This window comes from Saccostrea echinata, unplaced genomic scaffold (genome assembly GCF_033153115.1).
Source record: "Saccostrea echinata isolate AGI-Se365-2 ecotype Australia unplaced genomic scaffold, CSIRO_AGI_Sech_v1 ptg000025l, whole genome shotgun sequence".
Lineage (NCBI taxonomy): Eukaryota > Metazoa > Mollusca > Bivalvia > Ostreida > Ostreidae > Saccostrea > Saccostrea echinata.
In genome coordinates, this window is record NW_026889774.1 from 9873716 (window position 1) to 9945804 (window position 72089).

At 33.2% G+C, this 72089-nt stretch overlaps 3 protein-coding genes across 3 annotated transcripts; all 3 read right to left on the bottom strand.

Annotated features, from left to right (window-relative positions):
- Nucleotides 1-24094: 24094 nt before the first annotated feature.
- Nucleotides 24095-30113, bottom strand: LOC133192873 (uncharacterized). Its single transcript, XM_061328878.1, has 7 exons — nt 30069-30113; nt 29647-29754; nt 29486-29498; nt 28932-29042; nt 25695-25924; nt 25436-25552; nt 24095-24247 (listed from the first exon to the last, which is right to left on the bottom strand). Exons 1-7 carry the CDS (start codon nt 30111-30113, stop codon nt 24146-24148), a joined length of 726 nt encoding a protein of 241 aa, XP_061184862.1. The 3' UTR covers nt 24095-24145.
- Nucleotides 30114-35221: 5108 nt separating this feature from the next.
- LOC133192600 (uncharacterized) lies at nt 35222-50023 on the bottom strand. The gene is made up of 8 exons (XM_061328591.1): nt 49942-50023; nt 47741-47842; nt 46378-46470; nt 43536-43628; nt 42426-42521; nt 40110-40327; nt 35582-35704; nt 35222-35326 (listed from the first exon to the last, which is right to left on the bottom strand). The coding sequence occupies exons 1-8, from the start codon at nt 49991-49993 to the stop codon at nt 35225-35227; spliced, it is 879 nt and encodes a 292-aa protein (XP_061184575.1). The 5' UTR covers nt 49994-50023; the 3' UTR covers nt 35222-35224.
- A 1556-nt stretch (nt 50024-51579) lies between these two features.
- On the bottom strand, nt 51580-63690 carry LOC133192874 (uncharacterized). The gene is made up of 6 exons (XM_061328879.1): nt 63684-63690; nt 63460-63549; nt 60600-60692; nt 59310-59527; nt 52375-52497; nt 51580-51865 (listed from the first exon to the last, which is right to left on the bottom strand). The coding sequence occupies exons 1-6, from the start codon at nt 63688-63690 to the stop codon at nt 51764-51766; spliced, it is 633 nt and encodes a 210-aa protein (XP_061184863.1). The 3' UTR covers nt 51580-51763.
- Between the last annotated feature and the right edge of the window lie 8399 nt (nt 63691-72089).

Consider the following 72089-nt stretch of genomic DNA (forward strand, 5'->3'; position numbering starts at 1 on the left):
TACTATAAAAATAAAGTTTTTCAGTTGTAGTTTTTACACAATAAACAGAAGTCATTCTTTTGTCCATCTTTATGTCCTTTCATGTGTAATTATTTCACATTTTAATTCCTTCCCTGGAAATTCTAGGTCAATGTCTCCTTCAAAGTTAGCATAAAACATCTTTGGGTATTCAAAAGAAAATGTGTTATGAAAATTTGTGTCTGTTTCCAGAAAACTAGGTAAAATATTTAATTTTCAAGTAGAGACTGTAGGTTTTAAGCATTCTTAAATGATCAAACCATGTCAACTGATGCAAATTAGGAAGGGTGTTTCACAGCCTCAAAGTAGGTCGTGGTGACTCACACTTGGAAGTTTATATGAAGATAACGAACAGTAATCAAGCTCGAAAGGTTCATTGAAACAATACAAATCGGAAGCAGAGCAAACACGGACCTCTAAAAACATCAGAGATGGGATCAGGTGCCATAGAGGAGTAAGCATCCCCTGTCGACCGGTCACACCCTCTGCTCCTTGTCATGATCGGACAAACGGAAAATCCACAGATAATTCAGTGCGAAAATAAGGCCTAACAATTTGTATGAAAAACGTCAGTTTTAAACATTCGACTAAATGAGAGAATGTATTTCCTGACAGTCATTGTATCAACTATAGAGCACATGAATAAGGGAAGTTGACGATAGAAAATTTGAAATCGTATATCATAAAGATTTGTTGTTAATTTTGCCATAAACGTCTTTTTCTAGTAAAATATCCAAATGTGAAGCAGATGTGTCCGACTCTATGATATCTTTTACTTCGAGTTCAGAGGGATATATCAAATAAACGTAGAAATGAAATTTTATATTGTTAATTGATAAAACGACGTCAACATATGTAAATGTTGAATTGATTGATTGATTGTACATGTATGTTGTTTAACGTCCCATTCAAGAATTTTTCACTCATATAGAGACGTCACCATATACCGGTGAAGGGCTTCAAATTTAGACCTTTACTTGGCACTCAGAGCCATTGAGCAGTGAGAGTTCTTTATCGTGACAACGCCTACCGTGACACGGGGCCTCGGTTTTTAAGGTCTCATCCGAAGGACCCGCAACTTTCACTTCAAAGTGCCGTGCGCTTGGCGAAGGAACAGTTGCTACCTATTTCTTATCGACTTAAGTTAGTCGCGGCCGTGATTCGAACACACGACCTTCCGATCACGGAGTGACCGCTCTACCGACTGAGCTACCGTGACGGTAATGTTGAATGAATTGAAGGCCACAGCAAGAGACTTCTTCTTTTCATGTAGAAGTTTTTGAATAAATTCTGCTTCAAGTGAAAACACTCTTTACATGCATAAAGGGACGCAATAAGTACTCATGGGAATTCCGACAGAGCGTTGAAAGATTTGATCTCCAAAAAATACATACTAGATATTGTCAATCAGAAACTAAACATTGTTTTAATATCAACTTTGGTCGCCCGCGTGGCGCAGTGGTTAGAGCGTTTGCTTTAGAGTCGCGGCGTAAGGAGTTGATCCTTACGTCGCGGGTTTGAATCCACTGCGGGACGTGGGGACCGGTCCTTCGGATGAGACCGTATAAACCGAGGTCCCGTGTCACAGTAGGTACTGGCACGAAAAAGATCCCTCACTGCTGAATGGCACTGAGTGCCGAGTATAGGTCAAAATTTGCAGCCCTCCACCGGCAAGTGGTGGCGTCTCCATATGAGTGAAAAATTCTCTCGAGAGACGTTAAACAACAAACAAACAAAAACAAACTAAAATATCAACTTTGGAGTATTTTTGTGTACATTCAGAATGTTTTTAACAAAATAATTTTGCGAATGACCAATGACAAGGTAAGTAAAATTACGAATAACATTTTTGTGTCGCCTGCAGAGCAGAGCAACACTTAGGGATCATTTACCCGGCATCTGTCTGTCTGTGTGTCCGTCTGTCTAGCTGTCCGTCTGACACACCTTATATCTCGAGAACTGTAAGAGGTATGGATTTGATATTTTGCACATATATTGTTTTGCTCTATGGCTTTTGTAAATTACCATGGTTACCTGACCTTGACCTATGACATACTTTTCAAAACAGTTCATAGTGCCGATAAACAGCATACTTCTGACATTTAAGAGGTAAATCTAAGCTATTTAGCATGTGTACTGTTTGACTTCTTTCCACAAATTACCCCGGGTAGTTTAAATTAACTTTTGACTTTTTAATTTTGAGAGGCAGGGATTTTATAATTAGCATTTATACATGTTCATGATACTTGTACTTTGAAACTATGATATTCAGTTACCACACAAACTTATATTTAAATACTATGATAATAGATCGGTATCGGTATCCCACAATGGGTCGTATAGACTGACAATTGTAGTAAAGACAGACTGAAATCTGTTTTGGAGGGATAAAATAATTATTTCTAATAAATTCATTTGAGGGTTGGGGAATCATATTTTCTTTGATTGTCAGATTCTATCCCTGTCTTATACTATTGGATGCATTTTTTCGTTGCAAGCAAATGCATGAACTATCATTCTAGTAGTAAATTAATAGCATCTATTTGCTTATATACAAAATAGATGCCTTTATTTTACGAGAGAAGTATTTTGTTTGAGTCGGGCTCGGCCCGACTGAAGAAGTATATAAAGGCTCGAGTTTGTCATACACCTTCCTTTCTGCTGAACTTTTCAAAGGTAAAGACGTGTTGAAAGTGTTGTTAAAAAATTTAAGTAATTTTGCGTTGTAAATCTCAAATATCTTATTTTTCTTTATTATTTTTTAATTTCCAACATTCTCTAGGTTTATTTCATAAATACAGCGGATGACACTGGATTGTTAATTTGCATGTGGCAGACGACACGTGCGTTATCTCTTAATCACGTACATAAGCAGTCATTAAAAAATTATTTGGCAATTCAATTTATTTATTGCATCGTCGGCTGTCTCTGTATATAATTTAAAAAGAAATTGGATGGTATTGTTTTTAATTTTTTATGTATTATCAGACGCGCACGTTTCATGTACTCGTGTTAATTGTTCAGCATTAATTTATTCTATATTCGATTTACATGTTTCATAATTCATCAATGAAAAAATGCCACCCAAGAAAAAGAGAGCCAACCAGAAACAAGCCAGTGCTAGTGCAAGCGGTGCACCGAGTCCAGCTGGTGTAGCCCCAATATTGAAAGAGGGCACAAGTGGAGAAAAGCATTTAGAGACTCAAGTTGATATGCACAGACCTTCCAGTACCAAAAGAGAGAGATCAGAAACTGTTGTTTCATCACCAAACCCTGCTGTACCAGGTACATCTGCCCCCTTTGAATTGCCCAATTCGGTTGAATCAGTATATTCACCTCTAGCAAGCATTGTCTCTAGTAACATTAGAACCAAAATAGTCAATTCTATTTATATTGATATTGCAGTGCTTCTAGATAATACTTCACTAAGTGAGACAATGGAAAAGAAAATTTATTTTAACGATAAGGGGGAACTAATCACTTGGGAAAGTTCCCAAACTAAAGTTAAAATAACTTCAATAGATAAATGGACAGATGCATTTATCATTTATGCCAATATTTACTCTGCATCCCTACCAGAGACGGTTCAAGATCTCTTTAAGTATTTGCATGATATTAGGCTCGGGGCTTCACGGGGTGGCAGTTCTATGGGCTGGAAGACATACGATGAGCAATTCAGGCTCCGACGAAGCCTGAACCCTGCTATATCATGGGGCACTATTAATTCCGAACTATGGTTAATGTACATGTCACCTGTAAGTTCACCTTCTGTGGTGGGAGGAACTAATTCTAGACAAACAGGCCATATGAAATGTTACAATTTCAATTTTCAGGGTATTTGTAGTAGGGCTCAGTGCATATATACGGTATGCACTGCTGTTTAAAATGCAGTGGGGCTCACCCACTCTCTACTTGTCCTGTAGGCAATAATTACATGGCTCAAGCTAAACAAGCATATTCGTCAAATGTTCGAAACAGTTTAAGGTTGCCTCAGAGTCCTAACAACTTTTTTCGCTCTCGAACACCCATCAACCCTCAATACAGGCGACCCCTCAGACCACAAACAAATCTGGGAACTAGGAAAAACCCCAATTAAGATAGACAGACTTAAGGAGCATTTGAAAGATTACCCTGATAAAAAGGTTGTAGTATTTTTAGAAGAAGGATTTACAAAAGGTTTTAAGATTTGCTATAAAGGTCCTGGAATCCATGTTTCATGTAAAAATTTGTCATCTGCAAGAGAATACCATGATCAGCTTTTGGAAAAAAATCAACAAAGAAAAAACCTGGGTAGAATTTTGGGTCCTTTCATTGATTTAGCAATAGCAAACCTTCATTTATCTCCAGTCGGTGTTGTCCCTAAATCTGATGGGGGATGGAGGATGATATCTCACCTCTCTTACCCCGAGTTAAGCGGTGTCAACTATTTTATTGATCCTGAACTCTGCTCGGTACAGTATTCTTCATATGATGGAGTTATAGACGTGATTGCTAGGTTGGGAAAGGGGGCTCTATTAGGAAAAGTTGACATCAAAAGTGAATTTAGGTTGATACCTATTTACCCAGGAGATTTTGACTTGCTTGGTTTCTCATTAGATGGATTGTATTACATAGATAAATGTTTACCTATGGGTTGTAGCATAAGCTGTAAAATTTGGGAAACTTTTGCCACGTTTTACATTGGCCGACAGGGTACAAATCTGGGCTTAAAACCTTGGATCATTATCTAGATGATTTTATTTTTGCGGGGAGAAAAGAAACTCAGGAATGTGCTCTGCTCATGACTCAATTTATATCAATAGCTTTCGACATTGGGGTTCCATTAGCTGATGAAAAAACCACAGGGCCTACCACAAGGTTAACATATCTGGGTTTTGTGATTGATACAGTAGAAATGATCATTAAAATACCCCAAGATAAAGTTGATGCTCTACTACAAACTATTAAAGTTTTTCTTGATAGGAAAAAAGTGACTCTTAAGGAATTGCAATCATTAGTGGGAACTCTTAATTTCTTTTGTAAAGCGATTAGATCTAGTAGGGCTTTTATTCGCAGATTTTATGATGCAATGTCTGAGTGTCTTAAGCCATTCCACCACATTAGATTAAATTAAGACATGAAAAGTGACCTTAGAATTTGGGAGATTTTCCTAAAGCACTTTAATGGGGTAGCATATTTCTCACATAGGATTTGGCAGGATTCTAATATTTTAGAGTTTTATACTGATAGTGCTGGTTCTAATGCTTTAGGATGTGGGGCTTATTTTCAGGGTAGTTGGTTTTTTCTTCCTTGGCCAAAACATTGGGAGAATCAGGAAATCATGAAGGATATTACATTTCTTGAGTTAATTCCAGTAGTGATAGCAATTGAAATTTGGGGGAATTTTTTAGTTAAGAAAAAGGTCTTATTTCATATTGACAATATAGCTTTAGTTAGTGTAATCAATAAGCAAACCTCTAAATCCAAGAGAATTATGGAGCTTGTTCGACATTTTGTGCTCAAACTTATGTTAAATAATGTTGTTTTTAAAGCTAAACATATTTCAAGTATTGATAATAACATTGCGGACTCTATTTCTCGGAAACAGTGGCAGAGGTTCAAGGAATTGGCACCATCAGCCAAGCCAAAACCGGAAGTCCCACCAAGGGAGTTAGTGAACATGATATACAATTTGAAATAGACCGGTTACTTCAGGCATCAATTTCTAAGAACACCAAGTTGTCATATCAGACAGGACTAGCATCTTTTCAAAAATTCAAGTCAACTTTTGACTTGGATGACAACTGGCCACCATTAACAAGTCATGTGATCCAATACATTGCTTATTTGTCACGCTTAGGATACTCATTTTCAACAGCAAGGTCTTATGTATCAGCAATAAGCTTTAACTGCAAAATTCAAAATTTTGATGATGTTACTGGGAATTTCATGGTTACAAAACTCTTGGAAGGGATTAGGAGACTAAACAAACCAGCTGATTCTAGACTTCCTATTACCCCCAATTTACTCAATAAAATATTACATATGTTGCATTCAGTGTGTTTCAATAGATGTGAGACTTTGCTTTTGAAGGCAGCTTATTCATTGGCTTTCTTTGCATTTCTTACAGTTGGAGAAATTTGTTTATCTGTAGGCAATGACAGTAACTCAATTTTGCAAGTCTCAGATATCGAATTCGATCAAGATCAAACAAATCTGTTATTAGTCATTAAACAATCTAAAACTGATCAGACAGGCAAGGGTATTACAATATGTATTGAAGAAGTGGGTGGCAGTGTTTGTCCAATCAAATACTTGAGGGAGTTCCTGTCTATAAGGCCCAAAGTTAAGGGAGCATTATTTTGTCATTTTGGAGGTGAACCACTAACTAGATCCCAGTTTTCATCAGTTTTGGGCAAGGTGTTGAAGGTCTGTAAAGTTGGGGGCAATTACAAATCCCATTCCTTTCGCATAGGGGCGGCCACAGCAGGATTTGAATTGGGTTGTTCAGAAGATTCAATAATGGAGGCAGGTCGTTGGAAATCTAAGGTTTACAAATCTTACATTAGGTCTCCATTGGCAGGTTTAAGAAAAAAAATAGAATTGTTTATGATATCTAGCTCTAGGTTTGGGTTGTTCACATGCTAGTACCATAGGTATCATGAAGTAAAAAATAAAAAGATGTTCATAATAAATTGCACTTGCATTAGTTATTATACGATTGTCACTTAAATTGCTTGTTAGAACTTATTAATTGTCAGTCTAGTTCTTTATTTAGACTTTACAAGTTTTTCAGCACCCTTGCAAGTATGGTGTGTTGGTTCCTCCATTATAAAAAGAGCATTCTTGGAAGCCTTTAAAAGTCCCTCGGGGGTCAACTTAGCCTTAGAAAGAGTCGGATTAAATTTATGGTGGCAAGGCTACTCCGGACTTAAATTCATTGAGTTAAAGAAAAAACTTTTGTACTTGAAGAATCTTGAGAATGAGCCTAACTTTATTCTTCTACATTGTGGCGGCAATGACATTGGTACCAAAGCATATTCTTTATTTGCACTTATAAAAAAATTCAAGACAGATTTGGCTGAAATTAAGGGTCACTTTCCCCAGGCCATCCTGATATGGTCTCAAATCCTTCCCCGTATTCAGTGGAGGTATTCCGAAGATTTAGTGGCAATGGAAAACTATAGAAACCGTCTCAATAGGGCAGTAGCCAAATACATATTGGAGCAGGGGGGCTGTTACCTGAAACATCCAGATTTGATGAAAGATATCGCCAAGATTTTGCTACCTGATGGTGTACATTTATCAGAATTAGGAAACTCAATTTTTCTAAATACAGTTCAAGGAGGTCTTGAATACTTTGCCCAAAAAAGGGGTTGCGTGTATCCAGACAAGTCTGTAAGTACCTAGAAAGAGTTGGGGGGGGGGGGGGGCCTTGGGTAGTATTGGACGTGGAACAGTTGACTTGTGGCTTTCCCCATGTGTGGGGTGACTGCAAACTGTGCCAGTATGCAGCCATGTGGCATCTGCGCACACCAAGCCAACTGTTGACAATATTTGTGTGAAACTTGTACTATTATACTCAACTGGACTGTGTTGATGTGTGAACCACAGTTAAGTGTAGTATTATTTGACAGTGATATTAACTGTGAACTAGAAAATTGCATATTTGAGTTTGAGATTTGAAATTTTGAGATATTTGATATTTGAACTACTGTGAGTTTGAAATTTAATGTTTGATATGTGCAGTTTGATATTTGAACTTTGACATTTGAACTTTGAACTTTGTTTGATATGTGCTGACCTTCCGCGGTAAACCCGGGACGGTTAGTGTGTACACATGTTGCTATGATTTGATGGGATTGTCCTATTGAAATGGCATCCCATATTGTTTGTGATTTATTATGCCACGACCAATACTCGCCATAAATTAAATATAAAAATAACATTTGGTGTTGTATTCTTATCTCTGTATAAATAATAGCTGCCCACACTTAGATTTATTTACATCTTTAATGAAACTACAAAGCAGGCGACACATGGTTCCTTGGAACACTCTAGTTATTAAAAAGGCAGCTGTCTAAGATACCAAAAAGGTTTGACTTTAAATTATAATGGGGAATGGTTGCATAAAGTGCTGAAATGTCGTACATTTTGATGTTATTGATTTTGGTAGAATTTTGTGATTTTCAAATTTTCTAAAATTTCCTTGAAGTTTTTAAGTATCCATATCTGATTTCAGCACTTCTCGAATATATTGTTGTCCAGTTCTCCCGAAGTTTCCTCTTATGGCACGCCGATTGCTTCAAAATTATTTTCTGCACTACCTTAAACAAAAATTACACGAGTAAGTAAAAACTTACACAAAGTGAGGAAAATATACACGAAGTTATTAAAATTTACACAAACTATAGAAAAACTGCACAATCAACAAAATATTTACACGATATAGTGAGGAAATTACACAAACGTAAAAACGAAAACTGCACGAGTGAGAATACAACATCGACATAATATGCAAATCATCCTCATTGCGCACATTTCATTAATATTCATTAGAGAACAGCTCAATGTGGCTTGGATGCTTGAAACATATAAATACAAAAGGAGGAGTAACGAGTATTCTTTTTTAAAAAAGATTCTTTTAAAATTCCGCTAGACTCTCAAGAATATGTACAACGAATATTATACAGTCATGTAGATAAACTGACAGGCACGCAATCTTAAACTTGTAGTATATGAACAACCCCGAATAAAAAAAAGATTCTACAAAGAATACATGTATAGATAACGTAAAAAAGGGGGATGCATATTACCAGTTGTGTGTTTAATTGTTGGATTTTTTTAAGTATGTCATTCCTCTATATAGCAATTTCTTTTGAAAGTTTAAAACAATGACATATAGGCCTAAATAAAAATAAATAAAAACAAAATGTGATATAATACAGGAGAGTTAACAAGAAATCACACTATTCTCCTCCACCACCCACTGTGTGTACTTTTGGTAATAATCAAGGATGTGCATGCGTGACCTTTTCATACAGAGATCTCTCCCTCTGCATGGTTCTGGAACGAAAAACACCTGTACGCTAATCGATTTATAGCTCTTTGACACACCAATAATACCTTTTGATAAAGGATTACTAGCAATTCATACAAAGATTTTGAAGCAATGTTGCGATCATCTGGGTTGTGGAATTTGACCGAAATCTTTTTGGAAGTCAACAGTAAAGAAAATCGAGTAAATAATTGTGCAACTTAAATTTTAATATTGAAACGCATATCTCACTATTTGATATATGTATGTAACAAAGTAGTACATGTAGTCTTAACTTTTGAGCAACGTGTGGTGATTTCATAAAACTCCATGAAATGTAGAAAAAAGTCGTTTTACTTATGTGAATTAAAGCTTTATTTATGTTGTTTTTAATGCACCGGCGGTAGTCTATTTTGAATAGTTAAAATGCATATAAAGGAGTTAAGAAAATTTAAAAATTATAAAGTACAGGCACGTAGTATCGGTTTTTGAAGGGAGGGGGGCAGAAATTTTTTTGACAACCTACCTGAAAAAAAAACATTGACAAGCAAAAAAAAAGGTAAAGTGTCCAAACTCGAAAATCCTATTTCGGGGGGGGGGGGGGGGGGGGTTTCCACCTTCCATTTTCTTTTCGAAACACATTATAATACCGAATTACTTTGATTTAAACTATCCTACAACAAAGGTGGGGGGGGGGGGCAACCAGCATTTCAGTGGACATTTACAATAGAAGTGGGTTATGTTTGGAAAAAAGTGGAAGCCTCTCCTGATGCTTCGTGCCTGAAATATTTTTTAAGAATTTAAGGGTACATATAATAGTCTATCGAAATCTGGATTGCAATTCAACTGAACTGTAACGATATTGTAAGACCAAATTCAAGAAGACATATAAGATGAACTTTATTAGCTGGGACTTGGCTACACATGCATATTTATTTTCAATGCAGATTTTGACAATAATAAATTTGCACACGGTAATAAAACAAAGATTTCTTGAGGTTTCTATTCATCATATGTTTTCTTATATTTATTCGTAGTCATGCTCAAAGTAAAACACCTGGTTGATGCCATTGATACACATCTACAATATTGCTATAAAGTCATGTTCTTTTTATAATGACTATAGATTTGGGTAAAAAAGTGTTATTACAAAAAATTAGTGTTCGGAAAATAATTAAAATTTTATGCATACGAATTCGAAATGTAAAGAGAATTTGTTATCTTGGAAAATATTTGTCAAACCTCGAGATCCATAAAGAACATGATTTATTTGCACTTTTCAAGAGTGATAAAACATGTGCTATGTTCTTTCTTTTTATTATAATATCCATTCCCATTTTCTTATTTGTAACATTTTACGTAATTCACTATGTTTTAAAATTTCTGATGTGTCATTATGGTCCAACGATTTGAAACTTTAATAAATACATAGATTCAGATGTTGCGACTCAATCAATCCACGAACCAGATCCGCCACTAATGATATGTTTTACCGGTGCCAGGATTATTTGAGTAGAGCTTTGTTACAGTGCAGGAAACTAATTTTGTTACAGCATTGATGCTGATTTGAATGCTTCCTTTGCTTGCTGATTTGAATGCTTCCTTTGCTTGCTGATTTAATGCTAGTAATCCTTATCCTGATGCTGTTTTATAATTAGGTCAATGCTACCGGAAGTAGCATCATGCTACCGGAAGTAGATAATGAATTTCAGCATTGCCGTTTAAAGCAATAAAAGTGCCTTTTACAATTATTTGATCATAATATCTCACTATGTTTCAATAATGTGAATACTTTAAGCAATATTCTTTCTTTCTTTTTTAATTTTTTACTGAATTAAAACTCATTGATTTTCTGATGCTAGTAGGATAATGCTGATTTTATGTAGGTCAATGCTGGTTTTATCCTTTGCTTGCTGATGCTGATCCTGGTAATGCTGTTTTTTAAATGCTGATGCTGATGCTAGCTCGATCCTGATGCTACTAATGCTTATGCTGATGCTGGTTTATGTAACAAAATTATTTCCCTGCACTGTATTTCATTTGAACAAATTTTAGGTAACAAAACACAAAACCGCATGTACATAAAGCACATAGAGTAATTATATTTTCCCTTTATCTGGTCCTTTTTATTAAAAGTGAAAACATTTATCAAGTAATCGCCATTACGAATGAAGGTAACGCTTACCCTTAGGAATGTCTTGTTTTTTATTGAGTAGTTTATGACTGAAAATATTCGATATCATTTAAGGAATTCATAACAGTGTACGTAGGCTACAGATATCCAACCAAAATTGATATCCTCATATTTTATAAGTAAAGATACATGTATAATTTGAAGTAAAATATTTTTTCATGTTTGACTTTAAAAACATACTGTGTATATCTAAGGTCAGGTAATCCCCACTTTTTAATCTTTTTGAAAATAAAAAATATATCCAGCCAACTGAATAATTTCCTATTCCTAAATGAAAAAAAAAATGCCCAAATGAATTCATAATTAGTACAAATGAGAAGTACCAAAATAAATTCTTCGATTTAATGATTATAATCAGCAATAATTCTGCCATTATTTTCATGAAGTATCCACTTTCTTAATCGTTTTATTACTCATGTGTTAATTTTATTTTATACAAGTATTTAAAGTTGTATCTATAAGTTAGGGAATATTAAAAGGCCATAGAGCGTATTACTTTTAGTTCGGAGTCGAGTGCATCATATGGAATGGTACTTTTTTTCCCCGCATTATAACACAGACATGCGATCCTTTCTAGTCACAATTTATGTCCGACATCATATAATACCTCCATATTTGGCTAGGATCTCGGTCAATATAAGAAAAATATAATATCTCCGAACAACTTTAAAAAATTTTTCACACAGTTCACAAGAAAACATTTCATTCGTTCGATTGGCATTAGCTAGAAATCGGATCGAGTTTTAGTAAAGAAATAAAGAAGCAAACAAACATGCATATCATCGTCAACGCCATTTCTCTCGATTACATCCAGCATTCATGAAGAGATAAAGAGTATAGAAAACCAAGAACACAATGAATATTCTATGTGCATAATAATGATATGCGCAGCTGTATGCGCAGTAAAATTGTTTGTGTAATTTTTAGTTTCCTCTGCTCGTGCAGTTTTTGATTTTACGTTTGTGCATTTTATACCCCTTAATCGTGTAAAAAAATTCGGATTCGTGTATTTTTCGTTATGTTTGTGTAAAAATCTTTCAAACTATGTGCAATTTTTACCGATACGTGCATTTTTATTTTACTCGTGTATATTTTTCCATCAAGCTCGTGTATAAAATCGTGATCGTTGTGCAGAAAATAATTTTGAAGCAATCGGCGTGCCATATCCTCTTCACTGCTGTTAATATTCTTGTGAGGAGTAAAGAAAGGGGCTTGGTAATTTTTGTGAGGAGTAAAGAAAGAGGCTTGGTAGAACATTTACTTGAACCCGCTAAGTATCTTTGTAAGGATTTTTTATGTAGTTTAGGAATCAAATAAAGGCATGGTAATTCAAATTCAATTTGATCGCTGAGAAAATTAAAAATATTTAAAACAACTTACACATGATTTTGAAGTATTTCCTCCTTAGAAATGGAACTATGAGTATAAATTAGATTAACACTTGCAGAATTAAATCCAAGTCCCTTTAAAATAATGATCCTTACAAACAAAGACAATATTAATGTTTGTTACCTACTCTGTCAGCTGGGACCAGTATATATTGACCGTGTAATCTAATAGATGTTATTTACGTACAATAAAAATGTACAGTTGTACATGTACATGTATATCGGTGGATACTGAAGAGCATGTAAGCTGAAAAACTTTTAAGGTTGTGTCGGTAGATGAATTTTCCCTCATAATTATCTTTGATTTAATTTTTAACATTAAAAAATAAAGATAAACAAGATAAACACTTTCAGGAACCTTTTAAATAATAATAATTACTCATGTACATGTAATTTGTAGTATATCTGAAATTTTGTTATGATAATTTCCACTGCTTTATGGTGTAGAAATCCGACATACGGGGAGTAGTTGTCTCGTTTAGTGTGATGATCATAGGGGCATTGCTGCAGGTCTGAGCGGCAATCTACAACAAGTGCATCGGTACAAAGAGAATCGTGAACATAAATGCAAAACGAATACTTAAACACTTTTTTATAGCTACACAATATCAATCAATAAATGTATTTCAAGAATATTCAGAAATATACAATGCTGTGAATAAATTTATTGTTATATGAAATGGGGTTGTAGCTTGAAAAGATATTAAACTACATGTGACATATACTACATGAAATGTAATTAAACCATGTACAGCATTAAAAGTTAAAATATTTTGTAATGGCATTTGAGGGTTTTACATGCATCATCCTTCAAAATGATTATCAGATTTTGGATCACCGAGTATATTTAAGGATTATGTCCCGAGCAATGAACAATGACTTGAAATGGTGTATCTCTTCACCCTCGTGTGTTTATACACAACTTTGATTCAAGGAAAAGTGCAGTTCAGTTGATATTTTGCAAAATTATACATAAAGGATGCTTTTTGGACATACATGTATAATTTTAATAAGAAATTTGAAAAAGTATTCCATGTCAGTGATATATTTTGAGTGACACTAAAGAAAGAGCAAGCTATTTTTTTGTTGCAAAAAGAATATGCATATAATGACATGTTTAAACTGCACTTAGTCCTTAATGAAATTCTTTCTTAATGGTCCTATAATGAATCATTATTGATTAAAAAATTTTATTTGAAAAACCTGTATAAATGAAAAATTCATTTTTCATGTACAGTTTGATGCATTGAAGGATTTCAAAAATGAGATTAAAATGCTATCAGATGATATTCTGTCACAGTGATAGAAAGATATGATACACACAGTTAATACTTGTGATGTTGAAGATTACATAAAAGCTCAAGTTAGTTTATAGATGATTATACATACCTCCAACACATCACGTGAGTCACTGCAACCAATGAAAAAGCCAGCCATGTCGTTGCTGTTTTCAAGGAATGTTGAGATAGGTGTGTATCGTTGTATAGTTTTACACCAAATCTTTAACTGTAAAGATTTCTTTATCATTAACTTCTCAATACATTTTGTTTTATAAATATGGATGGTCCATGTATTCATGTACTGCCATATTGTGCAGTGTAATGAGAAATGGTCTTTGTATATTATGTAGCTTAAGAATAAAAAATTAAGAATAATTGAAGAAAATGAAAAAAGACAACTGTACCAAGACTCGTCCCAATATAAGTTTCGTATGTTCTGTATTTTGTCAAATTACTCTTTAGTGCAAATGGTAGATGGATAAATATACGGGTAAAAATATAACTTTCCCCCAATTTATCACATTCGAAAGGTTAACATAAAAATAAATTACGGATCCTTTGCCAATAATTATAATATTAAATATTAAAATACTTCTTCTTTGTTTTTACGAGGATGAATATTGAAGAAAAAATAATAAATTGCGTTAAAATTTTTTTTTTTCTGCAATGATTCAACCATTTATCCCCTTATAATTATAAGCAAAAAAAGCATTTTATTCTTTATGTTTATATCTGTCTTTGGCGAAAGTATGTAAAATATTGTACTATTCCGTATGTTACATGGCTGGCAGAGCCGTGAAACAGTTGATCTTCGACAAGAGATTCCATTCAAAAATCGGATCTAACTGGCCTAGAAGTATGGTAAATTGTTTTTATTCCTTCAGATAAACAAAATTGATTTTCATTAGAAAAAAGGAGAGAATATTCCTTGGACGTAAATGCATGTATATACCGATAAACCCCGCATCCATGAGGTCTTCTCTGTAGAGTTACATTTGTGGATGACGTAGGCCTCAGACGATTGGTGTTTATTATTACTGGGACACAGTGACGCTCTGCTGTCCTCCACATGAACGTTTTCTGCGATGGATTCGATGACACTGATCTTGTGATCGCTACATTCCAATGGCATTAATGGTAAAGTGGTAGTGGAAAAAGTGGTTTTTGTGGTAGAAGTGGTAGTTGTAGAAGTAATGGTAGAGGCGATAGTTGTGGAACTTTGGGCTGTACACTTAGACAAATACTTTACAAGCTTACAGCTTCTTTCAATTACACAACAATTATGCGTTATCAATGAATTTTTATCACAATAATACCAAAACATATTAAAACAACCCCATCCCGTATGATATCATTGTATAATTATGCGGTCTTATATTTCTTTTGGAACTGAGCACATTAAGAGTACCGGTGTAGCGTAGTATTTCCCCCATAGTCAGTTTCCCCCCGGAATCTGTACAATAGAGTAGGATCCCCCCAGGGGAAATTTCAGAATGGAGCCAAATTTCCCCCTCGTTTTTTCTCGGAGTAGGATCCCCCCCCCCCCCCCCTTGTATCAATGCTTACATCATATCCACAAAATTTTGGCTAATAGTTTTTATGAAAGTCAACTGATTTTTTTTAGTGGCAATGTGAGTGCCAAATGTAGTATTAAATATTAAAATATTTAGTTTAAATTATTAAGTCTCAACCCAAAATTTTAAGTTATAGAAAATTGAACAATTCACTTAAAAAAATCCCAAGACTCAATGTCTCAACACCTCTCTCGACGCGTAGATACATGTACCTGTTTGTTCAGGAATTTTTAAATGTATATCAGGCCATCTTTAGTGGTTTGATAATATGCTGGCCCTCTAAGGCCTAGTATTTTATTGACGGATCGATCCTTTTCACAAAGAGTGTGTGAAAAGATTCTAAAATTTATGTTATTGATAGGTTTCACATACATGTACCATTTCGTGAGTTTTTAAATCAAGTACTTCTTCAAAGGAAAAAAGCCAACACCAAAAAAGTAATCAATTCAAGAAATACTGCTTTTGCAAGCCGAAGCATACGTATATCCCTTGACCTCTGGCGTTTAATATTGAATTTGTAAGCAGAGAACAAATACTCTGTTAAATTTTGCAAAATTTCATTTTATAAAAGAAATAAATGACCAATTTTTAGTTTCATGGCAACGGCAAATACTTTGGATATATTTAAACCCCAGAAACTTGGAGAGACACTCACATAACAATATTATGTACAGTCAATTTTCATAATAATTCATATTTTCAATGTAACTGGGTGCCTTTTTGAAGAAGGGACACTTGTAACAATGCGTAGCTCCCCTCCCCACATGTATAGCCATGGTATTTTAATGGAGAGGGGGATTTGCCTCTGGGGAAAATCGCACTCTATAAAGGTTACACATAGTAGGACCCCCCCCCCCTCCCCAGAAAATTGACTCTGACATAGGATTTCCGTAGGGGAAAAATCCTATTCTAGAGTCGTTTTTCCGTGGGGAAAATCCTGTCTAGAGCCAATTTTCAAGGGGAAAATCCTACTCTAGAGCCAGTTTTCCAGGGGGTGGGGATTTTACGGGGGAAAGCCTACTTTACAAGACCTGTTACCGGTATTCATATTGTTGAATATGGTATCCTCGTCTGTATGGTTATTGTAGCATAAATATTGGTTATAAATGCTTTAAAACATTATTTCCAGTAAAAATACAGAATTTTACGATAGTTCTTATAACTTTGTAAAGTCGAGTACAATTTTTTTAGGTATAAATTTTTCAAAAGTGTAAATAAAAAAAAACAACAACAACGGAATAGCAAAAGTACTTACATAGACATTTGCAGTGGTGATAGTGGAAGAAATTGTCAGCAATACATTTTGGTATCTCGTCTGCTTTGCATGAGCAATGGCTGTCGATGAGACAGACTGCAACAGAGCATCGATATTTATTTATTTATTCAAAAAATGACTATAAAATAGTTTTTCTCACCGAGCAATGAATCTATGTAAAGACGAGTCTATCAATTGATGCAAGCCGAAGTCTTTTTTGTAAAAAACCATGCAGCGCCATTGGAATTCTAGATCATCCATTTCTATGCACAATTTGTACATATTAAGTAAAACCGATCTAATAGTAAAGTCATCTTCTAAAGATTAGATCCATTAACAAAAAATATTTTCATCCACTGATTTTTTCGCCCTTTATTTTTTAAGAAAATCATATTGATGTCAATTTTCAGCACTTAAACTACGGTCATTGGTAATAAGTATTCGTCAATGATGTCAAAATGGCGGCGATTTATTTACATAATCTACTCATCAAAAAAACATCCTCCTGAATTTAATACCGATTGTCATATCTGAATATTTTGTGAGATGGGTCTTCATTCTTATTACTAACTATATTATTTATAATAAGTTGGTGTGACAGGAATTTCAACAACCTCGTTTAAAGTCAGCATTTCGTAAATTCTATGGTCGCAATAACGACCTCGTTGCACAATCATGCAACCTATCGTTGGGTCGTATTTTGACTGATATATTTCATTACAATTGTTAGGCTTTTATTTTTATTCTAAATTTGACTAGTAAAAAGTTCCGTCCACAATCAATACATAGGACTCACGGTGGGAGTGATCGGTCGAAGGCTTTTCCTAGGCACCTGGTCCAACCTCTAGAATTTCTAGGGTTCCGTGTTTTGTGCCCTTGTCACAGATTTGTACTCTTTCTAGTTTTTTTTTTTAAGATCGATCACTGTTATCTTTTTAATTTTTTCCATGAAACAAACAATCCTTATGATAGGAATACATAATAAAACTTCTAAAATTATGGTTCAAGGTAAATCGACAGGGGCGGATCCAGCAATTTTTGAAAGGAGGGGTTCCAGGTTGGTGCCCCAAACATTCATGCATAGAACTATGCCACAGGCACTTCAAGTCCGTAGCAATGGTTTATCAAAGGGCCAACCTCCGAACAGAGTTGACAAGCTCCTTAAAAAAAAAAAAAAAAAAAAAAAAAAAAAAAACAACTGTGCGCCACATTCTTACATCCTATTTCGGGGTAAGGGGGGGGGGGGGAGGAAGGGGTCCTCTTACTTTTCCGCACTTGTTTGGTTTCAAATGCTTGAATTGCGTATTTTGAACTTTCGGCAACAAAATGGGGGAGCATCCAAATCAAAACTTGCATATTAAAACTACAGGAAAAGATTATTCTCAGAAAAAGTGAACCCACTCCCCCCGCACACTACTGGGGCATTTTACACCTTTCTCTTCATAGATTAAAATATCACCGTAATAGTATCTTATGTATGCTCTCTTTCATGACTTTTTATTCATACTTTTTAAAGTTAGTTACTTCAGAAGATGGTCCAAAAATGGCATAGCTGAAGTTCGCTGGAATCTTCCAATGATATCAAAGTGAAATCTTGCATGTTACTTGTGGGTGGTCGGGGCCAAGGTTCTGAAGTTACGTGGAGGATGGAATACGGGACACTTTATCTATCAAGCAGAAAGGGCAAAGATTGAACTACTTAATTTAATCAAAACATTTGACGTTAAATTATCTATATTACACAAATCTCTCTCTCTCTCTTTCTCTCTCTCTCTGCAAAAATAAAGGGGGGGGTCCAACCCCCGGACCCCCCCCCCCTCTGGATCCGCCAATGATCGAGGTATCCTAACATGCCTAAGTCTTGTGAAAAATCAGAGTACAATTTTAATGTACGTAATATAGTAAACTTTCTGAAGTAAAGTGTAGTTAATTTTAGTAAAATCCTGCTAAGCACAACGACCTTGAACGTTCCTATGTAGAGAAATTTAACGCTAGATACCAATCCAAGATTAGACCTTATCATTATATCTATATATGCCTTATCATTATATCACAATATCTATATAAACTGGTGTAACATTATTGCTTATTACAAGTAGAATTCTGCATGGCATCGCCAGATAAAGTATGAAGATAAAGAACAGTAATCAAGCTCAAAGTTCATTGAAACAATACAGATTTGGAGCAGAGCAAACACGGACCTCTAAACATCAGAGGTGGGATCAGGTACCATGGAGGAGTAAACATCCCCTGCCGACCGGTCGCATCCGCCGTGTGCTCCTTGTCATGATCGGGCAAAAGGAAAAATTCGTAGACAATTCAGTGTGAAAATAATGGTCTAACAATTTATATGAAAACACTTTAACTTAAATAAACTTAATACTACCAAAACAATTGTTCTGAAAAAATAGGACATCTTGAGGCTACACTGGTCCATACAAAACAGCTAGATATCTCCTGCATAGTGGTTAGCTAAGTGGATCTGTTCTTGAGTGCCAAAGTTTTGACAACAAGATACAATCCAATTAATACCATATGAATTATTCATTGAATTTATTTGATTAATGAATAAAACATCGATACAAATAATGTTCAGTTACCATGGCATTGACAAAATCCATAGACGCACTTAGGGTGTTGTTCATGGTTACACCAAATGCTGCACTCATTGTCCAACCAACACGCAACTGGAGAAATAAGTACATGTACATGTCATAATTTATAGTTTGATTTTTAAATTAAAAGTTTTTATATTTCATTTAATTGTCAGTAATGATATGTTTGAATCTATGATAATCTTTAATCTTCTGATAAAACAAATCTATAAATAGCATAATATATGACAAAATGTTTGAATCTTTACCAGTTTGCTAAATATTAATTAAGTATGAAGTAAGCGACTGAACACTTCCAAGAAATATTAAAATTTCAGATTACAGTATCATGTTCACTTCTTTAGCAATGAAATCGAATCCCATCTATCCAATAGAAAAAAAGACATGAAACAAAAGCAAAAAGCTAATTCAGGGAACCTGAGTCCCCTGATTAATGTTCTGCTTAAGGCAAACTTTTGTTTGTAGAAGCATTTTTAAGTGTCCAAAATTTGTAAATGTTCCTTATTGTTATGGTCTGTGAGCTTCACCCCAGCAATCCATAGTTATGAAGTCACTGGTGGGTTTAGAGGGGGCCGGGGGGGGGGGCATTTTGTGTCCAAAAATATAAATCAGATTAATAAATCAATGTTTTTGGTGTGGGATATTGCATTTAATATACCTAATATATAGCTAAAATAAGTAAAAAAAAATTGATCCAATAAAAAAAAAAAAAAAAGAAAACAACCCTCAAACCTGAGAGCTCTTCTTAGCTCCCTGGGCCTTCACCCCGACCCCTATCTGGTCGGCCCCCTTTTTTAAGAATCCTGGATTCGCCACTGGAAACTGACAAAAAACTACATGTATTTGACTTAACAGTTTTCCTAAGAAGAAATATTTTTTACACAAATTAGCAAATTAAAGTGCACTTTGCAATAGCAGAATTAAAAAGATATGCACGAGTAATCAGATGCAAAATGACAATCTAATTTTTCACATATGTACATGAAGTGCAAGCTAGCATTCAAACTTCTTATTACAGGCAATACGACAAATATTTTAACATGATATCTATGTAAATGTGTAACACAAACTTTCACTTTCGCTTTCAGTGATATCAAGTCAGATTGTTGTCTATATTATCAAAATAACTACCCGAGTTATAGGGAGTTTGAACGCTAGCTTGCACCTTATAAATGTATATGAAATAAGATGAATATCGTTTAAACTCTGAATACTCGCGGATAAAAGGGCTATATTGAAAAAAATCTGCTTTTGCAAAGAGCAGTGTTATTTGTTATTTTTTACATGGAAAATGTCTTACTTGGAAAACTGTTGAGACAAACAGTTTTTTGACATCTTCATAGTTTGGCTTGCAGAGGTGTGACTCTCAGGCCACAGCAGTTAGGAACATTAATACATTTTGGCCACTGTTGAAACAGTTTTTTAAAACAAAAAAATTCCTTAATTAGTGGAACCATAAGGAAATAAGAAGAGGATGGAAGACCTGCAGATGGAGAAAGAAGAAAGGTCGACGTTGACCTTGCAGATTTTGGCCTTAAAGACAACAGAACTTTTTTTTATCAAGTTTTAAAAAATCCATGGACTTAGCTTCATTGCAAAAGATAACAAAGAACTCAAGGTATCATCCATAAACTATATATATGCTGTATATGAATTTCTTACATTGGTCTTTGACCTTTTAACCTCAAAATCAATAGTTACATTAACTAACATGGTATTAAATTTCGTTTTATAAACTTGATCTTAAAATCAGTAGAGGTCTCCTTTAAGGCATTATGGGCTATAATATAAAATTTCACTGCAAAAGCTAAAAAAATACCCCAAAGTTATCACCGTGAAACCATTATTTAATGTATAAATTTCTGAATTTGACTTTTGACCCATTGACCTCAACGACTTTTTGAGATATCGTCCGGAAACGAAAATGTTCCTTACAAACAGAACGTATGGATTTCTGACCTTGACCTTTGACCTATTACCTTAAAATCAATAGGTGTCTTGTTTAGGTCATGGGAAGTTGCGATATAAAATTTGATTGAAAAGGCATTTTGTGATATCGTCCGGAAACGAAATTGTTACACACAAAGAGAATGACAGACCCAAGATAATATTCCCCACTTTCAGTGAAAGCGGGGGACAAAGCAAAAAATACGTCAATCCAGATTATTTCAAGATTTTTTTTTCATTATAGGGAAACAAAGTCATCTAAAATAGCATTTTTTTCTCCTGCATAATTTCAAAATATCTAATCCTCAAAGATTTTGAATTCCTACAATCAAATTGCAGCACAGTTCGAAACTGTTGGAATGTACATATATTCAGTATCCTCTGACTTAAAAGTATATTGTAAGGGTTAAATTCAAAATTTAAAAGAAGAAGGATTTTTTTTTCTAAAGCTATAGAAAACGTTGAAACGTTACTGCACCTGCTAACATGCTGAAGAGAAGAATATTCAATAAAATAAGTATAACCCTCATCCTAGTATTGCTTCAAACGTTTCTGTCTTTGAATTCCGTAACGCTTACGCGATAACAGGTGCTTAAAGGTTAAGAATTCTTATCGCGCTGTGGTGCCAAGTAAAGAGCATTTCTAGGTAAGATTTATTTATACAAACATTCCGAGAATCATCGACCATCATCCATCGTGCGTTAACATGTGAACAAATTCAGCTTCTTCTCTGGAACGTCTGAACCTTTTTCAACCAATTTTGGTATATAGCATCTATTGGCGAAAAGGTACACAAATTGTGAATTTCATGATGTCTGCTTCCCTGGGGCCTAAGGGGTGGGGCCAAAAACATCAAAATCGATGCATTCTTTAAAAATCTTCTTTACTCCAGGGCATCAAATACTGTGGAAACATTTTAATGGGGGGGGGGGGGGGCAATTTTCGTGAGCAAGCAAAATTTTACTGGTTCGTGGAGACCTAAAGTTTTTGGGTGACACGTTTATACAGAAGATTAAATGAATCGATAGTTTGACAAATAGTTCGGGGGGATGCGAATTCGCTGGTTAGGGTGATCCACGAAATCACAAATATTGGTCCACCACGAACAATGATGATTCCACAGTAGTCAAACTATTGGCATGATTATAAAAAGCATAAGCCCTTTACCAAAGAAGATGGGTGAACAAGGCAAGCGAAATGCCTATTGTACGACAAATAAAAAGGTGAAAAATTAAATCTCAATTATGACAATTTTTTTTTTAATATTCAGTTAAAATTAACTTTTACTGTATGTAAAATCTCCACAAATCGCAACAATTATTCAAATTAATCATCTATGCAATACAACAAAGAGTGCAAAATGATCATTTCTTTATATTAAAACACAACCTTTCCATAATAGTGGGTCTTCGCTCCATTTTTTTGAAAGATTCTAAGGTATGCGTAAAAATATACATTCTTCGGTTAACAAAAACATGGAGCAAAGACCCACTGTACCTTAAAAATACACTTTTATGGCACAACTTTCGAAATATTTGAAGTCCATTTAATCAAAGGTCATATCACAAGCATGATTTAAATGCTGATGTTTGGTATGAGCGGTACAGCGTGGTGGTTAGCGTGTCTCGATGGGAAAATTGACAACCAGGATTTTTATTGCTTGGGTTCGAACCCCAAGAATACCACTTTTTTTAATTTATAGAATGATTTTTGCCGAAAGAAAAGTTTTGTATCATAATTTCATACGTTTCAATGACTCTTCTTTATATATAAAATTCACATCTATATACATTTGAAGCTTTAGGCATTTTGCATGCCTTGTTCCCCCATCTTCTTTGTGAATTCATGGCTCCAGTGTCAGGGGTTCTGGTATTAGGGTGGGGCACTATTTATCATATAGTGGATATGCATAAATTCTTTAAAAGCCTTCTCTCCCCCTGTATACTAAGCAAACAACTAGGTGCATGGTAATGATAAGCGAGGGCGCTTCTTCCAATTTGTGAAATTCATGGTCCTTCGGTCAGGGGTTCTTGCGTTAGGGCAAGGCTCTATTGATTAAATTGTGAAATCCATCAATTCTTTGAAAATCTCCTCTGCTCCCGTGAATTAGCAGACAAATTAAGTGTATGGTTATGATAAGCAAGTATGCCTCTTCCAAAATTGTGAAATTCATAGCCCCTAGATCAGGGTCTCTGGTCTTAGGTGGGGTTCGATAGATTATTTTGTGAAAATGCATTACTGTGAAAATTTTCTTCTCTGCCCCTGGGTATATAGCAAACATACTTTGTGAATGGTTTTAGAGAACAAGGTTGCCTCTTCCAAAATTGTGAATTTCATGGCCCGGGGGTCAAGAGCTCTAGTGTAAGGACAGGCTCGATTGATTTTATAGTGAAAATGCAATAATTCTTAGATAATCTTTTCTGTTCCTGGCTTCTTGGAAGCAAACAGAATACAGTTATAATAACAAGGGTGTTTCCACCAGGTTTGTGAAATTCTGAACCAATAGGTCAATTTTTTGTGCTTGGCAGGTCTTTATTGATCTTGTAGGGAAATTTGTAACTCTACTGAGAGAAATTATTCCCCTTTGCTTTTTACCTATGATAATTAATCATTGTATATAATGTAAATGATAGGTTAATTAAATAAAAGAATAATACAAGAAATTTTAAATGTGTAATACAAAGGACTATGAAAAAAAAATCATGTTTGATAGTCTAGTCGAATGAAAGTATATTTCCCGGTTGCAGAAGCTCATACTCAAATACTCCTCTCTAGTTACTTTCTAAAAACCATATTTTAATGACACATTATCAATATATGTTTAGTTTATTTTGTGTAATCGTACAATTGCAATGATGTTACACGTGTTGAAAAATGGTGAAGAAATCCGACATCCGGGGAGTAGTGGTATCGTTCAATGTGAGGATCATGGGGGCATGAGAGCAAGTCTGAGCTGCAATCTGAAACGAATTTTTTCAACGTAATTATTCGTAAGAAAAGACGAGATGAATAATAATTAAATGATTTCTAGATGGTTTACTTATCAGTAGTAGTGTTTCCAAATCAATAGATTAACATAATACGACTAAGATTTTATTTTTACCTAGAATTGATGTCAGGGCAACAAACAAATTCTTGAAAGAGTGAACTCATCCATCTCTGTCCATATGTTTTAAAAATGCTTATCTTATTAAAAAAAAACAAACAAGGTGCTTGATTGACATATCAAACGGAGTGCAAAAACCATGCCTTGAATGTTTCGTCCAAAGACGTCGTATTTGAGTTACAAATCTTGAGACTATTTCATACTATGAAAATTTCTTCGCGTTATAATTTGAGAGAGAAATAATGCAAACCATTGTTTCTAAGCAACAATTTTTTTAAAAAACCAGTATTTCTCAATATATAAAAGAAATAACAAGATCATGTTGCAATACTCGAAACACTGTAACATTTCTTGATATAGTAACATCAATTTTACTTCGAATAAACTGGTTTCTAGTTTATCAGTCTGTATCTTAGTTATAGTTAATTCTTTAAATGAATTCTAGCAATCGATCCTCTTTGCAAAAAAATGTGGAAATTTGCCTTTAGTTTTCCACTTACAATGTTTTAAAATTCTTCCTTTAAAATCTTCTCAAGAACAGCAGAACAACATATTCAAGTAATCTCATGCAGTGTACATTGAAGTTTGTTCAAATCATGATTCCCCAGTCTAGGGTGGGGCCACGACTGAGAGTCATTTTTTTATGTAGCAATGTATGAGGAAAGTCTTTTTTAAATTCTTAATAGCAACAGAGTACTATAGTACCCTTTTTCATACAAATATATTTTTTTCACCCATTTTTTTCTGGAGACGTTGAAAAATTCGCTTTTCCGACAATGCCCCCCTTATTAAGAAAGTGTTACATGTACGCAAAAATAAATAACAAAGTTAAATGGTATCGGTGTTAAAGGAAACAAGAAATTGGGCACTGTGGTATCATTTTTGTTTAAGATATGATAATATTTCACCAGTGATTGTTATTTAATAAATGAGATAATTTGTTCTAGAACTATTTGTTACACCGTATTGTACCCCAGATTTTGCATGTGTTACAAAATGATATGTACGAGGTTCAAGTCAGTCAATTAAAGACAAAACGTACCTTCAACCCATGGCCAGAGTCAGTGCATTGGACAAAAAAGCCCGCCATATCGTTGTTGTTGCCAGAAAATGTTGAAATAGGCGTGTAAGCAGGTATAGACTTACATCCAGATTTCACCTATGGAGATTTCTCGATAGTAACGTAAATTTCAAAATGGTGATAGTTTCTTCTTTACTTTATAGATATAGATACAGAAAAAAGACTCCAGTTTCTTTGAGCCAATCACATTAGAGATATATTTCATTGGAGCACTACTTACCGACAAACCTCGCGTCCAGGAGCTTCTTTCTGTAGAGTTACATTTGTGGATGACGTAGGCCTCAGACGATTGGTGTTTATTATTACTGGGACAGAGTGATGCTCTGCTGTCCTCCACATGAATATTTTCTGCGATGGATTCGATAACACTGATTTTTATATCTCTACAAGCCAGTGGTACCAATGGTAAAGTAGTAGTGGTAGTTGTAGTGGTAGAAGTGGTACTTGGAGCTGTATATATAAGCAATACTTTACACAAGCGTTTATTATGCTTTTAACAAGATTATAGAATTAAAAGAAGTTCCATAATTTAGTGTATTTAAATTTAGTCTATTCTATATGAAAAAGGTGAAGATAACAAACAGTGCTGGATCTAAAAAAAAATCTATAAACGATCTAAATCTGTGAAGAGGGCATACAACACGGACCCCCGGAAATTCCTGAGGCGGTATCAGGTGCCTAGATCAGGTTATAAAGCATGGTGGCATATGCAAGATAAATTGTGTCAATATGTGAGAAAAGTATGTCAACATAGAAGATAATTATGTCTAAAATAAAGTTACGAATTTTTATAGAGAATTTAATCTTAATAAGGGAAAATTTCCCCACTAATTCTAGCATAAAGGCAGAATGTATCGTACGAGGGTCATTCAAAAAAAAACAATGTCGTTCTTCATCATATGATTTTCACAAAATTAAACATCAACACATTTTCATAAGTAAAAACATTTACTTTTGTCGAAGTGTGATCTTAATTGAACTTAATTTTAGAAGGAACTTGTTTTGTAACGTAACGTCACAAAAGTTACTCAAAAATACTCGTTCTCTACACTTTTTACACGACGCCTAACCTGTTCATTAACTAAAGACCATTGGCCCACAACGCTCACCTGAGTACTTATGGCCCCCTGCTGTTTTCATCATCAGATTTTCCCCCTTTTATTCTCATCTAAAACTTTGATCACATATTGCAATTGTGGCCGAACCTATCATGATTTAAACAAACTTGAATCTACATTGTACACAATTTCAGAATGCTTCCATAAATATGACTAATCATGGCTTTGTTGTTCTTGAGAAGAAGATATTTAAAGATATTTCCTAAGTATTCCTATGTAAAACACTTTGATTGCCCATTGTGTCCCCACCCTATACCTAGGGGTCATGATTTAAACAAAATTTGCTACATTACCTGAGGATATATTGATATAAATGTGGCTAATCGTGGCTAAGCTGTTCTTGAGAAGAAAATTTTTAAAGATTTTCCTATATACTCATATGTTACACTTTGATCGCCCATTGTTGCAACACCCTACCATCTGCGAGACATGATTTGAACAAACTTGAACTTACACTACCTGATGATCCTTCCATGTAAAAATGACTTTATCATGGCTTTGCTGTCCTTGGGAAGAATATTTTTAAAGATTTATTCGTATATATTCCTATGGAAAACTTTGATCACGCAACATAGCCCTACCCCTGAAGGTCATGGTTTTAACAAACTTGAATCTGCACTCTCTTAGGATGTATCCATATCAATATGAATTATCATGGCTTGCTGTTCTTGAGAAGATTTTTAAAGATTTTTTCTATACAAACTATACATGTTTATCTAAAACTTTGATGGCCCATTGTGACCCCACCCTCTCCCGGGAGGTCATGATCTGAACAAAGGTGAATCTACACTATCTGAGAATGTTACCATATAAATATGACTAACCATGGCTTTGCAGTTCTTGAGAAACCCCACAGGTCATGGTTTGAACAAACTTGAATCTACACTTTGAAACGAAACTTTCACATAAATTTAATCTTTTCTGGCCTAGTGGTTCTTTAGAAGTGTTTTGAAAGATGACTTTAAATTTTTACTAATTCTTTATTATCTCCATTTGAAAGAAGATATGGCCCTTCATATGAAGAAACTTGCATCTCCTTCACCAAAGGATACTTTGTGGCAAGTATGGTTGAAACTGGCACAGTGGTTCTGGAGAAGATGAAAAGTTAACAACAGCGACAAAAACAGACAATGGACAAAGCTCATTTGATCATGAGATTTCGGCTCAGGTGAGCTAAAATGTCTCCGTAACACTTGACACTTAGTTTGCTAACAATTATTTGAGTAGTGTAAGTTAGTTTGTCAGTATTTTCAAATTTTTTACCCTTAACTCTGCTATCACAGGCTCTGCAGCAGCCAAAATAAATCGCCATCATTTTCCATGACATCACTTACTTTTGATCAGATTTTTACCCATAGTCTGTTTCCTCGCAGACCGTCCATCATCCAATACAGAGTCTTTACCACTCAAAAACTGTCTTTGCCATTTACATACAAATGCATGACTTACTTTCGATACATTTCTTGGCTCCTCAAGCATTTTCAGAGTTTGATTTAGAGTTTCCCCGAGTTTAATACAAAATTATATGGCTACTCGCTGATCTGTTACCTCATTCAATTTAGGTATGACTATTGACACAATAAAGTGTGCTCTCTTTTTTTATATATTAATTGCATGACAACACAGTGAACTCGTATGTCGACATAAGTGGCACGTCAAAATAAATCAATCGGATATCGACAATTAACCTGCATGATAACATAAATATGTTGTATGAGGACATAAATAAGTCCTATGTCAACATAAATTTGTTGCTTCTTGAATGTACATGTATGATACTAGCGTTAGTAAATTATTCCATATTAAAATCAAAATGATTGGTGACTTGCACTTCAAATAATTATCTTGCATCTAGACATACTTAATTTGCATTTTGATATATTTTTTTGCAAGTTTACATAACTTATTTTGAATATAGGAGCAGAAATATGCAAACATAAAAAAGTTATAATAAATATTTTTTTTTTTTAATTCTATCATCACACATTCAAGAATCAATATTATATGTATCATTTTACAAATCTAAAAAAAAAATTAACTAAAAAATAGTTGATATTTTCAGAATTAAATATAACGATTTTTATAATTTTATACTTTATTTCGGAACATTCAAACAAATGAAATGAGAGGGAGAGAGAATTAAAATTAGCTGCAAACCTAAACCACAGATCTGATTGTTTTCTCTGTTTTTTGAAAGTAGAGGGATGCAAGGTCTTTCCACTAATATGATCAAATGCATCTGTCGTGGAATTTTAAAATCATTTTATTAATAATTTAATTTGACTAAAGTTGAAATACAAATTTTCCTTCTTTCTCTCCCCTCTTTCACACACACCTACCCTGGCATTCGCAGAAATGACTACTGATATGGAAATTGTTAAAGGTGACTTCCTTATGGCATTTTCCCTTCTGACCAGATGGACAGCTGCAATGACTATCATCTGTACAGTCTGTAGCAAAGATAAAATATTTATTTTTTTATTTTAACGAATAAAATACAGACCGTGCAAGTAGTACTAAACTAGTTTATTTTTGAATGTTACATTTCATTTCTAGGTAAAAAAAAAAAGCCTTTGAGAAAAAAAAATACTTGAAAAATAAAACCATGTCTTCCAATGCAGTGTAAAGGCATAAAACACAGACAAAAAATAACACAAAAAGGCGTTATATGTATTCTCTCAAGGGAATGGTGACAAACGCTTTTATCTATGTGTTGTTTGACATCAATGAATAGAAAAAAGGACACTGTAAGCAATTATTAACACTTTCTGCATTAAACAATTCAGAGTACTACGATTGTGTGGAGATGTTCGTCAAGCTACCAAACTATCTCCAAGGAGATTGATAGGATCATTTCATAGTCTAACCTCATGTCATCACAGGATGAACCTACACCATCCAGTCAACTGAATGGTCACTCAAAGGTCTGGAAAGGTCACTGAATGGCAGAGCTCTGCCATTCAGTCACCTTTCAGTTAAATGAATGGCGGGATTTCATCTTGTATTTTCTCCAAATAATAGAGCTCACACTGAGCGGAACCTTATTTACATTACCAACGCATTGGCAACGGGATCCAAAAAAATGTAAGCAGTATGGATGTTTTCCTCCGCTACAGTGGCTTGTACAGTCGTTGTCAGATGAACAGGCAGAATGTGAACCACCTAGAAAAAGATTTAGAATATAAAAAAAGTAAAAGCTGTACAGTAACAAAATAGTTTTCAATACTTTATTTGAACATTTGTGAACTAGTGTTGCAAATTTCATCTTTTGATATTATGTTTATATAAAGTCCTTATTTTTCTAACATTTCATTTCCATTTTCAAATATGAGGGAATGGCAAAAACGCCATATGCCAGTGTGTAATGGAGAAATATCAAATAGAAGCTATATAAGTCCTCCTTAATTATTTCAGAATACTATGAAAGTGTTTGATACAATAAGATATAAGTGAACACTAAATGTGAAATGTTTTACCGTGGCAGTTACTACAGTGGCCATTTGAGCATTCACTTTCGTCATTGTGACACCAACTTACACACTCACTGTCATGGTGGCAAGCAGCTGAACAAAAAGTAAAGTCATGTTATAATAGACAGCTAAACAAAAAGTAAAGTCATGTTAACAGACAGCTGAACGAAAAGTAAAGTCATGTTAACAAGCAGCTGAATAAATAGTAAAGTCATGTTAACAGGCAGCTGAACAAAAAATAAAGTCATGTTAACGTTCAGCTGAACAAAAAGTAAAGCCCTGTTATAATAGACAGCTGAACAAAAAGTAAATCCCTATTATCTGGCAGCTAAACAAAATTCAAAGTCATGTTAATAGGCAGATAGACACAAAAGTGAAATTAAATAATTTTTCAAAGAACAGTTCAGACTTAAGACTGTGAAAATCTTATATTCATCGATTATTGAAACATTGTTCTACTAAAACGATATCATAAATATCTTAATGCATCACTGATATTTCTATCATGTTTAAGTATTGAGTACATGTATCTGACCATCTCAAAGACTAAAATCAAATATTATTTAGTAGATTTTTCTATATTTGTACTCAAATTTATTTTACATCGAATTGGTAAACAATCAAAATTCTCAGACTAGACTTCTGATTAGGAGTTTAAAAAGGATACCTATTCTCAATCAAATCTAAATCAACTTAAATAATGATTTTTTTTTTTTAAATCATATATTAGTTTTATACAGCCTTCTAAACCGATTTTGATCAACTAATGATCAGCTGCGGGGTTCTGTTTTACAATTATAATGGGAAATTTTCCAGATATACACCTAGATACCTATACATTAGATTGGTATACAAATAAATTGTACATCAGACTTGCAAACAAGTAGTTTGGCATTATCATAGGGAAATTTTTAGTTACGGTATGTAACATATGATTGGTATTCAGGATCCCTGTTTATATAATATCATTGCTATACCAGGAAATTGATAGAATAGTCGAATAACATACACATTTTTTATTTGGCAAAATATCTCCGACATTTTTTAAAAAAAAAAATGTATAAATATCGCATATTAAACACCCTATTCCTGATATTCTGTAAACCATCTTTATTCGCGTGCAAGGAATATCTTTGAGTTTTGCGACTTTATTTTACTTGCGAATATTTCTTGATGCGAACGAATTCTATGTATTATTTATTCATCCATAAATATACGTATATATACATGTGCATGCAATATTTCCTCATTCTCGAAAAGCGACAGTCGAAGACGGATTTCAGGCTGACGAATCGCCCAAAAAAGTTACGGAAAATATTGTGATTATTGGTTTATAGTACTTTTGTTTTCAAGACCTCTTAATACCTTCTGTAGACTCTGTTAACTGTTGCTTACCTCCAGTATCTAGATATGACCTTCCAGTCTATATAAGATAATTATTAGCTAGAATGTGTTTCAATATTTTTTTTTAGCTCATTTTGAATTATACTTTATATTAAGTATTCAGAACTGACATTTACAGACTGAGTTATTTTCAAGGTTTTTATTTCTAATGCAAATTCTATGCTTTATAATGGTATGCATTATATCAAATAAAATAGCGTTAAAATGGTTGATGAAAAAAAAATAAAACTTGCCTAAAATAAATTAAAACATTTTAAAATCATACTGAGAAAGCAGACTCCCAAAAGCCTCATTTGCACAAGCACAAAAAATTATGTTACTAACTGTGAAATTTCAAATAGGAAACAAGGAAAATTCTCAGAAAATTTCAGAAGCAAGAAGAAAAAACCTTTTCAGTAGAAAAGCCTTTTCAATTAAAAAAAAAAAAAAAAAAAAAAAAAAAAAAAAAAAGATGATGAAGAATCAACCAGCTCAGGCGTTTTAAAGCATTCAGCAAATCCAGTCCCTATTTTTAAAACAATATTTGCATTTAAATAATAAATATTTTCACTTACCAAACATTTCCAAGGAAATTTATGTTTCTGACGTAAATTCATAAACAAATGTGATTGAATTTCTAAAATCTTTTTGATAATTTTATTTGCAAAACAATATTTATGCTGAAATATGAAATGCTAACAAGGAATTGTTTCTTCAACAATTGTTACTGCAAATTGTCAATCCCTATTCAGCTTCAGGGGGAAAACATGTCAATCAAAGGCAAGAGATATAATTATAATACCACTTCAATGATTCTTATTTGCAGATAAAAATTTGCAGAGATATGAAAGGACATCACGATAAATCCTCTCTGGAGAACTCATAACCAAGTCATTAGGTACGGTGTCTCAAACAGAAATCACATCAAAGTATTATTTACAAAAGTAACCGTTCAAAATCTAAAAGAATATGAACGACTGGAACAAATATAAAAAAGGATTTGTTTATTACAGCCAAATATCCCGAAAGGACTTCCTAATATGTATTTTACTTCAGAGACCTTAGCAATTCTTTTAGCTTTGAGATTTTTAAAGAACGACATGCATGTACACATAATAATTAGATCAGGATCTTGGTTTAAAAGGGTCTTCTTAGATCAAAGATCATATACATGTACTACACTTTGGCAACTCTTTATCAGCAGAATATAAATTAATTGAATGATGTCTCTCCTTTACTTTATATTTTTTTCTTCAAAAAATCCATTCATTCCGGTGATATATAAAAATTATTTGTTGTTTTCATGTAATTCTCTTAAAGAATATTTAAGAGAACAAAACAAAACAAAAGTTACCGTACCTACAAACGTGCTGAAAAGAAGTACGGACAGATGTATAAGTATAATCCTCATCTTGGTATTGCAGTAGAGGTTCCTTTGTCTTGTGTTGTTGTAAATGAGATAACACGACTTGTGTATAAAGAGTTCCTATCACGATACTGTACCAGTATTTTGTAATCGGTATTGTTCTACAAATGACATGTACATGTATCTACTTCTATTAGGTTATTCTGGCCTTAATATTGTTCTACTTACATGTATATTGTAATCAGATAATAGAACTACATTTTCCCCATTTTCTTTGTTAAAAAAATATTGGGTGACTAAGAAATTAATATTGATTCAAATAAAGTACTTTCAGTTTATGAGTCCTGTATAAAATCTCAGTCAGTTCTTTCAGGTCAATGTTACGGCCAAGGTTCAAGTTTGAAAATAGACAGTGGTCTCTATAGTCTCTGATAATTTATTGTTATCGGACCAAAATAAGAGAACCAGTGTTGTATAGTATCTTTAACCCTACCCATCATCCCCTCCCTGGGAAAACGATATATCGATGACGTTTTATTAATTAACAAGTTATTTCCATTATATATATATATATATATATATATATATATATATATATATATATATATATATATATATATATATATATATATATATATATATATATATATATATATATATGCTTTGTATGCTAAAATATTTTCAGTAACATTTTCGAAAAAGCCGGAATGATTACTGTACATATATGTAATCTGCACAACAAATAAATATAATTGTAAGGTTTATTACCTTTCGCGATATACTCGGAACGGCGATATTATGCTTATTAATAGTACATGTATATGCTTTTTATGTTGTATGCTGCTACTTGTTGTAATTTGGGGTTGCCCTTTACGCTCAGCAACCCTCTACTGCTTTTAAATATGCCACCACTACTAGCAATCGCCAATATTAAAATAAACATGTTTAAAATTAGGTTTGTTTTACTTTTCTTATAATGAAACATGGAGATAACAAAGAGCAATCAAGTTAAAAAATCCACTGAAAGAATACATAGCATAGCAAACACGGCCCTTGAGCTCCAAAAGCATCAGAGATGGCATCAGGTGCCATGGATGAGAGGCATCCCCTGTTGACCGGTCACACCCAACGTGTCCTCCTTGTCATGACTGGGCAACTGGAAAAATCCGTAGACAATTCAGTGCGTAAATATTGGCCTAACAATTAGTATGAAAACGCCAGTCGGTATTCGACTTTATGATAGATTGTATTTGTTGACGAGGCCATTTTATCGACCATAGAACTTGCAACATAATGATTTAAAACGGAACTGTTAATATCCTTGTTTCATCAACTTGTTTGTCAATAGCTTACTTCGTTTTAGAAACTGTTCGAACGTAGAGCATGCTCTTGCGTATCGAATCAACTGGGAGACATAAACTCCATATGCAGGTGATAAGGGTATATTTGCTACAAAAATAAGAGAAGTGGACGATAGAAAAGTTAAAGTCATCATATTTATCATAAAGTTTTGTTGTAAGGTTACCATTAATTTCTTTTTTAGTAAAATATCCAAATACAAAACTCTGTGGTATCTTTTATTTTTAGTTCACTGGGATACATGTATGTCGAGTCAACAATTGAATGGAGGGAACTATTATTAATTGATAATATGTCATCGATATATTTAAATGTCGACTCGAAGGCCATAGAACGTGTTGTCTTCTTCTCATGTAGAAGTTTTTGAATAAATTCTACTTCATATGAATATACAAATAGAATCCAGCTGAGTAATACAAAAAGGAACATTCCATGTGATGTGGCGAGACGTATTTGTAGCATTGTGACCGATCTTTCTCTACGCTTGAAAAGACTTTCAAAAATTAAAACAACACCTGAGACGACAAAACTACCCAATGAACCTAAATGAAGACGGAATCAACCGGGCAAAAGACATACCTATAACCCAATTATAAAAAATTCGTCATCCAGAGGAAAACGACGAAGAGAACATCTCATTTGTGATAGGTAATTCATAATCCACGTAACCACAATATTCTTAATTCAGCGAAACGATTTTTTCCAATATTAGAATCATCTGAAAACATGAAAAATCTTCTGGACAATTATTAACAGCAGAAGATGAGCACCAAGCATGAGGAGGATATTAACCAAAGCAAAATTTTCCTCCAGCAACCAGAGAATCGTCAAAAAGTGTGGTGACCCCCGATCTGGAACGTGTGAATTCATTCAGGAAGCGAACAGAGTACACTTAAAAGAGGGGAAGTTTTAAAACCAAATATTAGTATGAATTGTAAATCTTCTAATTTGATTTACTGTGCAACATGCCCAAGCAGGGCGAATATTTATATTGGACAGACAAATCAACTCAACGCACGAGTGAGGGTTCACAAACAACGTAAATTCAATATTGCTACAGATGTTGGTTTATTGTATAGAAATCTGATACACGAGGAGTAGTCGTCTCATCTAATATCAAGATCATTGGAGCATCAGTACACGTCTGGGCCGCAATCTATAATACATAATGGAATCGTCAAGTATTGGTTTGATAAAGCTGGGGATTTTTTTGTAGCAAAAATGTTGACATTTTTATTTTCTAAAATAAAAGAAAAAAAAAATTGAAACTTTGATTTAACGTGGTAAGCTATAAGTTAAAATTGCACTTTGTTAGGATGCAATATATTTTAATTAGATATAATTGTGAATACTTTAGGTTACACGAAGCTCATTCAATCAATCATAATTAAAGATACTACAGTGTATGTACCTTTATTTTGAATTCTGTCCCCGTTTCTGTACAGTCGATGAAAAATCCCGCCATATTTGTGCTTTTGTCAAAGAACGTGGAAATAGGTGTGTATGGTAAAATTGATTTACATGAAGAGTGTACCTGTAAAATTAAATTGCATCATCACTTTTTTTTTTTTCAAATTGTGATATAAATACATGTATGGATAAGTGGGTACTAAAAAGCCTATAAACCTATAAAAGTAATATACATGGGGTTTCATACAGTTTCATGATGACCAAGCACTTTTTAATATACATGTAAGATATTTACATCGTGTAGCCTCCTGTGTTATGCATAACTACGATCAAATAAAAGGACATCTAAGTGAACTATATCCAGATATTACAGAAAGACTAAGAGAATTTTTCTATCAGCAAGTAAACTCTTTTAACAAATACCTTAAAAGCGAGAAATTTACTTTTCCCGAAACAAACATATATATTGGAAATGAACTCAAACTATAATTCCTGAAAGATGTATATCATTTAACATTATTTTTTGTATAGTTTTCAGATACAAGCGTTACATGTAACAACACAGTATAACAATGTGAGTGTTTGCTGTTAATCAAAAGAAAATTAAAAGCATGGGATCTCAAGGACCAATTTATAATAAAGTTACGGTAGAAGCAAACTTTCATGGCTTTATAATACCGTTCTTTTGTGATCTAACATTAATTTTTATGAACTTGATTTCATTAAAAACCACATAAAAATTTGAATTTTGGGATTTAATTTTGTGAATAATTCTTATCATCGAAATAAACGAAATTTGATTGCCAACAAATATTTTTACTTTAATGTACATACATGTACTTAAATAACAAACATTTAAAATTCTTTTTCCGTGTGAATCCCATGCATTTTCAGAATCATTTTGAATACGAGGTCAAAAGAAGCGTAAGATATAGGATGTAAAACACGTTTTAACATTTTTGAGGCAATAAAAAGCTTTCGTTTTGTCCGATCATTTCTGCATTTTCAGAATCATTTTGAATACGAGGTCAAAAGAAGCGTAAGATATAGGATGTAAATCACGTTTTAACATTATTGAGGCAATAAAAAGCCTTCGTTTTGTCCGATAATTTCTGTATTTAACTTTAATTTTTAAGTTTTGTTTTTACAAATAGAAATCTCAGGACAAATAACAGTGCTATGAGAAAATGAATTGTTTTTCACAAAAATCAACTTTGTGTAAAATTCGGTTGGCTTCCCCAACTTTTATATTGCTTGAACTAAAATGAGGAATATTTGCAGCTAAAACAATGAGACGTTTGTCGGTTTAATTTGATATACATGTAGATTAATTATTAGGATGTTGAAACACATTCGCACTTCACTTTACTTAAGTTCATCTTCGATGATTAATGTCATATTTCCCTCCTGTATCGTTGCGAGAATAAACAAGAGGCTGTATATTATCCATAGAAGTATAAAATAAAACAAATATAAATATATAAACTGAAAGATGAAAACATGTCGTCCAAAAGCAAGAGAAATAGAATGATCAGGGATCAACAAATTAATAAGTCTTAGTACTTCGTAGAAAAAAATCTTAAAATAGATATATATTTGTTTGCCTGTATTTGCCCCTATATGTCACTATCACCATGTAATCGAAACTTTGTATCATTTTTATTCACAAATCTCATTCATCCTTAAAATATGAAAGTGCTTTTTATATATTATTTTTAAAAAAATTCTTGTATGAAATATGGAGATAACGCACAGTATTCAAGCTCAAAGTCCATTGAAACAATACAAATCGGGAGCAGAGCAAACACGGACCTCCAAAAATATCAAAGGTGGGATCATATACCATGAAGGAGTGAGTATCCCTGCCGACCGGTCACACCAGCGGTGTGCTCCTTATCATGATCGGGAAAAACGGAGAAAAAATCCGTCGACAATTCAGTGTGTAAATAATGGCCTAACAATTAGTATGAAAAACATCAGTCAGCATATGGCTTAATCATGAATTGTTTTTGCTGACAAGGTCATTGTAATCGACCATAGAACTTACGAAATGATGACGTGAAACGAGACTGTTGATATTCTTGTTTCATTGACTTGTTCGTCAATAACTATCCTCGTTTAAGAAGTTGTTCATACGTAGAGCATGCTTTTGCGTATCGAATCAACTGAGAGATATAAACCCCATTTGCATGATAAGCTTAAGGGTATATTGCTGCATATATAAGTAAGGGAAGTTGACGATTAATCTCTTACTCAATTGACTTTTTTATTACATTTTCTACTTGATTCTACGTGATTAATTTGTCATAGGTGAATAGAAAAAGAAAATAACTTCTCTCAGTAGAAAACAAATTTATAGATTTCTGCCCAGCACCAGAACACTTGACCGAGTGGTCCAGAATTTCAAAATGTGGTTAAATACCCTTTGCATCCTTGATGCCCATGAGCAAAGCAGCAGATTTTCTCAGAAATAAAGCCCCGCCTTAACACCAGAATCCTTGACACAGGGTCACGAAATTCACAGTTTTGGAAGAGTTGCTTATCAGAACTATGTACATGGTTGAACTGCAGAATCCTGAGAGCAGAGAAGAAGATTTTCAAGGAATTGATGCATTTTCACAATATTATCAATATAGACCCGCGCTGACACCAGGACCCCTGACTCTGGGACCAAATCATTTGTGAGAGGCACCCTTGCTTATCATACCCCTCACGCCCCAAGGGTGCAGGGACCATGAAATTCACAGTTTTTGTTCACCTTCACTCGATCATAAATGCTACATGCCAAAATTTGTTGTGATTGGTTTTGCAGTTAAAGAAAAGAAACTGAAAATATTCAAATGATAACGGACGACGCACATCTCATATCGCACGATGACGGACAAAATCAAATAGCAATACCTCACCTGAATGACTTAGGTAACCTTTAAATACAAAGGGTGAAAGGCTTGCCATTTTTATCTAAAAGCTTTAACTCAAGAAAAGTTTTAGGCCTAGGTATATGATTGGATGGATTGAGTTTATTTCGACGGGAAAAATACTTGGCATGGTATTAAAGTACATGAATTCATCATACTAGTTAAAGAATTGTTGATTCTTTTAAAAAATTTAAAATCGTACGGAAAAGTTTTGAAAAGAATATTAAGTCTAATAACAATACAGCTTGGCGAACAAGTCAGCTCTAGGCATATAAGGAAACTAACCAAGTATATGAGAAGTGTAATACAGTAAAACACGTTTATAGCGAAGTGCCAGGGAAAAACAATTTTGATTCGTTATGAATGTAATTCGTTATATCCGTGTACTTTTCAATAGGTTTTAAAACCACGGGGGAAGGAAATCACTTCGCTTTAAGCATGCATTCATTATAACCGTGTTTTACTGTATTAATAAGTTAAACTTGAGTTGTAAGTATTGACACAGACTATACAGAAAAGTCAATAATATTGAAACGAAATTTGAAAAGTTAAAGTAAGAGATAGTTTAACTTGACACACTAATGAACTAATAAACTTTTCTCTGGAAGGAAAAGGTGTAACCGGTGCGAATGAAATTTTTGCACACATAGGAAAAAGCAAAATTTTATCTACCAAGTAACCGTATAACCGATTAAATGGATTAAGAAAAAGCTCCTTTGCACATAATATAGTACGACAATTTTAAACAAAGCTGTCAGCAAAGTAGTCCGTCGAGTTATATGTATGTGCGTGCGTAATGATGCCTTATATGGAATCAACAGTGATTCCCCAAAGCCGATCACAACAAGAATGATGTTACACTGTTTCAGAATCAAAGAAATAAAATAAACACGTTTTTCCCGGCACGCAAATGCGCGGTCGTACATCAAATTTCACTTATTTTCGATATTTAAGTACTTTCAATAATTTGCTAGCAACATGCTTGTGTATTGCAAGCATTTTGACATACGCGTCGATATATGGTAATTTTCTTGAAAAGATAATTAGTCCCCTACCGGTGAAACCGGAGAAGACTATGGGTTTCCTCTGCGTCTGTCCGTCCGTCTGTCTAGCTGTCCCTCTGTCTGTCTGTCAGCCTGTCCCACTTGGTTTTCCGCACTTTTTTCCTAAACGCTTGCAGATATTGAGCTGAGTTTTTGATATGTGAGTGTATCTTGATGAGTTACAGATCAAGTTTGCATTTCGTTCCGCTTCATTGATTTTTGACGGAATTACGACCTCTTCAATTTTTAAGGGTTTTCCGCAATTTTCTTCTAAATGCTTGCAGATATTTAGCTGATTTTTGAAATGTGACATTACCTTGATTAGTTATAGATCAAGTTTTAATTTCGTTCCGCTTCATTGATTTTTGACGGATTTATGACATTTTCAATTTTTAACGGGAGCCAGATTACACTTGCCGGTATGGGACTAGTATTGTTAATACATTACTCTCAGAATGCTTGTTTTCGCCGAACTTGAATCCAGCATTGTCAAAAATACTGTAAACTAATTATCATTATGAAACTCAATAAATAAATGTACCAGATCACTCATCCATGCAATACATACCGACAAACCCCGCATCCAGGAGCTCCTCTCTGTAGAGTTACATTTGTGGATGACGTAGGCCTCAGACGATTGGTGTTTCTTATTAATGGGACACAGCGACGCTCTGCTGTCCTCCACATGAACATTTTCTGCGATGGATTCGATGACACTGATTTTGTGATTGCTACATTTTAATTGCACCAGTGGTTGAGTGGTAATGGTCGTGGTTGAAGTGGTAGCTATAATAATGAAATATGGAGATAACGAAAAGAAATCAAGCTCAAAAGTCCCTGAAACAATACAAAATGTGGGCAGAACAAAAAAAGAACCTGAAAATATTAGAGTCGGGATCAGCTGCTATATACGGAGAAGTGATACTCTTTACAAGTTAAAAACAAAGTTGTGTAAAATTAAAGTTGAGTTTAATTTTATGTTCAATATACCGTTAAATAACCAATAAAAGTATATTTTTAAGTAAAAATGTCATGATTTTCGCAAAAAATCTATTGCTTTGTTGTACAGTTCTGTTCATAGAATAAATTTATGAACAATTTTGAAGATATTCTAGTGTTTCTTACCAAAAACAAAAAATAAAAAGGAAGAAAGAAAGAAAAACAAAAATACATTACATATATATATATATATATATATATATATATATATATATATATATATATATATATATATATATATATATATATATATATATATATATATATATATATATATATATATATATATATATATGACTACTAGTGGGAAAAGACAATAAAGGTGAGTCAACAACAAAATCATGATTAACTTGATGTTTCAATCTGAAAATATAAAGGCATATAATTTTCTGATCCTAGTCTTTAACCTCTTGATTGCATAATCAATAGGTGTCTTTTTTACGTCATATGAACCAACGATGTAAAATGCATCAAAAAACATCTAGGAAAACTAGCTTTATGACCAGGAAATATTTTATACAAGATATTAATTTTTTCTCTTGACCAATTGATCTAAAAACATAACTCCTTTAAGTCACTGGAAGTTCTGATATAAAATTTTATAGAAAACGCTAAGGGAAATCTGAAGTTACATGTTTTTTCCGGAAATCATTTTTTTTACATTGTATGAATTTCTGATCTTGATATTTGACCTAAAAATCAACACAGGCGTGGTAAAAGTAACTAGGAATTATGACTTCACTGGAAAAACACAAATAGAACTAAAGATATCACAAGGGAAAAAAACATTTTTTGCAATATATAAATTTTTGACCTCAATATGAATAGGGGTCTGTTTAGGAAATTGTAATATAGAATTTTATTTTCCTTGCAAAATCTCAAAGGCTTTCAAAATATAGTCTGCAAATGAAAGCCATATACAGACTGAGTGTATGATATTCTGACCTTCATCTTTGAACTTCTCACCTCAGAATCACCTCAAAATCAAAAGTGGTCTCTTTTAGTCCAAGGGGAATGAATTTTGTGATGTTAAATTTTATTGAAAAACGATGAAAGAAAATCTGAAAACTGTTATTTGTAATACACCGTATATGATTTTTTTAGGTTAAAGAGTTGTGATATAAATAATTTCAAAGCAAAAACGTAATGGATTTTCAAGATATTGACTGGAAACGAGTGTTACTCAGACAGAATGACAGATAAAAAGTCGGTTGGATAGTCAGACCATAATTGATATCCCACATTTCAGTGAAAGCAGGGGAAAAAGATTTTTAAGGACACTAGTTACAAGCATAAAAATTCAAAAGAAGCACTGTTTTTACTTATCTTCAAATTAAGATATTATCATATTTAAAATTCAATTTAAAGCGTCACATTTTCAAAGCCTGTCCTAAATTCATTTTAGTCAATGGAATATGATGATAACGAACAGTATTCAAGCTCAAAGTCCAATTAAGCAATACAGATCGGGAGCAGAGCAAACACGGACCTCCAAAAACATCAGAGGTGGGATCAGATGCCAAGGAGGCGTGAGCATCCCCTGCCGACCGGTCACACCCGCCGTGTGCTCCTTATCATAATCGGAAAAAAAATGCAGTGTGTAAATAAAGGCCTAACGATTATTATGAAAAACGTCAGTCAGCATTTGATTTGATAATAGGTAGTATTTGCTGATCAGATCACCGTGTTCGATCATAAAATTTGCGAAATGAGACTGTTGATATCCTTGTTTCATTAACTTGTTTGTCAATAGCTTGCCTCGTTTTTAAAATATTAAAAAAAACCAAAATCCACAAGATAGTTCTTGTAATTAATATTCTAAAAAATATAATCGCAATTATGTAAACTAGAGTGTCCTGTATTTTTCTTCCTACAGTTTACATACCCTGACAATGGCAGTATAGATGATGGTCACTACGGTCCCTCACACACTCTCCTGTTTCTCCTGCTTTGCATTGGCAGTGGATGTCTCTGGTGCAGTCTGGGTCAAAATAAGGATACCATAGCTTATAAATATGGTTGAAAAAAGAAAGTAGACAATTAAAAGTAGAATATTTCAAGGAGTGATGGTACATGTATTGCTTTACAAATATCGACACTAGTTGATTTAATAACAACAAATGCACAGTCCCACGGTATGAACCTGCACCATTCATTCAAATGAATGGTGACTGAATGGTCTGGAAAGGTCAACGAACAGCAGAGCTCTGTCATTCAGTCACTTTTCAGTAGACTTTCAGTCACTTTTCAGTTAGGTAAACGGCTGAGTTTCATCCTCTGTCTGGTGTAATTTTCCTCAAATTCTCATCAAATAAAAAATTGGATAGGATTTTTGTACCAAATTAATGTTTAGAATACCATTCTTAGTATTATACATCATTTATAAAAAAAAAAAATAATAATGGGAAACGCCTAAGCGTAGTCTGAACACTAATACTAAATGCAATAAATAAATAAATAAATAAATAAATAAATAAATAAATAATGTATTCGGTGTTTAAAGGTAAATTTGACCTATATTAATATTCTGATACTTAATTTCAATAAAAAAAAATACTACAAAACAAAACAACAAAAAAAAAAACAACATATACTCCAAAATGAGCTGAAGTGTCATTAATAAACTCTCTGCTGTCTATTGAAAAGTTCAACAAAATCTAAAAATTAACTTCAATGAAAAAGTCTTGACATTTTTTCTCTGTTAATTCATATAGAAAATTGATAATTCCACAGCTTTCCGCTTTCCACTCTTTTAAGTTTGTAAGAATTTTTAAAACATATATTTTATGAGCATTGAAGTTTATTTTTACAAGACAATTTTTCTTGCAATAAGTTTGATGTTTGAATCGACTGAAGCCATGAAAACAATCTTATCAACAATTACCATACAAGTGCTTATGATTTATCCATAAGACTTACTAATATAGAGAGTGTTGAGGACTTTTTTTTACCTCATGCGGTTAACACTACAATAATAAGTTTATATTTATACTACCGTAGCAATGACAAACATGATAGTGTCCTGAGCAGTAGGGATGTTTTCCGTTTTCATGACATTGACAATCACTGTTTACTAAACACCTGGGAGCTGAAAAAAAAAATAAAATCTATGCTATGATATCGAAGAAATATGAAAGAAAAAAGGAGAAGAAAAATGAAATAAATAAAAGTCAAACTAGATGTCTAAGGACCTTAACAATCACCAGAACATACTACAATCCTCTAAAGGATACATACATTTAGAATGGCAATTTAATAACAATGACACAGCAAAGCAGAGCATACCCTTTCAAGAGAGCACATTTCTAGCAGCACTGTTAAGACTACATAAAGATTATGGGGCCCAAAGTATGCGGGAAATGTTACTGTGACATCATGCACAATAACAACTCTTCAATATACCAGAAAATGAAAAAAAATGTGCAATTTTGACCTGTATCGATACTAAACTACGTAAATTTACTACTGCGTTCAATTTTGCTTGCTTAGTCCCACACAACAAGAATATCAAATTCATAATAAGGGAACAAATTTATAACAAGCCTCATAGGCCTTAAGACGTTCACTTGAGTATCGAGTTTCTAAAGCTATTGTTCAGTTTGATTCCATCATTACAGAAATAATTTTTATTATTCTAGATTGACTTTGGAACCTGGAGGACATGAATTTTAATTTTTGTAGAGGGCTAGTTGTTTCTTACGTTCATGTCAAAATTTGCCTTCTGATTTGCCATAAGTACATGAAGAGGATTTTCAAATGTGTAATATTTTTTGAACATGCGACCAACCAATCCCCGCATTGGAGCATATAGTTGTGGTTTGGGTCATGAATATCACAAATTTTGAAGAAGGTACTAAGTGTTGCAAGTAATTATAACCATAGACATAATTTGCGTTAAATGTCAATGAGAAAAGAAAATGATTTTCAAAGGTATAATTATTTCATTGACTGACTAAATTAACCTCAGCCAGAGGCTAGAATACTGGACCACTATTTTGTTAAGTCTTTCAAGGATAGCTGCATTTAATGCGGTTTTTTCGTCGCTTCTGTTGCTTTTATATATTAACCTTATTTCACTTTTGTACATTTACTAAAGAATTCTGTCAATTTGGCACCAAATTTAAATGTAAAAATGATTTTAGACTGTAACACAATAAAATAATTCTATGTTTTTTTTTGTCCTTACTGTTTTTCTTATATAAAGAATTTACATTTACCTGCCCTTGATTAAACATTAGGTATGCATGAGAGGTGGAACTAACATTGTAAGAGTGGCTCTAAAATTAGACTAGATAAATAACAGTGACGTATAAAAATAGGAGATTACTGTTTCCCATCTCCCCCTTTATTCTGTATGGCACAAGTACACTATTTACAAAGGTTTCAAAACTAAATTAACAATATGAGCACGTCCATGTAGGTAAAAATTAGCTTGAATCGATGCTTGACAATTCAACGTGTTCGAGCACAGTGTTCTAGTTAGCACAAAACATGCTACCTTTAAAGCTTACACTTGACGGAATTTAGTATTCACAGAGTTATACCTGAGGTAAGAAATCGCGTGGTGAATTATTACATTCAATATGCCATGCCACAGCCCTTGGTTGCAACAAAGAGAGCGAATATAAGAAGAAGCAGTAATTTTTCTCTTTTAAACCATGAGTGCACAACACAACATTATAATGCAAATATACAACTACTGTCAACGGAGAACAATAGAAAAACATGCACTGACTATGTTTAAAGTCAAGTTGGCGTCCTAATTATCGCACGAAGATTCAAGAAATTGTCATAACCCCCGCCTTTGAAAACAGCTTTGTACTTCATAAATACGTACTTTTATTTAATGTAATTACTAAAGTTGTAGATTAGATGTTGACCATTCCTGCAATCAAAAGAAAAATGCTTGCTTTGAAAGTTTATTTTGTTGCAATTTTCGCATGTCCTTAAGTGCAGTCATCCTTTCTATAAGTAAACCTTCAAAGGTGTTATGTATTGCTTTTTCAACGTTTTTGGAGTCAAAACCATGTCCGGGGGGGGGGGGGTGATTTTCAAAATTTTGTAGAGGAGCATGTGTTTATAACAATATTCAAAGAAAGAATTTGCCTGATTATTATCGACGAGAAGAAAAAGACAATTTTTCAAGCAGAGGGGCGTATACATTTGGCGTGTAATCCACAGGAATCGAAAATAGAATAATGAGGAGTTGAAATACCCGGTAAGCAGAGGCTTTGGTGGGCGGACAACAGCTGGAAAGTCTTATATAAACTCGCTGAAATATCGTCGTATGATATTAATATGCATGGGTCATTTAATTGACTGCTCAAAGTCGCGATAGCAAATCAATGAATCATAGTTTACGTTACGTCTGTATGTTCAGCAATGAAAAACGCTCTTTCGTAGTTATCACATCGATTGCAAACACACCCATCGGCAGCGTGGCTCAGTGGTTCGGGCGTATGCTCTATTAGTCGCAGATTAAGGGGGTAAGAGTTGTGGGTTCAAAACCCACTGTGGGATGTGAATACCAGTTCTTCGGATAAGACCGTATAAAGTGAGGTCCCGTGTCCGAAAGTGCTGGCACGAAAAAGATACCTCACTGCACAAAGGCCGTAAATACAGTACAGATACAGTACAGTATGTGAGTACAGGTTAACTTTGCAACCCTCCAACAGAAAAATGGGGATATATGACTGAAAGTAACATGCATGTAAAATGCAAAATCATATTTTTTTTTATACTTTTAAAAATATGTTGAACTGCCAGAATATTGATGATTTTAGAAAATAATGGGGGTACATCTTATATAGATTGAGTGTTCTAATCTTTTTACATACCCTGACATTGGCAATATCGATGGTGGTGGGTGTCCTTCAAACACTTGCCTGTTTCTCCTGCTTGGCATTGGCAATGGCTGTCTTCAGTGCATTCTATAGCAGAATGAGAATATCTTTAGATTTCCTAATCATATGAAACTTCTACAAGAAAAGGAGAAACTTAAATAAATTTTAGTCATAACTTTCCGTCCCATGAAAACTTAGGAAATCAACCTAGCATTCACAACGGAAATCAATCGCAAACAAGTTTCCATGTTGTCTCCTTGATCATGTAGTTTCCCAAAAAAAGAAGCCTTTTTTACCCAGTGATTCTAGGAACTTCGTATTTCATAATAAATTTGGCATATTCCTAAAGAAATTTAAAGCTCGTATATCCTTATGACAATTAACTAATTGATATAAATAATTCAGCTTCAAATAAATAACACTGCCATTTGTGTTAAAAGTTGAAATCTTTCTTCCTACATTTGAACATTTTACATTCATGACGAAAATTCACACAAGTGAAAATTCTCTGAAAAAATGAATTATTAGTTAAGATAAACATAATGACAAAATTTTCAGGATTTCTTACGTAAAGTGTTAAATAGCAAAAAGCTTTTTGATGTGTGTGTTTGTGTGTGTATTTCGGTTTTGGTGTTTTTTATCGACGAGCAATATATCATTTTTTCCATAATGTTCACACAAAATGCATCAGATATTTAAGTGATGATTTGTTTAAATTATTGGAGTATAGATAGACTCAAAGAAAATCTAATACCTCATGTTGTCAGTTAAAAAAAAAAACAACAAAAAAATACCCACTTAAATTCGATACGTCCAAGGGTGATATATTATGCGTTACACGAGAATTTTGATAAATATTTCTTTGTTAATAGGAAAATACCTCTTATGACCACATTAAATACTATTCCTCAAAACTGGCAGCATTTGCTGTACATGTATATCTACGTATTTGTATCCTGACAGCCGTTTCTATGGCTAAAACCAATCTATGACTGATTATAATCTATGACTATACAGTAAACTGTTGTAGATGATGTTTCTCCCATGGCAAAACTAAGTAATCAAGAATGCGCAACTGGATGGGGAACACTTATTTTCCCTGAAATCGGCAGAAATAGCCTTGAGGGTAATTATGAATAAACAATTTCATGTCTTGCTAGTGATGCAAGTGCAGATTCTATCTATTGTACAGTTAAAAGGAAAGTGTTTGAAATACGATTGCTCTGTAAATCTTGCATTTAGCCAGGGAGAGCAGACACAAATCAAATACTCTAATCAGTGAAATTATTATCCTATGAAGATATTGGTCAGTTTGTTTAACATGAAAATATGCTACTAAATGTTTAATTAATTATACCGTAACAATGGCATGAACTTTGATGGTAGCTGTAGTGAGAACAGTGTGGATGTTGGCCTCCGTGACACTGGGAGCTACAATCACTGTCTTGGCGACATCCACCTGGAAAAGACCTTGGAATACTTCATCCATATCTATATTTATATTGAAAATGTTGTGATTTATATTGACAGATTTATGGAGAGGGCTAAAATAGACTGTGCCTGCTACCCATCCACATTCACTTTTGTGATTAAAGGTGCACACGACTCGTAAATAGACATACGCCGTATTAGTTTTCCTATTTCCGATAACAGCACTGAGGTATAAACTTCGTATTCGTTACACCTGTCAGTGACTGCTTACTTTTCACGGGTATCTACGTGGAATGGACGACACGTGTCCGTGTTGATTTATTGCAGTTTACGTGTACGTGTCTGTGTGTGTACTGCACTGACCTGTGCAATCGATGTAAGTTTCTATATTACTGAGAAACACAAAGTTTTTTTTTTGTCGCTACTGAGAGTTTTACAATTATAGCTGTTTAGAATATGTCCATCCACAAATAAATATATATATATGTATATATATATATATATATATATATAGAGAGAGAGAGAGAGAGAGAGCAAAGTAAAGTACCCTATTTGGGTCTTTAGAGCAAAATTAAAAAGTGAGTAGAATCGTCGACATACATGAAATAACAATAATTATTTTTATAGACATTCATTCAAAGATTATTCCATCTGATCATCTTTTTATGTTAAACAGTGGAAGTGTCACTGGATTTTATTAACAAAATGGTTTAGAGATATTATTTTAGAATGCAGTTTATTACATTTTTAACGTGAAATACTGTTATTTATCCATTGAATTCAAATTATATTTTTTAAAGTGAAAAGAGAAAACTCAACATTTTATGGTTGGATACGGAATTTATTTCACACTCGAGGGAAAGAAATTTTTAATATTTTCAGACGTGCGTGGCACTCGTGAAGATATCAAACAATCCTGTCCCACTCGTCAAATTTCACATCCAACTACAAAACATTGAATATCCTCTATTAATCGCACAAATTTTTTTGTTGTCTAATTGAGGAATGGGGTTCGACAGTTTTGGAAAAGAACATAAACTGTTCTTGTCTACGTGTATGTCAACATAACTTTCTCAGTGGTGGATTCACTGAGGAGGTGGGATGGGGGCTGTTCCCGAATTATTTTGACATGCAAAAGAAAACAACTAAAAAAAATGTTTTCATGGGAGGGGGGTGGATGGGTGTCAGTCTTTGGATACAGTATTTTGCTATATAAATTTCAATAATTCTAAAGACTGGCGTAATATCACTGGGAGTCCAGGCCACTGCCCTGTCCAGAGTAAGAACATATTTTACCTCAAAACTAATCTTAAGCAACCCTTACCGTGGGGTTAATCTTATCACCGGATGAAATTCTGCCATTCAATTAACTGAAAGGTGAATGAAAGTCTACTGAAAGGTGACTGAACGGCAGTGCTCTGCCATTCAGTAACCTTTTCAGACCTTTCAGTTACAATTCAGTTGACTGGATGGTGTAGGTTCATCCTGTGTATTTTTACGTTCCTCAGATATACATGTAAAACATTTAGTATCAGAAGGCCTGAAATTCTTATTTCATCAAAATAATCAATACTTTGAAATAATTTTTTTTTGGAATATTCCGTTTTCCTTTTATATGCCCCACGAATCTGCCACTTCTTTTCACTTCATTTTTTCACGAAGTGGCCAGAGAGAGGGTAGGGTTCTAGTGTATATACTTTTTCAAATATCCTCATATTACACATGAAGTCATTGGTTATAAATAATTCATTTACGTAATGTTAATTTAGAGTCTCTGTAAGTAAAACAAATAAAGAGTGTGGAGGAGGGGGGACGCCGGTTCTGGGTCCGCCTTTGTTCCTCTTCCTACAAACAGCAGTTATTCCCTCTCGGCTTAAACAGACACACAATTTTCTTATCTCTAAAGTATCGTTCAAACACCACTTCCCGCACAGATCCAGGACAAATTTCTTGTCGAGCCCAAATCGTTGATCACTCTTTCAGAAGTTGAAATTTTATTCAGGAACTTAGAAAAAACAGTTTTTTGGCACTGTTAAAATAATCTTCAAGTTACATCATTTCTGAAACTATATTTTTAACAGTCATTTCTTTTAACTTAACGCAAATAGAATAAAAAAAGATTAATACTTGCAAACATGCAGCTCATCAGAACAAATGTAGCAACAAATATCGCTTTCATCCTGTCTGTGGAATAAGACTTCCTATTACCTCCTGCCCGGTTATAAGAATGTAAAACTACTGAGAGTCGATGGTTCTTATCACGGTGTTCCAATGATAAATTCTTATGCATTTCGATAAACATTTGTGACATATTTTTAGAACAGAAGCACACGTAATGGTGTTATCATAAAGGTCTTATATGTGATGTCAGTATGTATTTCTTTTACCAAAAAAAAAAAAAAAAAAAAAAAAAAAAAAAAAAAATGCCTTATGATCATAGATCAGACTGGATCTATGAATATAAACTCTGAAAAACTCAAAAAGGATTTTTATTAAGAGAATCTTTTTTAAATTATAAAATGGCTTAGATTTATTAAAAAAAACCCGGATTCTTCAAAATTGTGGCTGACTTGTCAGTAATTGTTAAATTAATGTAAAAATACAACAGCTGTGCATTTAAAATTAATCTGTCATTTTTTCCCCTCGCAATATTTATTTGCATTATATAAGTTTCCAACGTCACAAACGGCTCTTACGTCTATTAAGCATACCAGTTCTGAAAGGCGCTAAATTCGTATTAAAGATTAACGAAATAAACAATTATGAATAGAGAAATTAGAGAATGTAAATATAAGCATTGAATTCTTATTTTTGGATGTCGTCGGTCCTATATCCCACCTGGCCGTGCCGACAAATCAATTCAATTCGTCGGCACGGCTAGGTGTGTTATCACGCTAATGCGCATTATTCAATTTGTCGGCACGGCCAGGTATGTTATAGGACCGACGACATCCAAAAAAAAGAATCCAATGCTTAAGTGACGACAATTTGTAATTTATATGACTTAGAAACTCCGAAAATTACGTCAAAATCCCGAGTGTTTAGCATACTGACCATAAAAATGACGTAACCAGAGACACAAAGTAAAAGTGAAAGCAAAGTAAAATTTTAACATCAACTTTTGTTCATTACTTGGATGCATGCTAACGGACACAATTGCCAGTTGGGAGAATGTTTACATAAATTACAGACTATCCTGTGGAGTTTTATTCAGTAGCTCTTATAGTTCTGAAGTGGTTTAAGTGTGTCAATTATAGCATGTTATTATCGAATCTTATGTAGAAGTTTTTGAATAAATTCTACTTCATATGAATATACAAATAGAAACCAGCTGAGTCATACAAAAAGGAACATTCCGTACAATATGGCGAGACGTATTTGTAGCATTGTGACCGACCCTTCTCTACGCTTGAAAATACTTCAAAAATTAAAACAACACCCGAGACGACAAAACTACCCAATGAACCTAACTGAAGACGGAATCAACCATGCAAAAGACATACCTATATCCCAGTTATGAAAAATTCGTCATCCAGAGGAAAACGACGGAGAGAACATCTCATTTGTGATAACTCATAACCCACGTAACCACAATATTCTTAATTTAGCTTTTAACGAATACACTATATAATCCAATATTAAAACAATTTGAAAATATGAAAAATCTTCTGGACAAATCGTCAATTATTACCAGCAGAAGACAAGAATTAGAGGAGGTTATTAACCAAAGCAAAATTTTCCTCCAGCAACCAGAGAATCGTCAAAAAGTGTGGTGACCCCGATGTGGAACTTGTGAGTTCATTCAGGAGGGCGAACAGATTACACTTTTAAAAAAGAGGGGAAAGTTTTCAAACCAAATATTAGTATGAATTGTAAATCTTCAATTTGGGACAGACAAATCAACTCAACGCACGAGTGAGGGTTCACAAACAACGTAAATTCAATATTGCTACAGATGTTGGTTTATTGTATAGAAATCTGATACACGAGGAGTAGTCGTCTCATCTAATGTCAATATCATCGGAGCATCAGTACACGTCTGGGCCGCAATCTATAATACATAATGGAATCGTCATGTATTGGTCAGATAAAGACAAGATGAATTACAATAGTTTAAAAGAATACACAAAAGCATAGCTGTATGTTTGACATAACAAATGGGTCTTCTATGCAATGTTTTCAAATAGGATGATTGTCCTAAAACCCATTGTATACGATTTATAAATGTTTGGAAAACTTGTTTTAAATATATTTCAAGGTTGTAAACTGACCAACATGCCTTGATGAGACTTAATGAGACCGTTACTGTAATTATGAACACAGAAATAAATAAAAGAAAATGACGGGGGATTTTTTTTGTAGTAAAAATGTTGACATTTTTATTTTCTAAAATTACAGAAAAAATTTGAAACTTTGATTTAACGTGGTAAGCTATAGGTTATAATTGCACTTTGTTAGAATGCAATATATTTTAATTGGATATAATTGTGAATACTTTAGGTTACACGAAGCTCATTAAATCAATCATAGGCCTAATTAAAGATACTACAGTGTATGTACCTTAAGCTTGAATTCTGTCCCCGTTTCTGTACAGTCGATGAAAAATCCCGCCATATTTGTGCTTTTGTCAAAGAACGTGGAAATAGGTGTGTATGGTAAAATTGATTTACATGAAGAGTATACCTGTAAAATAAAACTGCATCATCACTTTCTTTTTTTTCAAATTGAGATGTAAATATGGATCAGTAGGCATTGAAAAGCCTATAAAAATGTACATTGAGTTTTATACAGTTTTATGATGAACTAGCACTTTTTAAGATACTTATATCATGTAGCCTCCTTTGTTAAGCATAACTAAGATAAAATAACATCTAAGTGAACTATATCGAGATATAACAGAAAGACTAGGAGAATTTTTCTATCAGCAAGTAAACTCTTTTATTATATACCCAACTGTTTGTCATTCAGTTTTACTGTTGAATTTACGCAATCACGTAACGGTGTGATCCGACGTTCCGGATCACCACACGGTGGTTTTCTGAATCCATATCACCCCTCTCTGAATCTGATGACGTAGTACACAGAAAAATGACGTTTTTATTCTCACGCATCAAAAAGTTCCTTGGAAAAATGCTTTGTTTAATGTATAAAAATTATGTAATTGATCTTAAAAGTTTCCTTTTATTATATTTTGCTGGTTGTAAATAGGTATATAATAAATTTATCATTACAACAGTAACTTGATCCGAAGAGCCGTATCACGTCGAGTTGACAGGCGCGGATCATCAGATCAAACGAGACGCGAAGCTGTTATAATAATAAATATTTAACAAACACCTTAAAAGCGAAATGAGCTCAAATTATGAGTATTCAAGAAAGAGATATATCATTTAACATTTCGACATATAATTTTTTGTATAGTTTTCTATAATACGAGTACATGTATATACAAATTAAAGAGAACAATCTTCACGTTTTCATCAGCTCTAAATCTAACATTTTATAAAGATACAGATACAAGCGTTACATTTAACAAGACATGTACAGTTTAACAGTGTGTGTGTTTAATGTTGATCGAAAGAAAATAAAAAACGTGGGATCTCAAGGACCAATTTATAAATAAAGATAACAAATGTTACCGTAGAAGCAAAAACTTTCATAGTATAACTAAGAGGTGAAGGAAACACAGGTTTTATAAAGAACTGGGTACGTTACATATAACAAGGCGGCCCTGTCTCCAAATTTGATTTCAATTTTATACAAACATGCCTACGATGTGTCCTTTCAAGATCATTTTATTTTTTTTAAATTATCACATACCGTTTTTTCCGTCAGATGTCTCGAAAAATGGGGAGTTTTCTTTAAAAATTACAAATTTTGACGTGATAACGTCATCACGGCGTTACTGATTTTAACGTTACGTTAAAAGAAATCTGTGAATTTTCTGAACCGGAAACTATTTACTTTAATCTGCCTTAGTTCCAGAAAACAATTTTGAACTTTTATTTTAATTCATTGTACATATATCTGTGATAGCTGGAAGCTTTAAGGAGTATAAAAATCTGTAGGAAAATATAATTTTATTGCAAATGATTCTATCAGACAAGTAATGAGGCTTGATTCATCCATACAGACGAGACAAGGTACGTTCTTTTAAAATTTATATCACGTATACATGTATATGTGCGCGTATCAAATTTATTAAAAAAAATTATGTGAAAATTTGCTAGATTTCTTCAACCTTTTTTCGCATTGTCTATGAAGTTACATTTAAAATTTTAAAGATGCATTGATCAATTAAAAAGAAAATTGGAACGTCCCATATAAAATTGTCAAAATTGGACTTTTGGCAATGAAAAAGCCATCACCCCCCTTTTCCATTCCAACAAATGGCAGCGCTAATAATTTCGTTTCTTCTATTGATAAATGTATAAATTACTCACTATTTCAGAGTTATGAGGTGTTTGTTAAACTGCGTTCATTTTTCTTTGATGTTAGAATTTCTTTTATAGATCGTTATTTATTCATTCCAGTGGATCCGCTTTACTGTATGGTTCATGTCAAATGCACTAACCAGGAATAATCCCCAATATACTTACACACATTCACTTTCTATTTTAAACCACAAGGGGAGGCCAGTTATAAGATGTTACTTGAGGAGTCCTGATTGATGGGGCGATTCCAATTTTTTTCCTTGTTTAGCGTCCACCTTAAATTCGAAAACCTGTCTTCCAATCCGAGAAGTTTTAAACTACTAGTTTATTGAAATAAAAAAATTAATACGCCACTCAAAAAAGAGAGATGTCAATTCCAAAAGAGTTAAACGCATCTCAGAGATTCGTATTAGTTTATTTTAATTGGAGTTAACTTTGTAATTGCGTTTGAAAGCTTTGTATTTGTCAATTTTAATTTGCGTTTGTTTTCAATTTCATAACCTCAAAAATGTACATGAATTCTCGGGAGGGGATTCAGAAGCCTCTAGTACACTCTAACGGGCATAATTCCCTAAAAACTAAAATGTATAAAATTGAGGATATAGTATGTGTGTATGATTTACATATAGAGTTTATCCACGTCGGCTATGAAAATCTCCGCGTGTCGTCTTCAAAGCAATGCAGCATGAAGCGGCAGACATTGCATTGATATCGATCAGTAACAGATCGATCAACGGTCACGGTCGAGTGGAAATTTTTTTATTGGTCCTCATTAAAGTACATGTACATGTATAACTTGATTATCAGTAACCCCCCCCCCCCCCCCCCCCACACACACACACACGTCTATTTAAATGGAGACAAAATACAAATAATCGAAATGCAGAATAACAGATCACACATAAAAGAATCAAAATTCACTTTCACGTCCCTTTTGATATACTACATAGAGATTTAATTTCTAGTTCATTTATCAAATTATACGAAATCTGATGTTATTTTGTTACTTGTCAGTTATCGGAACAGTAAGTAAAACGTGTCACAGTGTTTCTTATAGAGTTATCTTTGCCATTCCTGGATTATATCGCTTGATTATGTTTCTTTTTCATGTTAGTGTCTGATAAAAAAAATCTTTAAAAATATACCTAGCAAACTGCTGACATGTATTACATGACTATACATCTACTAAGACAAAAACTGCTTTAAAATAGATAATGATTTTGCTTTAAAACTCCTCCTGATGTTTACATGGTACACAACCGTAGGTAAGATATTTGATATATTTCAGAGACAATGATAATTTTATCACTTTCTTCGGATACATTAACTCTCTGGGGCATTTCCTCCACAAATCTTTACATTTGTCCTTGTAGTAACGATAAGATACTTTAAATATTTTTTCCAGAACGGATTATTATCATAGACGGACGTATTTTAAAAATTCAGAGATAATGTGCACCATTTTCACAAAGGTGTAGGTCGGCAGTGGCAGATTTAGAAGTGATAAGTCCTATATAAAACACTTCCTTGTTATGCGATAAAACACTAGAATCCTTTCTGACATAATTAATTATGTCAAGGATAACAAGTTTTGAAAAAAAATGTTCAAATGGTGACTTCTACTAGTATACCCCAAACTTCCCTCCTACCCCCCCCCCCCCCTTTAACTGCCCCGATCACTAGCTACATGTATTGTCTTTTGATATTTATGAATCACACACATATATAAATTGAAAACGAATAAAACATACTTAAGAAAGCTGATGATTTTCAATAATAATAAAAAAAAAAACAACAAAAAAAACAAAAAAAAAAACAACCTTTTCTTGAACAGTCAAATAAAGTCAATGTCCATTATGAAGGAGACGCGCTTTTTAACTGGAGGTACATGTACCTGTATGTAATTAGATGTAAATTAATTGTCTGAACCAGCCCAACTTTATGTCGTTGTTACTTTTTTACGCTGTACATATTGATTGAATATTTGTTGATTATTTGTTTCAAGTACATATTTTCAACATGATTGCTCTTTGTGACGTCATGTTTTCAATGCATTGCGTCATTAATATTACATGTAATGTCGCATAATAAATTTCACTGAGAAAGGTTTAAATGGTTTTCATTTGCCTTAATTGTATTAAATTATTTTTTCAAGTGCAGAATTGAATTTAAAAGACAATAAAAAGAATAATAAAACCTTCAGATACAGAATTAAACAATTTATTTCTTTAAAAGTATAGATTTATTGTGGAGAAAAGTGACGTCTATCAAAACATGCAGCATTTCCAACTTCACTTTTTTGTAAAAACGGATGTGGCCGCACTTTTGTAAGGTCATTTTTTCTTTTTAATATTAGAAATCGGGTTATATAAGGATTTGTTCTTTCTGTGAAGTTTCGCATACATACTCGGATGCGGCCATATCAAAATATAGACTTGAAGAGGAGGAAAACGTCCAAAATAAGGGAATTCCGGAATATAAGACCGGTTTTAAACGTTATATAAATGAAAGGGCGCTTGAGTTGAGAAAAATTGTTACCCATTTCACACACAGGGAAACCTCAACTGTAACTTGACAAATTTGATAAAATGTAAACCTGCGTTTAATTTTTGCCGATTCTACAGGGCCGATTATTGGGCTTACCGTACCCGGTTCTTTATTGGGAAAATGAAAAAGCAATGGCAGATCTGAAATATATACAAATACAAATAAATAATACAATATCATAATACACAAAGACTTTGAAATTAATACACTGAAACAAAATACATTAATTTCCTATTCACTTGAAAATAAGGAAATTTGAGATGACTTAGCCCAAAAGTGGTATTTTCATAGTTTAAAAAAAAAAACGTTTCTTTCAAAAATATGAAAAAAACTTAAGCTTATAACTTGGACTTAATAAATAAATTACAAAAAATTAATAAAGAAAATTTACCTTTCAAGTGCTGACAAGGCAGCTGGTAATTTGTAAGAGTAGAGTTAAATTTCCCGCACTGATAGGAATGAGCCAGCGCCTCAGTATTTACAGAAGGAAAACCGGTTAAACAAGATTTACTGGGGAACCAACTTACTGGCCAATGAAATTTTAGGAGTAGAATTCATGAATGAAAATCAAAACACGAATTAGCTACTAGCAAATATGGCATATACATGTAGTAAATAATGGCTGAGCTAGTTCTTAAGAAAAAATCGAAAAATTATTTTAAATAAATATCACTCTGTCACAATAGGGATAAAAACCGTTCCTAAGTGATCTAAAATTAATTTGTGTGGACTTAATTTCGTTGATTCAAAATAGATATATCACCACATAAAAAAACTTTAATTTTGGGATTTAGTTTTGTTAATAATTCTTATCATCGATATAAACGAACTTTTAATTCCCAACAAATATTTGTGCATAATTATATTAATCAAATGCTTTTTTCAGAATCATTTTGAATACTAGATCAAAAGAAACTTTTAAGTAATAGAATGAAGTTCGAGCCAATCATTTCATTGCAAATATTAACAATTTTTGGCAATTAAAAGCCTTGAAGTTCGTTTAATCCGATCATTTCTGCGTTTAACACTAATTTTTAAGTTTTGTTTTTACAAACAGAAATCTCAGGACAGATAACAGTCTTTTGAGAAAACGAATTGTTTTTCACAAAAATCAATTTTGTCTAAAATTCGGTTGCCTTTCCCTACTTTTATATTGTTTGAATTAAAATGCGGAATATGTGCAGCTAAGATCATGATATGTTTATCGGTTTAATTTGATATACATGTACATTAATGACCACCTAATTATAAGAATGTTGAAACACATTCTTACTTCACTTTACTTAGAGTAATTTATCCTCAATGATTAATTGTCACCTGAGCTTAATACAACACTGTAAATATCCATAGATAGAAGTATAAAATAAAACAATATGAACTGAAAGATGAATACATGTTGTCCAAAAGCAAGAAAAATAGGATGATCAGGGATCAATAAAATAATTAGTCTAGTACTCCGTAAAAAACTTAGAATAGATATATTTACTTGCCTGTATTTGCTCCTATATGTTACTATCACAGCCCTAGAGGGGGACAGGGATCATGAAATTGACAATTTTTGCTCCCCTTCACTCGATTATATTCGCTACATACCAAAATTTGTTGAAATTGGTTTAACGGCTCAAGAGAAGAAGCAAATATTCAAATGTTGACGGCACATTGAACGACGACGGACAAAAACAAATAGCAATACGTCACCTGAGTGACTCGGGTAACCTTAAGGTACAAAAGAGGGATTGGCTTGACAATTTTATCTAAATACTTTACCTTTAGAAAAGTTTCAGGCCTAGGTATATGATCGGATGGTTTGCGTTTATTTCGACGGAAAATACTAGGCATGGAATTCGACGGACATGAATTCATCCTACTAGTTAAAGATATGATGATTGTGAAAATTGCATAATTTAAAAACGCAAGGAAATCTTGGGAAAATGATATTAAGTCTAATTACAATACAGCGTAGCGACCATGTCAGCCTTAGCCATATAAAGAAACAAGCCATGTACACGTATTCCTTTCAAAGGAAATAATCGTCGAAGTGTAATACAGTTAAAAACGCTTATAGCGAAGTGCCAGGGACAAACAATTTTGATTCGTTATAAATGTAATTCGTTTTACCCGTTTATTTTTCAATAGGTTTTCAAACGACGGGGAATGGAATCAACAGAGATCGGCAAAAGCCGATCGCAACAAGAATGATGGAACAGTTTCAGAAATACATTAAGATATTAAAGGAACAAAAACAAACACGTTTTTCCCGAGACCCAAATGCATGGTCGTACATCAAATTTCACTTATTCTCGATGTTTAAGTCCTTTTCAATATTTTGCTAGTAACATGCTTGTGTATTGCAAGCATTTCGACATACGCGTCGATATATGGTTATTTTCTTGAAAAAGTAATTTTCACCGAACTTGAGTACAGCATTGTCAAAAATACTGTAAACTACTCGTAAATATCATTATGACATCCCCTAAATGAATATACCAGATCACTCATCCATGCAATACATACCGATAAACCTCGCATCCAGGAGGTCCTTTCCGTGGAATTACATTTATGGATGACGTAGGCCTCAGACGACTGGTGTTTATTATTACTGGGACACAGTGATGCTCTGATGTCCTCCACATGTATATTTTCTGCGATGGATTCGATGACACTGATCTTGTGGTTGCTACATTTTAATTGCACCAATGGAAGAGTAGTGGTGATTGAAGTGGTACTTTGAGCTATACACACAAACAGTACCATTACAAAGTTGAAAACTTTCAGAATTTGCTTCAAATTTATATCAAACATTATTTTTAGCTTAGCATTGTTAATAATGGTTTCTTTTCTTCAGCACATATTCAGTAAGAGACTAACATGAAATGCTGTCCACAGTCTAATATTGCTCATTTGGTTTGCTAGTGACTGTCTACAGAAATATCACGGGTTGATCAATCTCATAGACGGCGAGGCTAAGTTTTATTTTGTCGAGGACCAATAATAGTTAACAAACCTTCGGATCAAATTACAATTAAAGAATTTTCTCCTCGGTGCAAATCTTCCTTATTCGTCATCTTGTTGTTTACTGATTACGTCACTGAATAGAGGCGCTACTCATAATTTCATCACAGCGTTGCCAAATTGAATGTATCGGTTTCTTTATTAAAAGCAAAAAATAACGCTAGCATAATAAACATTGTTTTGTCCCCCATGTTGCCGTTTTTATCTTTTTACTTGCCATCTACAGAAATATAGATGGCAGATAGATAACTTCCATTATCCAAGGACAGAGCGTCATTGTAGTCCGAGGCAAAACAAAATAGTGATGAGTCTTAGTGAAGAGCGCTTAGAATGGCGAATTGTTTTACATCCTCCTTACCTTTATATTATAAAGATCGTTCTTGTAGTTTGTTTGTTTGTTTGTATGTTGTTTAACGTCCCTCTCGAGAATTTTTCACTCATATGGAGACGCCACCACTTGCCGGTGGAGAGCTGCAAATTTTGTCCTATGCTCGGCACTTAAGGCCATTGAGCAGTGAGGGATCTTTTTCGTGCCAACACCTACTGTGACACGGGACCTCGGTTTATACGGTCTCATCCGAAGGACCGGTCTCCACGTCCCACAGTGGGATTCGAACCCGCGACGTAAGGATCAACTCCTTACTTCGCTACTCTAGAGCAAACGCTCTAACCACTGCGCCACGCGGGCGACCGTTCTTGTAGTAAATATATTGATGTAATCTCCCCTATTTTATATAAAAGTACTGGAAATAGCTGGAGTGTTCGATGTGTTGCTTTCTACGATGTACATACCCTGACAATGGCAGTATTGATGGTGGTTGTGGTCCCTTGAACACTTTCCAGTTGCTCCTGCTTGGCATTGACAATGGCTGTCTGAGGTGCAGTCTGGTACAAAATAAAGATAAAAATGGTAACTTTGTATAAATATGACTTAAAATAGAATATATTTATTCTCTTTTGAAGCCATATATGAGGGCCATTAAAAAAATTTGTCCTTCGTGGGATTAAGAAAATAAGGACATGAAATCATTTTCATTTCTTCATTTCATTCATTCAAAGTACTGCCTTTTAACACGTATACACTTTTTCAGTTGAGAAATCCACTCCTGGAAGCTTTTCTGTATTTCTCTTTAGGCAGACCCTTTACAAACTGATGATCTGAAGATCAAAGTGATGATCTAGTTATAGCTTCTTCACGCTAAATGTCTTTCACGTTTTGGAAACAGAAAAAGCCAAGGGGGGAAATAATATCTGAATAGTAAGCATGGTGAGGGATGACAAAACCTCCCTCTTTACTGAGAAAATATGTGACTAATTTTTACTTATGGGCTGTGGCATTATCAAGCAATCCTTGATACTTGATACTTTTGGACGTCTGTTTTTGTATTGCTGTTTGTGTTTCTGCCAAATTATACATTTGTACATTTTTCTAGTAACACTCTTCTTCTTTGGATTAGAATTTTGCAACACAACAGCCTCCTTATGAAAGAAAATAGATATAGATATTTAATCTTTTTGTGCTCTAAAAACGTAAGTGAACGCCTTGTATGTTTTGTTATCCATACTTTCTTATCAAACTTTCTTTGCGGCTCAAAATAAATGCACCAACATTTTATCTCTGTTATTATATCTGAAAATACTCGACTTGTCCTCTTTTTGAATAGTTTAGTTATTTTATCGCACATGAAACACGGTTAGCTTTCCTGTTCTCATACAGTAAATGAGGTATCGATCTTGCAGAGATCTTCCTGTGTCCGAGGTCTCTTGTTAGAATTTTATGAACTGCCTCCATTTATATCCGTACTATACATGTACAAGCTAAGTCCTTAACAGTGTACCTTTACTCTCTTTACTAAATCTTTGATTTTCAGCAATTTTTTTTTTCATTACTAACTCTTTTTGTCTCCCATCGTTCATCATCTTTAACACTTTCTCTTCAATCTGTGAATTTTTACAAATACCCGGGAAGGGTTCTCTATGACAGTTGTTGGTCTCCATATATATTGTGTATTCTTCGTATGTTTCTTTGGATGATCTTTTAAGGTTTAGCACAGGCTTTCATGAAGTTTCTTTTTTATCTGTTATACTTACTTTCTTTCCCATGAGAAAAACAATAGAGTATCATGTGTAGGGTATTTTCAAAACTTCATAATTGATATGCATGGTAGATAAGGAATTTAATAACCCGTTAAAAGTGTGTTTGAAGTGATCTACATTCAATTTTAAATGTAGGACTGGGGAGGACAAAACTCTTTGAATGACCCTCGTACACTGTTGAGTTTCCTAATTCGAGACTTTTCGCAAAATCACTTACGCAAACAGAGCTTACAATGAAATATTTTTTCTATGTTGTTGAGTTGAATACTTAGTCTGCGTAGTTGAATAAAGCAGGTTAAAATAAAATCAGCTAAAAAGGTAGTGAATATGTTGAAAATGCCTAAAAAGTTTTCCGTAATAGTATTTTTAAGAAAAGTTCCGAAGAAAAATGTTGTAGATATTCAGTAGTAAAACTCATTATTTTTAAATGGCTGCAGAGAAAAGATGAAAGCCAATCAAAAAAAGATTTTTAAATATGACAATGAAATAAGCATTATAAATAAATCTTTTTCACTACAATTGAAGGAAAAATCCATGTTTCTGTTCATACCATAGAAATGTAATGTTTTTCTCTCGGTCTGCTCATCATACATAGCCATAAAACAATTATACATAAAAACAAACATACATAACAATAATAAACAATCGTGCATAAAAACAATCATATGTAGCCGTAAAAACAATCATACATAGCCATAAAAACTATCCTACATAAAAACAAACATACATAGCCATAAAAACAATCCTACATAAAAACAGTCATACATAGCCATAAAACAATCCTACATAAATACAATCATACATAGCCATAAAAACAATCCTACATAAAAACAGTCATACATAGCCATAAAACAATCCTACATAAATACAATCATACATAGCATGTGATGGGACATCGGTTAATTTTCATAATCGATCATCGGTTGGAATCGTTACTGCTTCCGATGCAATTTTACCGATTGTAATTGTATGTCATAATTTTATATATAAAACATGTAAAAAACAGACTATTACAAGTATTTCATATTATTTCTTTATCATGAATATATGAAATATATAATATATTGTTATCTCTGTTGTTTTGCTTCTTTTACACTTTCAATAAATGCACCTTTTGGTTCTTAATCACCTCTGCTTTGTGCTAGTTGGTGCAGACGCCATTTTCTTTCATTAGAAAGAAATAAAATTTAAACAGGGAATGGAAAATTCAGGAATGCATATTATAAGAAGTAAGTTTCCAATGATGGATTATGAAAAATAATAATTGATCATCAGAATCGGTAAAAAATTTTCGTCGTCAATCGATGTTTTCTGATTATCGGTACAACACTATACATACATGTAGCCAGAAAAACAATCCTACATAAAAATAATCCTACATAGCCATAAAAATAAAAACGATCATACATAGCCATAAAAACAATTCTTGTCATATATTGCTAATCGTGAGAAAATTTTGTTCATGAGACCTGAGTACCAATTAAGAGTTTGTAAAGGACAATATCTTCTTTACTAAAAGTGTTGATATAACTATAACAAGTTACGTGTACATTACCGTAACAATGACAAGTATGGGTGTGTCCTGAGCAGTAGGGGTGTTTTCCGTCATGGCAATGACAATCTCTGCTTGATGAACAACTTGGAGCTGAAAAAAAAGAAGTTAGAAACTATTCTTAAATTTTTGACTTGAAGAAAAATGCAAATAAATAAATGAATAAATGATATTAATAATCAAATAAAATTTTAAAAAGCGTCGAGACATTCATAAGAGTTATATGCCATTCATGTTTCCAAGTTACATGGAATAATGCTGTCAATTTATAAACGCATGGCATCATTTCTATATACACTCGAAAACTCAATAATACTGCTGATAAAACCAATGATATTTTTTAAAGAATTATTTAGCATATTTCAGAATCTAATATTGTGCAGCTCACTCTGAAGTGGAACATACTTATTCAATGACCATAACTAGATGTAGTTTAATTCGGGAGGTAAATGGCTAGGTCTACTGCGTGAGACGACGGCACACTTGTCAAATACTTCAATGCACCTTGACAATGATACTTTACTTCTTTGGAATTACTGGAAATAAAATTAGAGTGTCTACAGAAGTTTGCTTTCTACATACCCTGACAATGGCAGTTATATCGATGGTGCGTGGAATCGTACAAACACTTTCCTGTTTCTCCTTCTTGGCAATGGCAATGGCTGTCTTCAGTACAGTCTGTAGAATAAGGATACAATGTTTTAATCATATGACTTAAAAGATTAGAAGTGTTCTCAGGTAGTTCAAATAAGGTGTTCTAACACGAGATCGATGTTTCTTATTTCATTTTTGCAATACTTTCAATGGATGAAGAAAAAAATCATGTTATTCAATGATAAATTTACAGGGTTAACCAAATAACATGATCAAAAGGAAACTTTTAAAAAAATTACCGTGTTTTATCTATTTGAATCATCTCTCTCTCTCTCTCTCTCTTTTAAAACTAATCCTGAACATGCCAAGAAACTGGGCAGATTTTTGGGCGGGCAAAGTCAATTAAAGCGCAATTCCCACTTATATGTATATTTGATATTCCCTTAAGCTATCATAACAGCAACAGCTATTTAGTTGAGGTTCAGGTCAAAATTTAGCCAAGGCAAAATAATTTCTGAATTTCCTTTCTCAGTTCTGTCATTTATACACCAGATTATGAGATGAAAAACTAATATATGCAAACTTTTTTATTTTACCAGATTCATTAAGATTTTGATCGTGTTCAATTTTGGTATGCTGTATTTGAGGGAGGCGTGATTAGACGAGCACTTGATTTTCAAGCACCCGCTTGACTTCGACTGAAACAAACTTAATTTGCCTTGCTGGATGGCTACGTGTTTTTAGTTCATGGAATGAATTTCAAGAATTGTTTCACAAGATCTGAAAAGGAATGCTCTCAAAAGTTTGTTTTGAATTCTTAGTATGAGTACTAGTATATAGCAAAATTGAATACTGTAGTGACACCTTAAGAGTGATCGCGTAAAAAGTTTCTTCATAAATGTCAAAAACTTCTAAACGAAACACATGGGGCACCTATGATCAAACTCTTGACTTTTGACCTTGAAAGTGGGCAAAAGTGGAAAGTCAGTGCCATTTTAAACTTTAAAAAATGCTGATGGTAATATTGTGAGCATGTTACCTTGAACTTTGACCTATATTATATATTAGATAACTTACACATGTATTGACAAAAAATAGCAGTAATTGATTTGTTATATGATTCAATGAATAAACAAAACAATCATAAAAAACCATAAAAACAAAACTCGTAAGGACAATGGCGAATGTAGGTAATGCGTGTATGCTTGTCTGTTTTAAAATCTCTTTTTGATAGAAAGAAGGTGGGCATATTTGGCAAGTTGTCTGACAGTGTGTACATTCTAATAACTCATAGTTTAAGTGTTTGGTAAAGTAGAGGATTTGGTAGGCTGATCTGACCACAGCTGGACAGACATTTCAAAAGTTATACCATTGGAAAAATGTTATATTACATAGAAATACCTTGTCAAAAATTGTAATATTTAAGTCAGCTTATCTTAACAGTTACGATATCATTGTAGCACTTCACATAATCAATAAACAGGTATAAGATAGTAAGGTATAATTAAATACAAAGTAGTAAAATTTCAGTGAATGTGATTGTATGTTATTTTACGTCCCACTCAAGAATTTTTCACTCATATAGAGAAGACACCAGAAACCGATGAAGGGCTTCAAAATTTGACCTTTACTCGGCACTCGGGAGCACTGAGGGATTTTTATCGAGCCAACGCCTGCAGTGACAAGGGACCTCGGTTTTTAAGGTCTCATCCGAAGACCTTCAACTTTCACTTCAAAGTGCTGAGCGCATGTCGAAGAAACAGTTGCTACCCATTTTTTATCGACTTAGATCAGTCGCGGCCGAGATTCGAACTCACGACATCCCGATCACGGAGCGAGCGCTCTACCGACTGGGCTACCGTGAACGGTTCAGTGAATGTGAAGAATTGCTTTCGCTCTCAGTGCAACAGAATCAAAATTTAACTATTTAAATATTTTAATAAATCAGTAGTAAATCAAACTGACAAACAACTTAATTGTTTATTTAAAAAAAATAGCGCCCCAGACAGGAGCAATATATATATATATATATATATATATATATATAACGATTCCTTGCCGTCATCCACATATTAGGCATACCATTATGTTATTGCTGCAACATACTAGATGTGTGTTTAAAATGACAACGAAACAGTGCATTTAAACAATGTGATTTGATTGGAAAAAAAGTTTATTGCTCTACGAGTATTCTCTCGGTACTCTTCATTTTCTACAAATATTTTATCGTTTCTTAGAGTTAAAATACAAGCAAATAATTTATTAGAATCACAGAGAGATGACCCAAAGATAACAAACTTATAGAAAAACGTGTTTAAAATTGAAACATTTGTACCAAACGATGTATCTGGCCATATATTAAGACATCTTTTATCTGATCAATAAACATTATCGTGAAAATATTCCCTTTTCATATGCCACAGGAACCTGATGCATCAACAGAATGCAAAAATACCATGCAACATTTCATTGCAATTTTCCCTTTTTAGGCGCGCACAGATTCTTGCCAAATCCAAAGTAAATGCGCCCTCATTCTTATATACGACTACAATTAAAGGGAGAACAACAGTCAAACATGCGCTGAAAATCAATCAAGTCAGTAAAAAAGCGGAAGTCCTAATCAACGCAAAGAGATACAAGAAATCTTGATGACCCTTGTTTATTCGTAAACAAACTTCTAACTATTGTTATTACGTAAAGTGGCAATTTAGATATTGACCATTTCTCAAATTAAAAGAAAAGAAACTTTATTTTGTCGAAAATTTCCTGTTAAATGTCGTTAAGTAGAATCCTCCCTAAATTTTCTTATTACTGATGGTGTAAGAACAAGTAAAAGTACAATACCGTAACAGTGACACGAATTGTGGCGATGGGAGCAGTGTGGATGTCCCTTTTGACAATGACACTCACTGTCACGATAACATGCACCTGGAAAAGACCTCAGATATTTAAATCTGTATTTATATTCATATTTGCATTATATATTTGTAAGTTATTCATATTGACGGAATGAAAATTTTGAGGCTTTGATTGAAAGATGAAATTTTTTCACTCATCCAAAGAACAAGTTAAGTGAAGCGTTCCATTTGGATCTCATTTTAATGACTTTTACATGAAATTGAGTAGAATTGTCTGAAGGGTACTTCAAAACTTTTTCCAATTGGTCAACTTATTGTGCTTTCAAAAACGAGACAGTTTTATAATTTAAGTTGAAGAAAGGGTTTGACAGTAAAAAAAGAAATGTTCTAGACCTGCCCATAATTGTGTGTGAACATGAAAGAAATTCGACTAAATAAAGATTTTTTTCTTTCTCTGCCTGAATAGACACATTAGTTTCTTATCTTTATATATAAATCACAATTTTCGGCACAGATTCAGGACATTTTCTTGCCAAGCCAAATTGATATTCACTATTACATGAACTGAAATCTAATTCAGGGAACAAGTAAAAACTTCTTCTTTTCTTGGCACTTGTTAAAAATAATAATCTTCTAGTAATATCACTTTTTAAACTGTATTTAAAAAATACTTCATTCAATCTATACAAAAATAAAAAATAAAAGAAGATGAATACCTGCAAACATGCAGTACATCAGAACGAATAGTGCAATATATACTCCTTTCATTCTGCTGATACAATGACACTTTCTAGTTTCTCCTGTTCGGTATACAGGAAAACAGAACAAGTGTGAGCAGATAATTCTTATCACATTGTTCCGAAAATAAATTCTTATGCATTTCGATAAATACCTGCGGCATACTTTTAGAATAAACGCACACATCATGATGTTATCATAAAGGGCTTCAATGTGTAGTTCATCATGTATTTCTATTAAAACTAAAAAAAAGAATAATTATTTGATCAAAGATCATTCTTAGCTATGGATATAAGATATATGATCCAGAAATCAAGAAATGCTGTAATGAAATCAAAGAGGGAAACATAAGCATCCCTTCTGACGGTCTACAGGAAAGACAGAAGAAAAATTCCATTATTCATGAATAATAAAATTGTGTGTGCGATGCATGAATGAATAAAAGTTTATAGTTTATATTCGAAAGATTTAAAGAGATTTTGAATGCATAATTTCAAACATTCTCTTGCATTACAAACCACTTCGATTGTAGATATTGAATAGGTTAAGAGCCAAACCATATTTTCTTTACTCCCCAGTGCGATTCTGTCTTTTTTTCTTAAGGGTGTATTTATAGTACCTTCCTTTATGAATAAATCCTTTAAGAAACTCTGTAGCCAGTGTAAGAGGTATTGAATGTGATCTTTCTTTTAACTTAAATTTATAAGAACTGCAGTTCATTCTAATAGTTGTTACTGAAATATTGAGAAAGAATTTGTCCTAATAAATTACTCACAAATATATGCAGAATGTGACTTATCTAATTTGCACGTAAAATATAATCACATATTGCAATGTATTATGTATCATAAAAATCCTAGTATTGGGATATTTAGTATGTGATATGATATGCATAGTGTTTTGTTAAGAAAAGTTAAAGGAAGGTCACAGCAAGAGACTTTTTCATTTAGAATATTTAAAATAAATTCTGCTGTGTAAGAATACAAACAGGGGTCTTCTAATAATGCACCTTAGTACCCTTGAAAATTCAAAGAGATTGTTAGAAAACCTGATCTCCAAAGACTATATAGAAATTGTCAATGAGGAACTCGAGCATCTTTTTTAATATCAACTTCAGAGTTCTGGTGTGTAGCATCATAATGATTTTTTCTTTTTATTAATAACAATGTAAGTTTATGGATGACCAATGACACGATATGAAATTTGCGAATTCCATTCGTATTAATTAAAGAAGCAGTTGTCTATGTTGTCATATATATATATAGCTTGGTCTTTAAGTTTTCGTGTATTTGTTGTATAAAGTGTCATATGTTTTGATGTGATATGATGCTAACAGTAAATATAAAGTGTCATATGTTTTGATGTGATATGGTGCCAACAGTAAATATAACGTATTTTGTTTCTTTAGAAAAAATCTTTTAACTATGGTAAGTTTAATGACAGTTTTTTTTTCGGATTATTTAGTCTAAGAAAAATTATATAAAACAAATATTCACCAAAATGCGATATTTCGATTATTCAGTAATATTAAAAATTAGATAACATTTTAAAATTACTGGAATTGAATGCCCTTTTTCATAATGACAGGTCATAAACATTTTCATTTATTTGCATGCATTCGTTAGACTACTGATAGAAAAATCTCTTTTAAGAACTGCACGTGCACAAGGACTAACGAAACAAATTAAATTTCAAGATGAGCCCATAGTATGGTCTGGTCTGATAAAATTCGGATTTTAATCATTTACAGTAAACCGAAAACTAGTGATCGAAAGGATCTATTGAAATTATTATACATCCCTATATAGCAAGTTTTGTTGACAAACAGAGGGAAATAATTGTTTTTGAAAAGAAAAAAAAATCGCCAAAATGACGACAATTTTGTAGAAAATGGATTTCTCAAAACCTTGGCCGACGTTTCAGTAAGTCTTATTTAAATAGACATGACTTTGTAACTAAAATGAATTTCCAAGTTTTCTTAAGGTATTTCATGTATATGTTGAAAAATGTTGAAGAATAGTATATCAAACTCTCTTATCTTTACTGTTTTGGAGGCTTTAATCCAAAGTTAAATAAAGTTTTGACCATACATATTTGAAAATATGTAGGATTTTCAATTCATACTCCCTCTATTGGAAACAGTGAAGGTGGTGTTATACCACAAGAGGAATTCTGTCACTTTCTGTAATTTTACTTTAGATGAACAAATAAAACATAGATGCTTGATAATAAAAGGAATATATTTTCAGAAGTTGCTATAAACTAATATAATTCCCAGTTTAAATCATACTTTACTCAATGGTAAATGTGCATTTCTTATAAGGACATTATTTTCTTTTTTTTTAAATAAATTAAAGTGGACAAAAATAACTCAGATAGAAAATAACTCTTATCATAATATATATACAAAAATAAAGCGCAAAACTACCATTTTATGGTCTTAAACTTCAAATTTCAATCACAAAAGATAGGCACAAAATCATATTGATTACCTTATTTTTTACAAATAACTATTCAAACACCATGCACGCAAGCAAAGCTTATAACAGACAAACTCTTGATGTAAATTGAAACTGACTGGGGGCAAAATCATGTAAAAAATAGTCATACACACACAATTTCTCTCTCTCTCTCTTATCCAAAATGAACTTCCGAAGAAACGCAATATCAAGATGTTTCCGTGTTGCAAGTTAAAGCTTTTTTGCAAAATTTATGTCTAATAGTTAACTAATTTGAATAGAAATGTTTTCTAAATTGTGAAATCATAAAAACATACGAGCATATAGCTTATAATCATTCATTGTAAATTTTGTTTGGCAAGTGGTACACCAATATCAGCACAAAACAATTGAATATTTTGTGCATTTCTTGATTTTCAATTGCCTTTTTCCTGTCCATTTAATTAAGCATTGAATTCTTATTTTTGGATTTCGTCGGTCTTATAATAGCACCTGGCCGTACCGACAAATGGAATACCGCGCGTTATCAATTAATTTAAACTTTATTCAGTGAAAATAAATGCAGTTTTTCTACTTTGAACCAAACGCGCGTTATTAAATTTGTCGGCACGACCAAGTGCATTTCCACCATCACAATTTTATTGGTTCAAAGTCGAGAAACTGCATTCCTTTTCACTGAGTATAGTTTAAATTAATTGATAATCGCAAAAAATGAAAGCAATATATCATAAAAATTAAGTAAAAACTGGTTCAAATGCATAATTCTGATGCTGAAAGTTCCAAAATACTTGATACTTTATAAATATGTTTGAAGTGAATATCAGGGAAACCATTCTGCATAAAAAGTACATTAAAGAAAATGCCTGAATGAAAATACATGAAACAGAGTTATTGCCCTTAGCAGCATTTCTAAAAGATTAAATAATTAATAAAATAAAGAAAATTTTCGATTTTTAAATTCTTTTACTTAACAATATTTTTCATTTCACCTATTGAAATGCATTCTTCCAAAAGATGTATTTCTATTGGGTATGAATTTAAATTAATGAAGGTTTTTGCAAAAACCTATGACATCACATGTGGGTGGAAATACCTTATGACATGTATTTCCTATGACAATAAAAGCATTCAAGAATTAAAGTGAGCAAAAATATTTTGATTAGTGAAAAAGTCTATCAGAATAGTACGAATTTAATCAAATGATACACTTCTTGGTTTAAAAAAATGATTGAATAGTAAGATATAAAATATTGACCTCCAATTTCAATTCTTAGATATCTAGTAATTCTTTTAGAGACTTTATCTTTCTTCGAGGTCGCTTAGTATTTGATCATAATCAGACTTCTTTTTGAAGAAAATAAAAATAAAAATCAAGATTAAGATATATTTTAATTAACTTAGGGAGAGAAAAAAATAAATAGTGTTGACCCTCATGCTTTTTGTACGTCTCTCCTCTGCTTCAATTCTTCTTTCCTCTGCTTTAGTGATCTCATCCGCTGCTTCAATGCTTCTTCTGAAAAATAAATTTGCAGTCACTAAAGTTATAAGATAGAGAAAAAAGTACGTTTGGTTTAGAAATATGACAGCTTAATCTACACAGTATCGGAAAAAATCAAAGTCCTAATTAAGTGTAGACGCATTTATATAGCAAGTACTGTAAAATCGCTTATTTCGAGGGGATAATTTTTCGTTGTTTTTATGGCATAAAGAGACCCAGGAATTTATGTTTCCAACGAAATGTAAAACTTCATATATATAACACTTGCAAAATTCTTTAACTATGAAATCAAATCCCCATGAACCAATAATTTTTCCTTAAACGGCGAAAATTGACCCCATGAAAATATGTAATTTTACAGTATGCTACTCGAAAAAAGGAATGATACATGTATGATTAAATACATATATATATTTATTTTGTTCTCCAAATCAGGGACAAAGGACAAGGTATGGTAACAGCCGAATCTGGCCCCTTATTTGATGT

Excerpts from the sequence above, each read along its gene's own strand:
- LOC133192873 (XM_061328878.1), bottom strand. The coding sequence starts at position 30,113 with ATGACGAAAGTGAATGCTCAAATGGCCACTGTAGTAACTGCCACG. Across the intron at positions 29,755-30,068 it reads CCACTGTAGTAACTGCCACG|GTGGTTCACATTCTGCCTGT; the intron begins GTAAAACATTTC and ends ATCTTTTTCTAG. Across the intron at positions 25,553-25,694 it reads CCTGGACGCGAGGTTTGTCG|GTGAAATCTGGATGTAAGTC; the intron begins GTAAGTAGTGCT and ends AAATCTCCATAG.
- LOC133192600 (XM_061328591.1), bottom strand. The coding sequence starts at position 49,993 with ATGAAAGCGATATTTGTTGCTACATTTGTTCTGATGAGCTGCATGTTT. Across the intron at positions 46,471-47,740 it reads AAGTTCATGCCATTGTTACG|AATGCACTGAAGACAGCCAT; the intron begins GTATAATTAATT and ends ATTCTGCTATAG. Across the intron at positions 35,705-40,109 it reads CCTGGATGCGGGGTTTGTCG|GTACACTCTTCATGTAAATC; the intron begins GTATGTATTGCA and ends TTAATTTTACAG.
- LOC133192874 (XM_061328879.1), bottom strand. Across the intron at positions 52,498-59,309 it reads CCTGGATGCGAGGTTTATCG|GTATACTCTTCATGTAAATC; the intron begins GTATGTATTGCA and ends TTTATTTTACAG. Across the intron at positions 51,866-52,374 it reads GGACAGAATTCAAGCTTAAG|ATTGCGGCCCAGACGTGTAC; the intron begins GTACATACACTG and ends TATGTATTATAG.